The 72089-nt window shown below is 34.5% G+C and overlaps 6 protein-coding genes across 6 annotated transcripts; 2 read left to right on the top strand and 4 right to left on the bottom strand.

The window, feature by feature from the left end:
• The first annotated feature begins 10098 nt into the window (after positions 1-10098).
• On the top strand, positions 10099-11178 carry LOC133300152 (protein SOB FIVE-LIKE 5-like). Its single transcript, XM_061499651.1, has 4 exons — positions 10099-10497; positions 10620-10703; positions 10795-10871; positions 11151-11178. Exons 1-4 carry the CDS (start codon positions 10099-10101, stop codon positions 11176-11178), a joined length of 588 nt encoding a protein of 195 aa, XP_061355635.1.
• A 4207-nt stretch (positions 11179-15385) lies between these two features.
• LOC133300161 (uncharacterized) lies at positions 15386-16605 on the bottom strand. The gene is made up of 3 exons (XM_061499663.1): positions 16331-16605; positions 16161-16207; positions 15386-15746 (listed from the first exon to the last, which is right to left on the bottom strand). Exons 1-3 carry the CDS (start codon positions 16545-16547, stop codon positions 15615-15617), a joined length of 396 nt encoding a protein of 131 aa, XP_061355647.1. The 5' UTR covers positions 16548-16605; the 3' UTR covers positions 15386-15614.
• Positions 16606-18458: 1853 nt separating this feature from the next.
• Positions 18459-22253, bottom strand: LOC133300151 (magnesium transporter MRS2-3-like). Its single transcript, XM_061499650.1, has 6 exons — positions 21891-22253; positions 20048-20137; positions 19832-19960; positions 19504-19667; positions 19169-19415; positions 18459-18737 (listed from the first exon to the last, which is right to left on the bottom strand). Exons 1-6 carry the CDS (start codon positions 22251-22253, stop codon positions 18459-18461), a joined length of 1272 nt encoding a protein of 423 aa, XP_061355634.1.
• A 4154-nt stretch (positions 22254-26407) lies between these two features.
• On the bottom strand, positions 26408-29433 carry LOC133300160 (uncharacterized). The gene is made up of 8 exons (XM_061499661.1): positions 29260-29433; positions 28843-28916; positions 28044-28186; positions 27891-27937; positions 27686-27794; positions 27459-27520; positions 27001-27115; positions 26408-26790 (listed from the first exon to the last, which is right to left on the bottom strand). Exons 1-8 carry the CDS (start codon positions 29413-29415, stop codon positions 26639-26641), a joined length of 858 nt encoding a protein of 285 aa, XP_061355645.1. The 5' UTR covers positions 29416-29433; the 3' UTR covers positions 26408-26638.
• Positions 29434-39237: 9804 nt separating this feature from the next.
• On the top strand, positions 39238-39865 carry LOC133300162 (phytosulfokines 3-like). The gene is made up of 2 exons (XM_061499664.1): positions 39238-39401; positions 39522-39865. Exons 1-2 carry the CDS (start codon positions 39267-39269, stop codon positions 39627-39629), a joined length of 243 nt encoding a protein of 80 aa, XP_061355648.1. The 5' UTR covers positions 39238-39266; the 3' UTR covers positions 39630-39865.
• A 2748-nt stretch (positions 39866-42613) lies between these two features.
• Positions 42614-71818, bottom strand: LOC133300144 (pre-mRNA-processing protein 40A-like). Its single transcript, XM_061499643.1, has 29 exons — positions 71696-71818; positions 71182-71246; positions 71038-71106; positions 70629-70952; positions 70377-70547; positions 70205-70281; positions 69109-69178; positions 67809-67861; positions 67659-67716; positions 67191-67555; positions 67029-67101; positions 66846-66941; positions 66672-66740; positions 66477-66554; positions 64927-65013; positions 64796-64830; positions 64560-64665; positions 63907-63987; positions 63729-63821; positions 63580-63633; positions 63367-63483; positions 63089-63187; positions 62515-62562; positions 62346-62438; positions 61167-61274; positions 61003-61067; positions 44106-44208; positions 43097-43369; positions 42614-42988 (listed from the first exon to the last, which is right to left on the bottom strand). The coding sequence occupies exons 2-29, from the start codon at positions 71212-71214 to the stop codon at positions 42875-42877; spliced, it is 3012 nt and encodes a 1003-aa protein (XP_061355627.1). The 5' UTR covers positions 71215-71246; positions 71696-71818; the 3' UTR covers positions 42614-42874.
• Positions 71819-72089: the final 271 nt, after the last annotated feature.

The raw sequence follows: 72089 nt of genomic DNA, 5'->3' as shown, positions 1-72089 counted from the left end.
GTTTCTTGGAACCCATATAAATAGTACCTCTTAAGTCATCAGCCTCCAAGGTCTTTTTTGTGAGAAAGAGGCAAGCTCTGAATCTAATCAGTGCCCACACACTTCCCCTTCCTCCTCGAGAGATAGTTTGGAAGATCTGCCACAGTCCAGCTTCAAGGAGGTTGTTCGTGCTGCGGCGCTGAGGTGAGCTGTTCGTGAAGAGGAATCCTACAAGGGAAGATTCTACACGAGACCTACGCACCGAGAGGTAATTGTGAAACAAGGATGATTCGGTAAGCATACCAATGTACTAGGTCCTAAACCGCTTCCGCATAAATCTAAGATTTCCTACAACTATTTCATGGAGATTTTATTCACAATTTTAATTCTCTTTCTGAGAAAATTTTTAGGAATTTTTATATCAAATGTGAGTAATTAAGGATTCTCAATATGAATTTTTTGAGAATCTAAACTTTATTCGTCTACCAAACGATTCTAAAGTATTCGAGCATTTTCTCGCACAAGAGAAAGCACTTGCATATATTATTCTGTTTTTTTTATGTCACAAATGTCTTAATCCATAATTGTATTAATACAAATTTAAGACGTTATTCATTCTAAGTTTTATGAAGTTAATTTTTATTGTTGTATTTTTCCTAAAAGGATTATCATTTCTGCTTTTGTGATAGAAATTTTTTTCTGCCCCTAATACATAAAATAATGAGAGAAAAAGCACAGAGAATGAAAGAGAAAATAATGATAAGACCCATTCTTTTTAATGTCTGAATGGTAGAATTTTTTTTTTAAAAGCATTAAAGTAGAAATGATAATCCTTAGTTTAATGAACACCAAATGTATAAAATCAGTCACAATTAGACTGTTAAAGGCGCGAGTCAAGTCCGAAAGAACTCAGATATAATAATATAAGCACTTTATATTTTTAACCGAATACAATTTAATTGTAATATTTATAATATAGATAATCAAAAAATTATAACCAAATATAATATAATGCCACAGTAGAAAAGGGACTACTAAAAAGTTTTCGATAGAGAATTTTAACTCCCTTATTGTTCTCTGGCTTCCCTTCCCTGGCTACCCCAGTAGGAACCCCTCAAGTACCATTATAGTGGTAGGATATCCCTTAAGCTTGAACAAGTACAGTAAAAAAAAAAACTTTACAAGTAGAGTAAATTAATTCCATTTTTTTTTATCATTTTGGCAAGTATTTTTTTAAGGAGATCACTTTGTCTGAATTTGACTAAGTTTGACCTGCGTCAAGCCAAAAATGATCGATCTTAACTAAACCAACCAACACTACTAAAAAATTCCGAAAAAAATGATTAAAATTATGTGAAAAATGATGTTTTCGACAAAAATGAAGTCGTCGAATATCTCTATGTGGGTAATGATTTTTTCGACGGAATTAGAGATTTCATCAAAAAATTTTGACGGAATAATTTTTGTGGAAAGTTTCAACGGTAAAATTAATTTCGTCAAAAATTTTCGACGGAAAATGAATAAAATTCAGTCGAAAAATATTGTAATATTTTTCGTCGAAAAACAAATTTATGTCGAAAATTTCCAACGGAAAATGAATGAAATTTCGTCGAAAAATTTTGTAATAATTTTCGACGGAAAATAAATTCCGTCAAAAATTTTCAACGAAAAATGAATGAAATTTTGTCGAAAATTTATGTAAAGATTTTCGACGGAAAACAATTTCAGTCGAAAAATTCTAGAATTTTTTTTTAAAAACTTTTCTCTGCAAAATTAATACCAATTTCTGTTTTGTACTGCACCTGATAAAAAAATATAATCAAAGTAAACAACATATCAAAATGAAATCTCCTTAATCAATACATTAAATGCACAAAAAGTCAATATCATATATCAGCGGTGTACAATAAGAATATATTGTAACATGTATACAATTAACAAATAAAACTAACATATGAATATACATGCAAAACTGAGTTCATAATTCAACAGAACAATTTCCTCTCAGTCTTTTTTGAACTTCAAACCGATACACAATCCTTCTATTCCAACACATGCAATATTCAACTTCAAGTACTCAAATTCAAGAGTGATAAGTTTTGTAGACTTAGGATCATAATCCTCGTCTTCATACACATGACTAATGATTTTAAGTGGGTAAACTTGAAATATTCCTCCCTGGTCAAGACTCTCTTTGACTTGAATCCTCCTTGGCTTTTTTCTCCGTCTTTGACTATCTTCTTTTTTCAAAAGTTTTTGACATAATTCCTTTTTTGTTAAAAATCTTCTGTCAAAATTTTTGACGGAAAACAAATCCCGTGGAAAATTCCGTCAATAATTTCAACGGAATTTTTTCCGTCGAAAAATTTCGTTGATAATAAAGACATTTCTAGTAGTGCAATAGACTAGTTCATCGGTTCACAATAATACAATTATACTATTTTAAAACATGTAGTAATAAGAGGTGTTCTCTTTTTCGTAATTCAAAATTTGGATTTCTAATGCACAAAAGAAAAATCATTTACTTAGTAACGATAATGATATCTCAAATGTAAAAATCACAAAGTTAAAATTGAAATTTTACATAAAATTGGAAGGGAGATAAAAAATCATAAAACATAAAATCATAATGCAAAAAAATTGTAAAAGCGTTTGGAATATTTATAAAATCGTTTTGACGAAGAAAAAAAAATATAAAAACATAAAATCATAATAATAAATTAAAATTTTAACTAGCATAATCACACCATTTATACAAATTATTTGATAAGTGAAGTATCTCCATTTGCATGCAAATCTGAAATCTGGATGAAACAAGAGGGGTCCATCTAGGAAAATGGGGCCACAAAACAGTATGCAGGACTGTTACTGTAGTAAAAACCTCTACAGGCTTTTTTGAGAGTTAGAAATAAATGAGGTGTCTTGGACCTGACCATGGGAAACAGCCGAAGCATGAGACAAATAAGCATTAACAACCTTTGGCAGACGCGACCAACCCTCTGCATGTATATATAACCAAACCCCTTCACATGCTAGCCCAATTGCAGAGCCCTCATTGGTTTGGTTTTGGTTAATTCTGGTTGGCTTTCCGTCCAATTTATGTACTATTGTCCAATTCTAGAAGTGGTTGCAATTTCTAATCTTGTATTAGAACCAAATTTATTCAGAAACTAGCCCCCCATAGGCCATAGGGATACTGAAAAAGTGCTGTCAATCGTAAATAAAAGCTAAGGTGAAACATAAACTATTTCTAAGACACTGATCATGAGCATGATTATTATTAATTAGTTCATTAATTATACTATCAATTTCTCAATCAGAACAAGAAGATTTGAGCCTGCATGCCTTAAATCTTATGTTCATTATTTTGTGTTTGTACTAATAAGTTAAAAAGACAGCGTCCTACTTATGGACATAGAGTGCAAGGGGTGGGTGAAGGTCAGACTTAACAGACACAGTGGCAGAGAGCATGGAAAACAGTACAATTTGATGAATTGTTTGACCAAGCATCTATCAGAAAAGTTGAGCCAGCTGGAGTTATTTATGTATTTGATCTGGATTGATTAATAGATCACTATCGACTGGGAACACTCTTTTTATTCGGGAGGAAATAATTTCTCTCTCGCAGATCATAGTACGTAGTTCATTTAATGCTTCTACCTTTAACCATTAATATTGTGAATGTGGAAAATTATTATTGCAAATTACCTTTTTCATACATTTCTTTTATATCAACTTTTTAGGGTCAAATAAGGTTACAATTTTTTTATTTTATTTACAACTCTTGTGATTTCAAAAAGTATATAGTTGAGAATTTTAGATCGTAAGAATTGTAAAATTTTTTTTTGTAAACGTAAGCTTTTTTTTTTCTTTTAAAAAAAAGTGTCCTAAAATGTATACTACTGTAAAATAAATAAATATCTTTCTGTACGCATCAGACATGTTGTACAATTGTGCATTGAGAGGTGTACGGAAGCTGGTAGATTGAACCGATATGCAAGAAGGTACAATAAAACTATCGAAATAGTTATTGCCTTCTATTGATTCAATTCCCACATATTCGATATTACTCCCCCAATATTAATCTTCAAATATTTTTTTTGGTCCTCAGCAAATTTTATGATGTCCGCTTCAGTCCTTAGCAAATAAAAAGGTAATCGTGGTCCCTAAAAAATTCAAAATGGACCCACTTTAGTTCTTTTAAGGACTAATATGGATCTTTTTTGAATTTGTGAGGGATCACGATTTCAACTAAATGAGTCCATTTTGAATTTCTTAAGGACCACGGTGGGCTTTTTTATTTGCTAAGAACTAAAACGGGCATCGTAAAATTTGCTGAGGACCAAAAAAGGTATTTACTCTTAATCTTAAATGAAAATCTTGTGTTTAATTAAGATTTTCCTAGAAGTACTAAACTGATTCTTATTGTAAAATTTACCTCCGCAACCAATGCCTATTTCTTCCATAGCTGGAATAATCCTCCACTACTAATGGGTCTACTATGGGCTCAATTTGAATTTGGGACGGTGAGTTGTAGAACAAATTAAAGGAACTGCAGTCCAATCCATTTGGGTGGCAACCTTATTGCATGGATATATTGTTCTTATTCTCAAGTATCAATTCTATCAAGCAAATGTTCTACATTCACTAGAAAAGGTCACAAGCAGGAAGTCCAGAACACGTCTTGTTTTCTGCAACATATCATTGTATTGCTTCCCAATGCAAATATGTAAAATGCTCAAAAAACAATGAAGTGTACCGCTTTTGAAGTCATGCCGTAAATAAATTAACTAAAGGAATACATAAAGTGGAATATTAATTTTTATGCTGCCCCTTCAAATTAAAGATTTAAATTTCCCAGAATATGTCAATCTAAAGGAATACATATATAATTAGTTACATTTGCCATATTGGAATACTCCAGATCATAAGTTCAACAAAGAATTATTAGCTTTTTATATAGCCCATGACCATGAAACAAGTACGATTATCATATTTGAAAGCCAAATAATATTATGTGTTTAAATCTAATTAATCATTACCTAACATGGCAAGCTCTTCAAATAATTTAAGTATGAATGATGCGAGTAACTTAATTTTAAAAATAATATTTATATTATTTATTTACAGAATTCATAAAAAGTGTGTACAGAGCGATATCAATAAAAATGATATAAATTTATATCTCATTATATACAAAAATAAGAATATATATATATATATATATATATATATATATATATATATATGAGTTTATCATCTATCATTTAACATGACCACAGAAAGTTTCCTACACACACAATATTTTGTGGGATCTGCAGCAAAAAAAAAAAAAAAAAACTTCGGCACGTAAAACGAATTTCTATAACATAACACAATCACTTTTCCTACAACATAACTCTTATAAAACCCTATATATATATATAGGGAAAAATATTTCTCAAGCTGCTTGAGATAAATTTATCTCCGGCCACCTCAAAACTACGTCATTTTGATTATTTATTTTCTTATATGTATTGATTCACTTTTGAATGGTTATGATTTCTTTTTTCTCTCTCTTCTTTTATCACCATGGATCCATCTTTGTACGGTTATGATTTAGTAGCCGGAGATAACTTTATCTCCGCCAGCTTGAGAAATGATTAGTTTATATATATATATATATATATATATATATATATATATATATATATATATTCCATTTTACGTAATTATATTTTTTTTTTATATTTTATCTTCATTCAATATATAAAGGGAAAATATATTATGCTATTTACTTTTTATTTTCTCTCGTGCATGCAAACGAAGGGCTCATCGTATAATTGGCTGCAAATCGGGGTAGATATTTTTCGAACTCATTAAAGAGGACCTTTTGATAAGGGCATGTAATCGACTCGTGCTTTTTAGAGCTAAAAGAATGATAAACAGAAGTATATTTTGTTTTTGAATAATGCATACAAAAATCGATGGTTTTAATTATTAAACTATTAAAGCATGAATTCGACCATTGACCAGCTGGTATTAGGCCCAAGAGTAGGCATCCAGCGGTCCCAAACACATTCTAGCCCATATTTTTATATGGTTGGTATCAGGGCTTGCTAATTCTGAGTACAAGTGACATGTTTGTTCTTCCTTGTCATTAATTAATATTCACTGTGCATACTGCAGGGAATAGTGAATATTTGAGGAAATTAAGAAAAGGACACCAAACTGTGGGTTTATATTTGTAAAAAATGAAAATAAAATAAAATGTAGCTTTGATTACCAATTACCAGCTAATGGAAGCTGACCTATTCAAAGGGGACTTAGGTTCGAGATAGTCATGTGCCAGAGCTTGTCTAGAAGCCCCATATCAGCAATTGTAAAGTTATGGTGTACATATATGAGCTGGATTTGAACTGGGGTGCATTTAGATAGGTGCCCACAAGGCCACAACCACATACACAATTGGTTGAAATAGTAAAACAAAAGCAAGAGAAAAATAAATAAATTATGATGCCCTCGATTGGGAAGTTCCACTTTGGACAGGTTTGATAATGTTTACACTAGCCTTAGATATTAGATTTGTTTGTTGCACTGCCCACTGGCCACTGATAATGAGCGATCGAAGGCAAAAAAAAAAAAATGCACATGGCTTTTAAAAGTTTTATTTACCCTTATTTTGCATTATTATTGGCCCTCGTGTGGTCAATCAGTGGTCTCTAGCCAAGTCATGTAGCCTTTGCAAATTGCACATATATACTATATAATGTTAGTGGTATTTGCATTATTTAAGCTTTTTTGGTTCTTAGGGTTGCTCCCTTGTGTTTCAGTGTCAATCACCAACCCATATCCCTTCCTCACCCATAAAGAAAAATAAGTACAAACCTCATCAATACGGAAGCTTCGTTAATTCTGCTTTCCATGTTGGATCAAATAATTTCGGTTTCATTTTTTACTATTGTTTTTAACCAAACATTGACCATTTGGTTCTCGTATCAAATTTTAATATAATGACGGGTGGCTCAACCAACCTTGATGACTGGTAGGGCGGTACCTATCTTTAGTTGATTTTCTGTACATAAAAATAGGATAATCAAACTTAAAAATTTAAGCATATGATGAAGCACCCTTTGATTGTGATAACTTGATCTTATCTTGATTCATATATTATATAGTTCAAATAATCTAACACTCCATCTTCTTTTTATGATTTTCTTTCAAAAGTGTTAATGGATTTATTTGGAGTCGGACTACCCTACCTCTTAATGATAGGCTAACATATATTATTAACCAATTGTCAAATTAATTACTTATAGGGAAAAATGTTTCTGCAGTTAATATGCAAATAAGTTATCTGCATTTATTCCCAAAACGACGTCATTTTGGTATTGAAATCTTAAAAAATTATAAATATAAAGACTATTATAACCCTGAAATAAATTAAAATTACAAAAACACCATGATTTCCGCCTCAAAACGACGTCGTATTGGGCTTACTGCAGATAACTTATCTGCAGTAACTGCAGAAAAAGTGAACCCTTATTTATATTAATTATAAAGTATGGATTATTAATTATTTATCTAATTAAAACCACTTAAAAACAATATAATTAGTTATTCATCTAACTAAATTATTCACTAAATTACTTGAAAATAACGAACCCCTTATAAGCATACAATCTCCTGTTTATTTGGCTCTAGGGATGAGATTTAGCGGGTGTTTCTTATGTTTTTTCCTTCGTTATTTAAATGGTCTTCAAGTTAATTAGTATGTCGTAGTGCTGCTCTTATTTGACCATCATCACGTGCATAAACACCTTTTAAGAGATAAGAATCAATGCCCATATGTTGCGAATGATAATATTCATTTATTGTCGAGGTTGATTGTCAACAGTTATTTTAATTTTTATATAAAAAAGGATAGACATTTCTTAAATTTTACTTCGTCTTAAAATAGTCACGTAAATTTTAAACTAAAACGAACTTTTTGAACATGCAAAAATATATAAACAGACTTTCATGTCAATCCCATTAATTAAACTAAAAGCAATTATCCCTTGGTTTACATGTGTTGATTACCAATTTAAAACATATTTACTCATTTTTTTCTCTTAAAAATCTAAACATTTTATATTTTATTTTTATTTTTTATAGTTCTATAAAATCAAATTATTAAATAATTTTAAATTAAAATAATTTTTTTTAAAAAAATAGTATGAATAGATTAGACATTATTAACATGATTGTTAGTCAACGGGTACAAGTCAAACGATGAACAACTTTTATTTAATTTACAAAAACGAAATGGCCTATTCATAAGTTTAGGAAATTTAAGAACCCAAATTTACATGACCATGTCACGTGGAAAATCATAATCATACAAAGGTAGATCAATGGTAAAAAAGGAAGAGAGAGAAAAAAATGATAAAATAGGTAGTTACGAAATCATAACCGTTGATTTACCTTTATATGGTTGTGATCTTTCCACATGACCATATCATGTTTTTTTACACATCATACGATCCATTTCCCTTGTATTTAAAATTATAAGTTAATTAGGGCATCGAAAAAAGGAAAAAAGAAGAGAAACCCATTTTAGTTTTAAAAGAAGAGTTTTACAATTAGCAGTTATAAATAAGGGTTTTATAAGGAAAAATGATTGTGTAATGTTATAGAGATTCATTTTACGTGTCGTAATTTTTTTTTTGCTTGAAAAAATGTGGGTCCCACAAAATATTGTGTGTAGAAATTTTTTTTATATTATATTAAATGATAAATGCAAACCCCTATAAATAATCTATATTACTAATGGGTATTATAAATCTCATGCAACACCACAAAAATAATTTCTCTAGGAGAGAGAGAGAAAAATCACCACATCTTTATTGTTTTTGCTAGAGAATTTTTTTTTTCTCTTACCCTAATATTACTAAATAAGAGAGATTTTTGTACCAAAAAAAAAAAGGATTTAGATAGAAGTGCATATGCACGTGCAGACATGTGTTTGAATACACGGAAGTGTAGCCTCGCATATATGTATATCATGCACACGTGCCCACATGACTCTGAATCCTGGTAGAGGAAATTCTTGAAAAGGAGAAAAGAATTGTGAATGTGGTAGCATGTGGATTCATAAAATCCCAGTCAACTGCACTGTGCCCAAAATTTTTTTACACTCTCCACTTATTATACAGTTCTGCCTAAAGCTAATTTATAGACAAAAAAAAAATGAGTGGCAGCGGTGGTGTTTTTATTAGAAGGATGAGGTGGACATAAAAAAATGACTAGTACATTTTGGCCTGCAATCTGCATAAATAGTAGTATAAGCCACAGAAGAGCATTTACTAATCACCACACATGATGGGCACATAAAAGAAAAATAGGAGTACTGCATGTGATACCAAATAATATGTACTGTTTATGATCAGAACAGAATAATTCTTTTCCACATTTAGACTATGAAACAGGTTTATGACGTACTAAATAAAATCCATTTTTGGAGAATAACTTTTTTCTCAAACATTGATCCCAAATACAAACAACACCCTTTACTATATAACCATAAACCATATATTATTTTTCTTCCGCTAAATTGGGATAACACGCAGTGAGTGTAGATAGAGAGAAAGAGAGGCATTACTGCTCCAAGGATAGGTGTCCATGCACTGTAGAAGGGAAGTGGACGTGTACCCTGTTTTGTTAAGAGGGTACACAGTGCCTCGCTGTCTAGCATGTGAAGGGGTTGTGACTTGTTGTGACTCTCTCTCTCTCTCTCTCCTACATGCACCCACTATAACCCATCCAACTGGCACTTTTGATTCATTCGCATTGGAGGAGGGTAAGGACAAAACTAGTCTAGGATTTGAGTCTGATTCTCTTGTTTTTATCCACCACCTATCCACTCTTTTAGTTTCTATCCAACTTGGTGAATATCAAAATTAAAACTACAGAGGACAGACACATTGTTATACCGTTAATATATAGGGTGTGAGAGTTTGATAAAATATTCCCATTAATCTTTTCAACCTTTTACCACTACTCTTTCACCATAAATTGGAGACTCCTAATCCTATATGCTAGAAAACCAGAAAAAAACCTGTTTGATATTTTCTTTGAGAGTTGACAGCTAAAAAGAAGATGAATGCATTTGCTTCAGAATGCAGTAGTGGGTGTGAGTCTGGTTGGACTCTATACCTCGAACACTCTTTCCTTAACCAGAATCGATTTATAGATGGAACTGATGGATTTTATGAGGAACACAAAGACAAAAGAGTCAAAGATGAGAACTCTGGGGATGAGGAGGACTTGTCCATGGTTTCTGATGCTTCTTCTGGGCCTCCACATATCCCAGATGATGAGGCTTGCTTCAATGAAGAACATAATAATGGTTGCTTTTATTCAGCACCCAAAGCAGTGAAGCTGGCCAAGAGTGGTACAAAGAGGCTGAAAGTTAAAGAGAATCAACACCGTGAAAATCAACATCTACCCTCTTTTCTTCATGACACTGCTAGCTCTCATGTGTTTGACATCTCCACTGTAAGTTTGAGATGTTGAATGCCAAGAGTTTGAGCTTGCTTACTATTTCAATTTTTTTGTTGAGTATTTTTTTAAAAAAATAATGACTTGTGTGCAATGTGTTTGTTACTAATGGTTTTCAGAATGATGTTACTGGGACCAACCGACAAACTTCGACAGGGAGCATGCTAAATTATTCCCAAGGTTTCTCTGCAAATTATTTTGAGGTACTTGGCTTGATTCTCTTCTTTTTATTTCAATCATTTTTACACTTTGTTAGCAGGCAAGGCATAGCTAAAACCATTTGAGTTCTTGCAGGGGAGATCCTCATTCCAAGAAGAACACTTCGGTTTATTACAACCATCTCTATCAAAAAATGAACTTCAAGGCAACAAGTAAGTTTCTTCTTGTGAACAAATCTTTGGTGCATCCGATGCACTGAATTTTCAGTATATCTTTTACTTATAATTTTAATATTAGATAGGAGAGTGATTTAACAAAAAAAAAATAAGACATATGTCATATTGTGCATAGAAGATGGATAGAAAATTCAAAAAGAAATTTTTCTTCTTCTTCTGTGCACTATAAATTTTTTTACTTGCAATGACTTATATAGCCCAACAGAATTCTAATTTTTGGTTTTGATAATTCATTTGCATTCTTTTGTTTAGCAGATGGTATGGAGGAAAGAAATGGAGATGAGGCAAAGATGAGATGAGTTCTCCTAATGGCTGCCTCAGCTATTAAAGTAGTTGCTGTGGAAGTTACTGAAGATCAATGGATGGAGAATAACGGTGTAGAAGTAACTAGATATCAATAGGGACCATGTAACCTTCTTTTCTTTTCCTTGTCAATGCAGTGGGAAACAACCTGAAAGGACAAGTCAGAAATAAATTTTTTTGCTTCCAAAATTTAATTTTCTTGTCAATGAATGATGATTCCAATATAGAGAAGTTAGGCAGGCTAGGCTCTGTATAAGCATGCTCACTCCTTGTTTTTGATGAAGCCCCACGCTCAATTTATATAAGCAATGCAGTACTACCAACTCTTGCAACCTAAATTAATAAATATTTAATTGCTCTATTCGGTTCGGTCGCTTTAAAAATGTAATAACACGATCTTATTTTTCTTTGGCAGTATAAAATTAGCCCCGTAATGAAATACAACTTTTCCACATTGAGAGTTTAATTCCCAGTTAAGTTCAGTTAGAGGCTAAGAGCAGATCTTCTAGCAAAGGTACCTGCAAAATTTATTCAACAGATAATTGCAATCTCGATTGGGGTTAACAATCTGTTACTCAATCTTCCTGTTAATTTGTCTATTATTCTTAACGATATGCACGATATAAATCCATAGGACTATGTTCCAAGGATTACCGTGGTATGGAAGATGGCAGTGATCTGCTGTTACTCACTTTAACAATCCCAGAAAATTTTCAATATAACTTCCTAATTGCAACTCTCATAATACCAAAGAGATCAAAAGTTTTTAAAATAATCCCGAAAGCATATGAGTAAGATGATAAGGTCAATTTATAAAATAATTTTTAAAAAGTTTTTTTCCTTTTAGTTGAAAAGATTTCACTGATAAATTAAACTATGCACTTGACAATTCAATTGGATAATTTTCCTGTTTTTACTCATATAAATTTATGTATTCTTTTTAGTAAAGCAAGATAAAATTAAATGCTGCCCGACTAAATATATTGATACTCTAATCAAAGATAATTCAGATAAAATCCACTAGGATTAGCTAGTGGTGGAGTCCGTGAGTTAAATGTATGTAGTGTAAGGGTGTGTGTTCAATTCTCATGTAATGCAAAAAAAAAAAAAAAAATTCAGATAAAGGCTATGTGATGCTTTATTGATTAGGTAGGATCTATATTTGGATCTTTATGTTAGTACAAAGAGCCGTGGTTATAATTTTTTTTTTTTTTTTAAGTTTTCCTTATAAAAAAGGACAAGGCCTTTATGACTGTTAGGGGGAGTCCAGACAAGGCTCCATCTTCTGAAAGTGAAAGTTCAAGTGTTTCCAATTGACTCAAAATGAAGGCTTGACCTGCTTCCAGAAAGAGAAAAGATGATAAATAGGGTTATGAGGGATGGGCAATCAGGACAGTGTAGAAAGATGAGAAGGAAATGTCAATCTTCATGTTGGAATATTTCATATGTATCTCTTTAAATCTCTTTTGAGTTCAGGATATCCTGCCCGAGATCTTCCTGACCCAAAAGGAACATGCCCCATTTTGTTTATTTTATCAACTTTATCTCTTTTGGAAGGATCCTTTTTTAATATATGATATTTGATGTTTGTTTATGTAGGTTTGCTCCCTCTATGTCTGTCTGATTGGAAGCTGTCATAGGACTTGATGGCATGCAAAATTGTGCACTTGATTTTTTTATTCCTTTACTTATTCCTAGTCAGAGTTCCTGTTAAGTCCAGAAAGGTTGAAAAAGGTAAAGAAAAGATGGCATTGAGAATTTAGTATGACAAAATCCTAATCTCTGTCCACATGTTGTTTTCTTATATATAATTTGAAGAAAAGGCTAAAATAATAGAGGAAGCTAACCAAAAGACAAATCAAACACAATAACTTCCACAGAGAGAAAACAATATAAAATTGATGATAGTTTAATGTCCAGCTGCATTCCATCAAATTGGATAAGAGTAAGGGTGTGGGAAAAACAATTCTGCCCTTCCAACCACCACCACCACCCAAACCAAACCCCTCTCAGTATCCTTGTAACAAAGAGGGTAATTTCTTGCTTCCAAAAACTTGTCTATCATCTGATCTCCTATTTATGTGACCATTGCCAATATAATTTGGATGTTCCCATTTCTCATGACAACACTTTCTGCACTTCTGCGGGTTGAAAGATCTATGCCAAGGACATGAATGTGGTACAAACAGTGACATGATCACTAGGAGAGATTAACTCATCACGTCACTGCATATACCCATGTTATGGGTTTGGGAGCACAATGCTTAATTTCTAGTCAACTTTCTAATACAGTAGCAAACCTAATCGTAGCAAACCTTAGCCAATAAAAAATAATTTTTTAATTAGACACCGAGTGAGGAGTGTCCAACACTTGTCCTAAGGATGTGCAAGGAGTGATTTGGAAGCATGTCCGATACTCCTTCGCTACAAGTGTTACTTACCAATGTATGTCGGTGCTTCATAGTCAAACTTTCAAATCACAAAGGTATTTTATTTCCTTTCAATTCTGATATTGTTTTGGAAACTAATAGTAGATTTCTACTGTTCAATCTTGGACTTCACATGTAGGATACAGGACCCTTACTCTCTGATCTACAACTTGTGGACTTCATTAAGAAAACCAACTATGTCCATTGGATAACTGCGTGAGTGCCCATAAATTTGATAGTTCATAATGTGAATACAAACAAAACCTATATATATGGTAGGAGGATTATTTTTATATGTTTGGAAAAGTAAAAGTGAGTTTCCTATAATCTCATATTTGGTAGTACATTGGAAAGAAATTTACTCGAAAAATAACTTTCTCATAATTCTGTTTTGTGTGTATTTTTTAAATCAAAATATCACGAAAAATATCATCAAAAGATAGGAAAACATGGATTAATTTTTTTCATCACACAGATACAAACTGCTAGAAAATTGACTTAAAATATATCGATGTGGACCCTTGATAAAGGAAATTTAACTTTTAAAACAGAGTTACATTGATCTCCAAAGCACCAAGTAGGCTCTGTCAAACTGATTCAAAGTCATGGCAGGATATGCAAACCAAAAGTCACATAATGGGAGATCTGGTGGCTATGCAAGTCACACTGTGTCAAAGACAACGTTACCAAGAAGTTCTCACAGTATAAAGCATTTCCCAAATTGGGAGCTAAGAATGATCATAAGATTTGACTTTGGATGACCAAAAGTGAGAAATGAATGCATATGGTGATTGGTGAACCTATATAAGTAATGTTGGAACACACCAACCAAATCAATCCGTAGTTCAGTCACTTTAGATCTTTGATCTTCTCGGGGGGTGACTTTCAGGCCCTAGCTTGCCAATAATATTTTCTTGTCCTTTGAACAAGTCATGTCAATGCAGTGAAATTGGTTTATCTTATTATGCAACAAACCATTGCTCTCTCCTATTCAGAGTCTATCAAATTTCAGTGACGCATCTTGCAAGAAAGAAACTGCCACCATATCCGAATATCCCAAGATAAAACAAATCAAAAATAGAAAGAAAGAAGAAACCCCAGAGGACTGAAATTGTTGGAGCCAATGAAGTTTTTGTGGTTCAATATACTATTGTAAAGAACCTTGGGATACACCACCCCAAAAGTTAGCTCAAAGGGTGGGAGTGCCCAAGATCTTATAAACTCCACATTAGTTACACATACAACTAATGTGGGACTATATATCTCAACACGCCCCTTCACACGAGAGCCCATTGGGCTTGAAGAGTGGACAATGCAACAGGCCCAGCCTACCTGTGTTAAGAAACGCCACAAGAGAAAGTGGGGCGCGGCGAGGCTCTGATACTGATACCATGTAAAGAACCTTGGGATACACCACCCCAAAAACTAGTTCAAAGGGTGGGAGTGCCCAAGACCTTATAAACTCCACATTAGTTGCACATACAACCAATGTGAGACTATATATCTCAACACGCCCCCTCAGACGAGAGCCCACTGGGCTTGAAGGGTGGACAACATACAAGCCCACCTACATGTGGAAATTCCACTACAAAGAAAGTGAGAGGCGATGAGATTTCGAACGCTCTGATACCATGTAAAGAACCTTGGGATACACCACCCCAAAAGCTAGCTCAAAGGGTGGGAGTGCCCAAAACCTTGTAAACTCCACATTAGTTGCACATACAACTAATGTGAAACTATATATCTCAACAACTATTAAAGGAATGTGATGCCAACCAATGTCAACTTAAAGTCAATTACTTGAAATGACTGTACTTGGTGGAATTCAAGAATACAGAAAATCACAATCTACCGGGCAATGTGCCTATGTGGATCTAATGTACAATTTCAAAGGTGGAGCTACAGTCTACAGAAGCAAATTCAATGTCATCAGAGCACCAGTTAGATGACTAAAAAGTAACAACTTTAGCAATTCAGAAAACCGATTTCACTTGTTCTTTTGAAGCCAATCAAGGATACCCTTTTCTGTGTCTGACAGTTGCCCATTCTTTCCTTTCAAAGTTCCTTCCATCAATTCAAAGTAATCCTTGTAGTTACGCTTGTAATAACTCTCCAGCCTCTGTTACACAATGTGATTAAAAATTAAACACGGCTTACAACATAAATTCACATCTTCTGCTCATTCATGCACACACTAGAGACAACATGAAATGGAGTAGGTAGCGAGAAAATTCGAATTCGATTTCCACCAAATATATCATTAACGAGGGGCGAAGAACTTTAACCGGTAATTAAGCCCGACTAAGATTTATTAGGATACAGCGAGTCAACTCGCTTCAAAAAAGTAATTAACTCGCTTCAAAAAAGTAATTAGTATCAGTATACGAAAAAACAAAAAAAAAACATGTTAAACGGATTGGGCTTGAAAATAATCTGTCTATTAGCAAAAACGTTATTGCATCATTTATTAATTTTCTAACATTTAAATGCACACCATCATACATGTGAGGAATTTAGCTAGTCACTTGTTTACCTCTTTGTCATTTTTCTCCTTGTTTTCCTCTGATTTCTTCAGATATTCTGATAACAATTTCATGACAAAGTTTTTTTGGGTTAGCAAGACCACACTACAAGTTGTTAAGAAGTAGGGCAGATACACTACCAGTATTTCAAGACAAAACAAACGAGGAGAGTTATGCATACTTTTAAGAAGATCGGTCCTAGGATCAGGTACTTGGGTGGTGGCAATTACAGTGGATAAGACAAGTCCTCTCCTTCCAAGTCCCACATTGGTGCTTAAGGTGGGTGTGGTTGTTGCTGCTTTTCCTTGTGTTCTATGAACTGCTTGCAAATTGGATGAAGCATACTTGTTTACTGTGACAGTTAGTGCCATCAATATGCTTTGCCCTATTGAACTCATCAGATAGTTTTCATTAGTCACCTCTATCTATTCTAGCTTGTTTAACTACAACCAAGAGTTATAGCGAATGGATAATGAAGATGAGCCACTACAGCACGTGTCAATCTGTTTAGGGACTATATTATGTAAATAACGGAAACCAAACTTTTTTTTTTTTTTTGGTTCAAAAAGATTCTCATTTTATTTTTGAGCTAAGTTAACTCTAAACAATGTTTGAAATTTTGGTTTTAATAGAGCTCATTAATTAGCGTAGATTGGTTCATGTATCTGATCCTATAGTGAGATAATGTTTAGTCGTTGTTTTGCTCTTGAGCTAATTTAAATATATTCATTAGCCTAAAAAAAATTCCAATTTTTATTGAAAAACATTAAATTAAAAAATCCAAATATTTAGATACACTAATATATAAGCAAAGAGATGAGGTTGATGCTTTATCATTAGTCCATATGGTGTGGACGAACGGAGATAGCACTCGACATCTAGGTAAATGTCTTTCAATTACGCCCAGTTTAAGATTCTAGGATACACGCACTTAAAATTTATTCAACTAAAATAAAAAAACATAAAGTTGAAAATTGGAAATTTAATAAATTAATATAAATTGGATTAGATCAATTTTTAAATCCAAATTTAAAATTGATTTAAACCAAGTTGACCGAAATTATATATACTTAAAAATATTATTTTATTTAAGAAATTTTTATATTATTCATACTTATTTTTTGAAAAAATTCTATTATATCTCAAGTCATACTAATTAATTTCTTATCTTAACTTTGGAGATATTTTATACTTCTTGATAGTTAATTTGAAATCATATTCATAATTTAATATGCGTTTTGAATGCACTTCAATAAATTTATTTAAATTTATACGTAGTATATTTTGATAAAATATATTTGATATATTTTAATAAAAATGAAGTTTTATATTTCGATTAATCCAGATACTATTTTTTATTTTTTTAAAAAAAACTGAAAAATAAATTCAATACAGACCAATTTAGATTAAATTAGAATGAACTAAATTTGCAATTTTAAATAAAACTAATACAGAAATAAGATAAATTGGGCAAGTTTAAAGAAAAATTTTAACCGTTAATTTCTAAAAATTTAATAGTTATAATTTATTGGGTTACACTTATTAATTAATTATTAATTTCTAACAAATTATAACCGTTAAATAGACGAAAATCAACTATTAAAATTTAATGTCAAACTTTTTAATTTGACACAGGTCAAAATCCAAGATAAGAAATATATATATTTTATAACAGAAAAATATTTCTGCAATTACTACAGATAAGTTATCTGCATTTACTTCCAAAATGACATCGTGGGATTGAAAGATTAAAAAATTATAATTATAAAGACTATAATAATCCTAAAATAAATTAAAATTACAAAAACAAAATTATAATTATAAAGACTATAATAATTCTAAAATAAATTAAAATTACAAAAACATCATAATTTCTTTCGCAAAACGATATGGTATATTCATTCAACTTTGGCTCACATGACGTGACGGCGTAAAAAGCGAATCCATTTTATAATCGGTTGAATTCAATATGCAAATAGCTGTATATTCATTCACCTTTGGCTCGGATATGTAAGAAAGCGACTATGATCTAATGATATTTTGTTTGTCCTTCAATTCACTCGTTCAAGGGTATTCTACTTCTCGCTGACATAAACAGAAGCCTTCCCATGTTCCCATTTTTTATCATCCACAGAATTCTGCGCAATATGAACAAAGAAGTTGGAGTTGAAGGATATATCATATGTGTACTTGAAGCAAATGGTTACTTTAGGTGTCTTGTAAAACAAAAAAATTGTGGCACATATATAGATAAGTAATTTTAAAATTAAATTACATTTTCTATTTGAAACACAAAATTGGGTGGCCAGCTATTCCAGCAAGCGCCTGCGCTTATACCAAGCAATGGAAACCATAAACAAGAATAAGCAAACAGCAGTGCATCCAAAAATAGTCCCAAGGAACTGTGGCAACCCAGTATCATATAGCTCTATATGAATATTCATGCCAAAAATACCAGTCACTCCAATAAAGGCATTCAAAAGCACATCTGCTGTGCCCAACTTCACTGCCATTTGCAAGAGACGGTTCTGTTTGTCATCCAGCCTAATGTTTATATAGTCCTCTGTGTCTTCAACATAATCCCTCAGCTTCAAAGTCACAACCCAACAAATAGTTATTAGCAATGAAGAAGTCAATTTCATCCTTCAGCTAAACAACAAATGCTAACATGTGATGTCACTTAAAAGATGTTACAAACTTGTGTCTTTAATTTAGCAAGCAATGTCAAATTAATTGCTAAGAATCAAACTTGTCAAACTTAGTTCTTTGGCCTCAGTAACAGACCAGCATGTCCTCTCAATAATTCTTGGAAATGGAAACAATCATTTATCTTATGGACCCTCCTCCAAATAATATATTTGGCAACTCTAATTGATCTGAGAGAATAAATATTTTGATTATTCTTTTTTTAAAGTTGTAGATGCTCCATTTCTAGTGAAACTTCTTAGACCATTCAGCTACTAAGAGAGGCAAAAAAAAATAAGGCCACAAGAGGATAAAGCCCATGTCAAAATAATACCGCAGATAGTTTGTTCAATGTGCCACCAATTTGCACAAAGTATGCTTCCAAGAGCATCTCAAGCTCCTGCACATCAGGTTTCTTGGTTACAGCACTGTAGGTAGCGCCATCCTGGGTTTCTTTGATTTCAATACCAACTCCATTAGATGCACCAAACATTTGGTCTGTGGAGTAGTCAGCAGCATTTTGATGATCTTCATCACTTGCAGAACCTCCACCAAATTCCAATGATATATCAGAAGGAATCCTAATAAAACAATGAAGGATTTAGTGCATACAGTTGTTACTTATGATGAGAACAATGACATGATCAAATTCTTAATAAAATTACATGCCTGTCATTTATATCTGGTTGAAGAACTTGACTCTCCATGTCATCCCCGTCATTCATGGATGAGGTAGAAGAATTTTCAAGCTGCTGTTGAGATAACTTGTATGTCAGGTACAGCTGGGCCATATCTTCATCATCATCCAGCAAGTGCTCTAATTCATCCCTTACCTGAAAATGAGCATGTTTGCAATATCAATCAGAAGAATCCCACATGATATGCAGTAACAAGGTGCAGAAGAAATAAGGAATGTCCAATTGGATATGTCATATATATATATTAGTATAAATTTCAAAGAACAAGGCAGTGTTATACAATTGGAAAAACACTCTACCCTTCGAACTCGAGCAGTTAAGGCAACTAAACGGCTCTTAACATTACGAACGCGTTCCAAATTGAGAGTACTAATCTTTGAAGTCAGTTTATCCAAGGCAGGATGAGTCTCCTGCTCCAATATCTTTGCCTGCAAAACGATGACGGAAAAAAAAGAAGAAAAGACAGATTATAGAAAACCAAATAAACAAAAGAGAAAGAATATATATATATATACCTCATTTTCCAAAGCAGTACAAGTATCCTCGAGGCATGCCTCCAATGCTACAAATTCAAATGGAAGAATCTTCATGCCATCTTGATCCTCCTGTAGATTTGATAGTAATGAATATGATAGAAATAAAAGAAAAGGGGCATTGCTGAAAACATTTTGCAGAGAAGGAGTCAAAACTTGACTGAGTTCTACAAAGTTTTCAATGGCCAAAAACAGCAAAACAAGGATTTACAGAAGAGTGGTTTCATAAAGAACAGCGACGCTAGTTTGAACATCCTATCTCAACTATATATGGGAATATAATTTTGTTGAATCATATGGAAGTGAACCCAAAAATAATAGTAATTTGGCAACAATACCGAACTACTTTTATCAATATCTACGCCTATCCCGGTCATTATAAGTGCCAAAACTAATGCAGTTCCGAATCATACAAAAATATATAAGGGAAAAGTTGACGAACGAGGTTTATTCCAGCATCACATATGTTCTTATGATTTTTTTTATTATCACATGTTTTTGTGGTTTGTAAAAGAGTATGTGTTTTTATCAGAGATGCCTACGTGATTTTTTATTTTTTATAAACTATAAGAACATATGTGATAAAAAAATCACAAACATATTAATGAACTTTTCCCAATATATAAAGTGATATAAAGAAATGGAGAGTGGTCATATTTTATGACATCTAACAATTTTTCATAGTTATTGGATCAAAATCAAATTAACGTTTATAAAATAATGTTATCTGCCGATAATTTGTGTGTGATTCAACGACCATAAAAGTTATAAGGGAACCTGGCAGGGAAAAAAGATATTTAGTAATAAAAACAAAAACTATAACAACCAAAAAGAAAACTTCAAATGATCAACTGCCTTGATTGCCTTTCCCTTGACGCCGAGAAGACCTAATGTTCTTTGATTGCAAATTTGCAATACATCAATCCGGTAAAAACATATATAAATTTGATTAATTGCACATTTGATTTTGATCAAATTTTTTATTTTATTTTTGTTTAACAAGATTTTTATTATTAATTAGTTATTTTAAATATAAAATAAGTTATTTTACAGACAGACTAGTATTTTTTATTCTTCCTGTAAGAGATCATATATTATGTGTTTAGATTAACTTATTTTATATCCAATCGAGAGTTTTTTTGTAATATTTTTTAGTTTTAACAAATAAATATGAGTATACATACATTTTATTTGAAAACGTACAACTGTTTTTGGAGTATTAAATTTTGCAATTTATTGAAATCAGCCTCACTTACAGTTGAATTTATTCATTTATTTTTTTAAATACAAGTGAGAATTGAACATATAATTTATCCAAATCCCTTGCCACTAGACCAATCCTAATGGGTTAGATAGTTTAATTGTGGACTGAATAGTTCAATATATTATGATTAAATTTATAAATTAACAACTTTTTTTTGGATAGCATACAGGAAAGAAAAATAAACTAACTTGAGATTAGTCAAAACAAGCTAGAATACTCATAACCTAATTAATTTAATAATCTGATTGAACTGAATAAATCAACGGATAATTAATTTTTTAATTTAAAAAAACCAATATTTTATAACTTTCACAAATTTATTACATATTTTAATATGGATTTAATGTTTCTAACGAATAATTTTATTTTTTACATATACGTAAAAATACATCGGTTATATGAAGTTATGTGAAGCGAAAAGGAAAAATATAAATCACACACGTATCTATAGAAAATAATTTTATATCCAAAAACGTTAAACTCTTTTAATATTATTTCTTATGATATCATCCCTTTCAATAACAGAAAAAAAGAAGAAGAAGAAAGCAGAGAAAGTGAGACAAAAACCGGAGGTGGAGTGGCAGAGTGGTGATGAAGAATCCGTGAGTGAAGCTCATCGACGAAAGGGATAACAGAGGGGTCTCTGGAATTGAGTAAGAGAACCTCTTTCGCAGTGATAATAGCTTTTATGTGCTCCAAATTTATCACCATCGCCCTCTCACGCCCCATAATCGTCGAAGGCTGCGACAGCAGTGGGTCCAGTATCCTCAGGTCACGTGCCGTCAGCCCCGTCCTCTTCATTATCATCTGCCGGCCAGCCTCCACCGTCTCTTTATTGCCGCCGCCGTCAACCACCAGCCATGTTCTCGCGCCACTTCCCTTCTTACGAATGCGTCGCCTCATAACCTCCTCACTTCTCTCCATCCCTGTTTTTGCCTCTCACTTCACAAAAACTGTACTTTCCAATACCAGTTTTATTATGTTATTTATGCAAATGTTGTTCTTATCACAATTATTTTGCCTTTGCCTTTTTCTAGCATGTACATCTGCATGCACTGTTACTTTCTTCTTGCCATCAAAAGAAATGTCATTATTACAATTAATGTACTTTTATTAATTTGTCAGTTTTCTTATTTCCCCTTTTTCTTTTATAAGTTCATTTAAAGAAAAATAATAATAATATCCTTCTCTGTATTATAATAACTGTGAGATTACTGGGGATATTCTCAATAAAAATAAAAATAAAAATTAGTATAATAAATTTTTAATTATATTAATGTTGATTCTGGTGAGATTTAAACTAGTACTTTTGGAAGTTTTTTTTGTCGTATTGGTTATGTTATTATTTCTTTCTCATTTCTATGTATAGTGATAAGTACATACCGAATAGATCAATGTTAGGAAAGGCAAGCTGTAGTTGATGTACCTAACCTGGTTATGCTACAGAAAGCTTGAGCATCTTACGGTCGAGTTTTACTTAGTTATCTATTAAATTTCATGTGGGGTTCGTGCGTAGAATTATGAAAAAATAATGATTGGGATGATGTAATTAATATAAATTCAAACCTAACATTTTATAAAACAAAAAAATAATCATTTATAACTAATGTGGAGTTTGAGCTGATTGTAGCTTAACCTTATGTAAAGCTTGCTTTTACGTAAGTGTTGCATCACGTTTATTTAAAATAAATAAGAAAATGTTTTTTCCACCTCTAAAATTTTACATTTAGGCTATACATGGGTTACTCATTAATTAACAACTTTTATTGGTTGATTAATAGACTAACATCGTGTTTTTTTTTTAAGAAAAAAAATGTTTAACAAATTAGTAATTAATGATTCACTCATGAATAATATTTTTTTTTTGGAAATATTCCAATCGGTTCATTGTTTTGCAACTAATCCGATTCGGGGCGGGTCCAGGATTAAGACTTTAAACTCATCCCAAAGTGATATTGGGGAGATTCGACTCATGAATAATATGAAGTAAGCCAAATACAAAATTTCATTTGTAGGAAATACTAATCGCGTGGTCTCTGATGTGTGTCTGTTGAGATATATAGTCTCACATTGGTTGTATGTGCAACTAATGTGGAGTTTATAAGGCATTGAGCACTCCCACCCTTTGAGCTAGTTTTTGGGGTGGTGTATCCCAAGGTTCTTTACATGGTATCAAAGCTTGAGATTCGATCCTCACTCCACTTTAAAGTGGAAGCACAAAAGGTAAACCAAAGATTGGACCTGTTGCATAATCCACGCTACTCTTGCATGAGGGGGTATGTTGAGATATATAGTCTCACATTGGTTGTATGTGCAACTAATGTGGAGTTTATAAGGCCTTGAACACTCTCACCCTTTGAGCTAGCTTTTGAGGTGGGGAATCTTAACTCGCCCCTGACATTTTGACTCAAAATGTTAGAGTAACTACTACAGTTAGAACCGAAAAGTAAAACAAATCTTAACATAAATCAAGATCCACAGTCACATTTTCATTGATAAATCTTATCATGTTTTTTGAAGCCCAAATATTCACCACATGCATTGTCGATTGCAAAATTAACGAAAATACTACATCTGCAAAATACATGGTATCATTACGGAAGCAGAGTATAAAAAACTTAGCTATAAATGAGGAGGATCGCTCCAAGTTTCCTAGCTAATTAGACTGAGTCACCTTTTTTTGAGCTGCATGCGTCTTGCATGTCATCCTTCAATCTTCGTTGATTATACACTGTTCGCATGTTGACAACAACATTGCTCCTTCTTCTTGGATACAAATAAAATAGATGGGTCTTGAAACCCATTTGATCCTCCTCAAAATAACAAGGTTGTTCCTCATCAATTCTCTCCATCTTCCTCACCTCAGGACTATAGCTCATTTTCATTCTATTATATTTATACCCCACAAATGGTTGTCTTTGCCTATGCATAACAACCCTCGTTTCATTCCCTACATTATTTCTAATAGGCACTGTTCTCAAAAGCTCTCTCTGTCCTTCATCAGTACCACTTGGCCTCAAAGCATTGAGGTTGACACTATTAGTCGTCATAGGCAAGTGTGATATGTGATGACCAGAAGGAGTGGCAGCACCATAACCATACCCTCCAGCACATTCCACCACACACTTCATGTATATTTGCCTTGCTTTCTTTAGAAATCTTATGGGGGATAATATGAAGTGCTTAAACTTACTTTGCTTGCTTGCTTCCTTCGCCATTGTTCCTTTATCTTCAACAATATTGCACCCACCCAGAATTAATTGAAAATATAGCTTGATAGCTTTGACATAAGTTTGAGGTGATGAAAGTAAGATGCAAATGGTTGTGCTTATGAAGAGTGGACTTTGTAATGAGTTTGCTTTGGCTTTGTCTCTTGGAAGTTGGAACCAAGTTTGCACTTTAATTTGCTTTGGACGGCAAGGTGGGGAGACCCCAAGAGCATCGTAAAGGACGTTGGTCATAGTCAAATCTAATAAACAACGGACATAAAAAGGTTCAAATACTAATAGATGAGAAACTCTAAACTTGACAAACACTCCTTTTACAAATAAAAAAACTCAATATCAAAATGTACTTTGTGCAGCCAAGATTGTGCTACGGAGATTGGATAAGTGTATGGAAAAAAGCTAGTTTGTGGAAATCACGACTTCAATTAAATACGAAAAATACATAATAGCGTGCCAAAGTTTAAACGATTGATTGAGTATTACGATTAGAATAAACTAAGAAAGATATGTTTATATTTAATATTGTGATGTATACTAACGGGAAAGTGATACTGATCCAAATGTCCACCCGAATGTGCCCAACATAGTTTGTGTTTATGGGTGATAACTTACTACAATATATTATAATTTTAGGAATTAATTTTTGAATCTACGGTTATAACTTTACATTTTATGCTTTAAAGTGTGCTCCTCATTTTAGAGGAGTCAGATTCCTAATTCAAATGCTCCTAATTCATTACTTATCTCAAATTTCATAAATAATTCTTGAATTTTTAATTTAATAAATGTTTTATTTTATTTAATAGTTTTTTTATATATAGTATTTTGTGTTTTTATTCTTTAACCATGATCCATTCGTTAGGTAATTCTTAATTTTAAATATATTCATAAGCGATTGGCTCACTTAATTTTTCAATTTTATATTCTCCCGGAGCAGCCAAACACCCAATGATTTATTTTTCATTTATTCGGTCATTTTTTATATTTAAGATGGCGTTGTGATAAAATGACAGATTTTATAATTTTATCTTATATATGTATATACATAATTTTATCTTCCGGAACTGTCAAATACCCAAAACTTATCTTGGTTGTTGCTCTATTTGTGCTATATAAAGACAGTGTAAAACACATTTGCATCAATAACTTTTCCTTTGCCTGCCAATTATTCATTCGCATCAAATGCACTGCCGGTTGTTGATTTTAAAGAGGCACTTTATAAGTTTATTCTTTTCTATATGTTTAATTTATTTATTTTGCAATTTCTTCACCAGACCTCCATGAGTGAAACAGATATCATGAATAAGAAATTGTAGACTACGTCATCCAAAGCAACCATTTAAGACATATTTACGATAATAATCAACCAAAAAGTAACCTCTATCAGAAGTAGGAAAACCAGTTTAGACTCTTAACTCTCCTTTATTATGTTAAGTCAAATTCTAGAATCAAGTAGAAAAATAAATAGGAACATGACAAGTGTGTTCCTAGTTGAATATTATATCGCCAAGCTATTCCAATCCATGCAATTTTTTTTGTTATATCTTTCTAAAGTCTATATTTTACACAGAAGGTTAGACAAAACGTTCAAATGCGAGGGTTGTATCCAAATTGATTATGCATTAATGTGAAACTTGTAGGGTTGAATCTTTAAGCACTTCCATTAGATTATCATTAACCCAAATCCCCACTCAACAAACCCGTTGGTGTCCTCTCTTTTTAAAATGATAATCTTTAGACGGCAAGTTTTGTTATGGTTTTTAACGTAGCTAGGATTCTCGCTCAATAAAAAATTGCTTTTAATGCATAATTTAGTTCCTGAAAGTGGCAGCTTGTATTGCTTTGGTCTATAAGAGTATGCGTCTATATAAATTAGTTCTCCAGGTGGAACTTTAAATACACACGTAATGTTGTTAGTCAACTATGTTGCTTATATGGGATTTCTAAGCAACATCGTCACTTAAAAGATATTTAGGGATTTACAGAAACTTTCTGATAGGGAAAATTTTAGTCTTTTACAAAGTACAAAATGAGAACGTTGTTAAGAAATTTCATATAAGAAATCTAGTAGGCTTGACCTACCTACACTGGTGAAGTTTGCTGAGAGTCAGACCATAACATGACAGTTGCCAAAAGTGCTATCGTGGCAGTTTCAACCCTTAGACGATGAGGCCCAAGACTAACACCTCTAGCACCTGCTTCCGTCATCATACTCACTTCTTTCTCTGTGAAATCTGCAGAATTCCATAGCAACATAAAATAAAGTTAATTTGACTTTAAGCAGAAAATAGATATATTTATTCCCTCCCAAGAAACGCAACAGTATTTGGCAATCAAAAGGTTAACACATTTTCATTTTACCCTGATCAAGAGAGGGGAGATTTAGCACACAGATAACGTCAACTTATTTTAAGCAAAAACTAGAGTACATTTAGCATACTAACCGCCTTCTGGTCCAACTATTATTAAGCCACTAGTTTCGTTTTCCAATGACTTCAATGAACTATGAACAGGAGTTGCCTCTGCTGTTGCAACAAGAGATAGCTTTGATTGTGCAATCTAAAGGACAGAAAATAGGTCAAGTTACTTATGAACAGAGAGAAGGGAAGAGAAGAGTTGGAATGCTATAAGCATAATTGGTTCATAAATGTAACAAGGTAGCCATGTATAATGAGTTGCTAACAACACTGAGATCAAATCCCTTGTTTAACTCGAAGAATTCCCAAGAACAAAAAAAAAAATATTGAAAGCATGCATATACAACTTATAGACATCTACAATTACAAACATATCACTGGTTAATAAGATGGAGGTCATCGCAATGCACTAGTTAAATTTCTTCTCAAACAACTGAAATTCATGCCCAAATTTCTGACAGGGTATTAAGAAGTGGAGAACTTACAAGATGCAAAATGTTATCAATTTCTACAGGAGGTTTCAGGACCATTTCATGCAGTCGTTGACCTACAAAAGAGGCAGCAGTGCAAGGTTCACTGACCAAAAGCAGAATAGGTCACCCTTCATGTTAGACCCAAGTTTAAAACTTTCTTCCGTCTGAAAAGCTCAAAGAAAGTTCTAATGGGAGTAAAATAAATGTTTAACCTCAGATGTAAGTAGATATATAGTTACATTGTTTGGAAGCTGCCAAAATGACACGTTCCAATCTGTCCACCCGACTTTCTGATATTGATGGAGAACGCTCAGTCAATAGAGGAGTTACACTATTGGCTCCAAGTTCCTATGGCAGTTAAACATGAATAAAAGAAAAATAACCATAACATATAGAAGCTATAAGTCTAACCAGATGAAATCTCAATATTCTATTGAAACATACTGTGCACTTCTCAACAAGCCAGTCAGAACGGCCACCCTTCAGAGTACCTAGAGAGGTTTGGTTCTCGACAAGTGAAAAAAGGTTGGAAAAACTCAAGTGCTCAAAACATGCAACAGTAAATAAGTTTTTAAACAGAAAACTGCAACAACTAACCAAAACCAGCAAATACATGCAATTGTGTATTCTGAGGAGGTATTAACTTCAGATCACTCAATGCAACAAAATCAAGTCCAGCACGGTCAATGTTCTGTATACATCCTTCTACGAGACCTCCTTTCCCATTGAAGAGATGTACCCTTGAACAGCATGATTTGGATCATCAACAAAATCTTCTTCAGATCAGAGTGTAGTACAAAACAGGAATGCTGAAATACAGGCCAGAAAAGATATGCAAGAACTATCTGTTCCCTTACTTTCATTGAATAAACAAATAAAATTGTGGGTGAAGAAACAACCCTGACTAAACAAAATAAAACCACTCCCCGTTAAACCCGACTAGCGAGTGTGGGGTGGAAGTAATCCTTGTACGCAACCTTACCCTTGCATAATTGCAAAGAGGCTGTTTCCCGGATTCGAACCCATGACCTTTTGGTCAAAAAAGAACAACTTTACCACTGCTCCGGTTCACCCCATTTCCTGACTAAACAAAATATTTGACAGAAATCATAAACAATCAGCTGCCTAAACAAACTCCCCTCCCACCTTCCCATTTCAGAATAAGTAAATTAGTAACAGACACCTACACAAGATTTGCAGGCACAAGCTATTCTACATTCAATTCTAATGTAATTCGCTGAATGCCTTTATGCTTCTTTGTAATCAACATTAAGAAGTCCAATGTTTATAACTAACCATAAGAGATTATTCAATTTGAAAAAATTCAAGGACAAGACTAACTGTCACAAATCAAACTATCCTCTCTAACTCATGAGCGATGATCAATGAGGATTACCTATCATCGGTGCTCAACCTCAATACTTTAGTCATATGCCAGAATTCATCACCTTGAATACGAATAACACTACCCTGCATTGTTACAAGAAAAAAAAAAACTATCTTCAACCAAACAAAAGGAAGATTAGCCGCAACGGTTTTTCAGAAGTAAAATATAGTGTCAACAAGCCCTTTAGCAAAACCCAAATTAAGAACTTTCCTTAAACCCCAGCTCAATTAGGCCCTGTGCTTTCTATAGAGTACCTCCAACATGGATAAATGACAAATGGGGCATTGTTAACTGAAATTCATTCCAAAATAAAGCTATACCCATTAGTCAATTTCACATTAAATTGCTTAGAAACGTTGTTAGAATTTGATTAATGGTGTAATGACACAGTTGCCGAAGAAGCACAGAGAGAGAGGAAGAGAATGCCTTGGTAGGAGGAAGAGTTCCAGAGTAGAAGCGGGGGAGGTCACCACGTGACTGGTCTCCATAATCGGAGGAGTAAGAGAATGAACGTACGCTCAAGCTTCCGAGCCATGAACGGTTCACGAAACGAGGGCCTACAGTTCCAAGGGTTTGCAACATTTGCACTCATTCAATTTCAATTTGTGACTGTTCTCAACGTCATCTGAAACGGTTGCGTTGCATTTGCAAGGATAGAATGAATGAAATGTAATGGCGGGAGAACCCAACCATAAGCCATGGGTCAGGCCCATATAAAAATCTAATCCACAGTTGGTGTCAAACCCTTTTGGGCTTTGTGCAAACCTTATTGACTAGATTTTCTTTTCACTCGTTTTGTGGCCAGCTCTTTACCGCTTTGTGCGCTGATCTGGGGTGAGGGATTAGTCTCATGACTATCGGCTATGGAGATATTCGGATGTAATCCAAAAAAAGATTTTCTTTTCACTGCATATAGAAAGAGTAAAACTAAGGTTTGTCTAGTTTTTTTTTTTTTTTTAACACCGATTATTGATTAAAGCTGTTTGTCTTGAGCTGAGTAAAGCTGAAACTTATTTAGAAACTTATTTAATTAAATAGGTTTTTTTTATATACATTATTTAATTAAATAGGTTAAATCTTATATCTTTAGAATAATCTTTTATATAGACTATTATAATATTTAATCGTAATATTCATATAATTTTTTTATAAAAAATATAATAATCTTTAACAAAAATATTTTAACTTATGGCAAATAATTTTTTTTTCATATACCTTAAAAGTAAGACCTACTTCTTAACTTATGTAAAAATAAGCTTATTCACCTATTTAAAGGTCTTAATACAAAGTAGGCTTTTAGATAAGTTTTGAAGTGATATTATTCTTTCGTAAAAGTTAAATTAAACCCAAAAATAATATTTATGTAATAGATACAATTCAAGTTTTTATATTTAGAACATGTTTGCGCAATTTCATGCCTAACTACATCATATTTACATCATACTTTGTGTTTGTGCAAATTCTAAAACTAAAAAGGGAGACTGAGCTTTGTTGGGTAAAATCAAGTCTTTGCAAGTGCCCTATTATTATGTTTTCTGATTTCTCATTATGCAATTTCTGTTGTGCTTTTTGTCCTTGCTTAAAGGTTAGCCTTTTAATTTAGTTTACTGTTTTATAGCTTCTTTGTGTTTAAAGCGTTGCACTATATATGGTTGTTTCCTCTCTAGTTTTGCTTTATATTGCGTAAGTGACAACCCTCTTTGGATAAAACAAAATTGGAAATATGGTTTTTTAAATAACTCTAGTATTATTGACTGTTCTGCTTTCCCCATTCTAGACTTTGACACTACCTTTAAGATACACACTAAAATTATGAGGATATTTAGCCCAAGTAATCCTAGGTTTCCGAGTCAAACCTTGTAGTTTTGGATTCACATTTGTCCAAATCGGGCAGCAAATACCGTACGGCAAAGTGTCACTTTGGTATCATGGAAATACAAATACACATAGAAGCTTCTATGGTTAGGTTGTCGATTTGGATGTCTCAGACGACTAGTCCACTCGAAAAGAAGTTTCCTTTAATTTGATCATAGTGATTCTAAGTCAACCAAAAATAAATTCCACCATTGATGGCATGTCAAAATCATGCTTGTAGGCCAACTTAGCTAGTTGGCCAACAATGCACTAACCCATCCATAATGAAGTCTATAGTAAATTATTAAAAATAGAAAACTAAATGTTCAGTGCTACATTTTTTTAATATATTTAACATCAGATAATATGGACAAATCATATTTCCATAATAAGTACTTTTTTTCCTTGCATTCTAGATCTTGTCCGTTTCAGCCCCACAAAATCCATTAACGGTTCCAATATATATACATATATATATAAATTCGGTAGAGCCAATATATATAATTATATATATAGTTAGGGATTAATATTTTTCATGTTGTAGAATAGGATATAAATTTTATCTCCTACACACATAAAAATGTGTGGAGTCCATCTGAGTCAATGTGAAGAGAAGAGAAAAAAAATATAGGTCTCACACTTTTATGTGTGTAGAAGAACAACATGTAAAATAATTAACTCATATTGTAAAGAATCATCTCAACCCAAAATCTTAAAGTTGTTAGGTGAAGACATTTTTAATAGTTTATATTATTATCTAACACCTCCTTCATGTAAAAGTCCTTTGGCCTTAAAATGTGGATAGTACATAAACCCAATTTTTTTTCTTTTTGATTTAACTTATACTTTTTTAATTCCCGCACTTGAAACTCGTGACCTTGTGGCCATTAAAACTCTGATACCATATAAAGAGTCATCTTAACTCAAAACCTGGAGACGTTAGATAAAGGTCCGATTTATATTATTCTCTGTGGTTAACATGATTTTATACCGGTATATTCGTAAATCTAACTTGAAACATCATAAAGAAAAACCCAAGTTGAAACTAATTAAAACTTTGTCAAATAACTTGCAGCATGCATGAGTAGTTCTATACAGTTATGGATGTAAAATTTTGCAGCCCAAGCGCACAAAGAAAGCTGCACGAACAGATAGAGATCACTCTTGCGTCTTGCCTCTTGGTTTTGGGTAATCATGCGTTGTTGGCCTGCAGCCGCAATCTCCACTGCTAGTTGTTGGGTGAAACATAAGCATGTTTGATATAATTAAAGTCATTCATGTTTTGTATCGAAAAAAAGGGTCATTCATGTTAAACCATTCTCACCCTTAGTGGCTAAGTATCATTGACTTTGATGCATTTGGCAGTTTTGTACGCCATATCATAACACGGTAAAGTTATTTTGTATATTTTATCCTATTTTTTTTACAAGACAAAAGGGCTTTTCAAAATGTAATATGTTTGCTTATAATATTAACAGTGGGTTGACTTAGATTGGTTTTATTGGATTGAGGTTGAGATTTAACGCTGAAAACAGATTGAGGATAGCACTTGATGAAACCAAAAGCATCAGTGTCATAATGATGAATGATTATGAATAGTTGACTTGCTTAACATTTTGCAGCTGTACGCATGTTATGAAAGGAATGTTGAGAAAATTGTTGCTTTTATATTGGGGAGTTCAGGTTTGAATTTAGAGGAATTTATTCATTAACTGAGGAAGGAAAACACATGGAAACTTCTCTTTTTTCTTTAGGAGGGAAAAAAAAAAAAAAAAAAACTTGTTTTTGACTGGGTCTTCACAATAAACGATCTTGTTTCTAGACAAAGTTAATTGATATTAGATCGAGTCTTCTATACACATAATTTCTTGTCTTGATGAAGTTTCAGACACCCAAACCCACGAAAGAGTTTTCTATTGGTAGATTTTGAACTAAAGAGAAAGGATGTCTTCCTGTTCATATTGTTTACAAACAAGCAAACCCAAGAGGAAAACTCAGTGGAATTGACCAAACCAAGCTATCGATCATGATTTGGTTTGGTCTTAAACCATGGTTCATTGCTTTTCTCAAATTATTGTAATTGTATTGTTTGAATAATAATAAAAACTGTAATTTATCACAAGGCACATAAATAAATAATAATTGATAATAGTTCATTCATTTATAACAGAAACTTAGTATAGCTAATACCTAATTCTAAGCAATCATGGTTGAAATAACTAAAAATCATTGCTAACATAAGTTGTACCACATAGCTCAAATTCAAATGAGCATGAAAAGTTAGGAACTCACGTGATAACGGTGTTGTATTTGTATAGCATATGTACTTAAATTTGATTCATTTGAAAACAAATTTATGTATGACTTGGTTTAAATGGTTCTGTTTAAACACTTGAAACATAATCCAAAACTCTTAAGAAAAAGAATTGCAGTGCTAACCAAACAATACATGGAACCAACTAAACCAAATGACTTACTCAAATTGGTTAATGTTAGAGAGGTATAATATAAAAATCATTGATGATCTTCACATCTTAGCTTGAGTTGTTAGGTGAGATGGTAGTTTAATATGGTATCAGAGCCTCCGGAACCTAGAGGTTACGAGTTCGATCCTCACCAGTTCACCACTCACTTTCTAGTGGAATTAAGTCCTTCAAGCCCAAAGTACTCTTATGTGACGTGATGTGTTAGAGAAATATAATATAAAAATCATTTATGGACCTTCACTTCTTAATTAAAGCTTTTAGATGAAATGGTTATTTACAGATTAGTTTCTTTACAACTCTTAACTGACGATGTGAATTTCAAAAGTGTATGTTGGGAGGACCCAAAATCCTAAGAGCCTGTTTGGAGCACCTGATAAAGAAGATAGGATTGGATTTATCATATCCTACTTTTATCTCTTGTTTGGTGGGTCAATAGGATATGATTAGCTTATCCTATTGTCTCATTTCATCCTATCCAATACATGATTTCTTATCCTATAGGGGGAGCTGAGTTAAGATTCAACAGGATAGGATACTAACATTGGATCGACGTGTAAACGCATAAGATTAGTGGAAACAAACGTTTCCACCATTGAAGCGATTCAGGTGGGAAAAAAACCCAGAAGAGGAAGAGTCTTCAAGCGGTGGTCTGCGAGACCGAATCCTCAACAACCTCTTGTGATTAAATTTGGCCAATGGAACTTAAAAAAGAAATAAAAGAAAGAAACTTATGAAAGGAACAAAAATGAAGGAAGAAGAAAGGGAAATACTCACTCGAAGAGAGAGAAAAAATCTTAAGAGTGAAAAAGTTAATTAAAAATATTTTGTTTAAAATTATAATTGTTAGAATTATATTGTATAAATAAATTTAAAAATTAGTTTTTGATAAATTATAAGTTAGTTTTTGATAAATTATAAGACATTATGTTAAAAAGGGTATTTTAGTCTATTTGTATCATATCCTGATGATATCTCTGGTTCGCCTCAAACACATGATAGGATAACATAATCTTATCAGATTGCTAATCAGGTGTCCATCAAACACAGGACATGATATAGGCTTATCAGCCCCATATCATATCCTACCCTTATCCAACTCTGTTATTCTATCCGTTCGTATCTTATCTTGTCCACCAAACGAGCCCTAGTATCTTTATAATGGCTTGGTATATAAGCAAAGTACCTTGTATAATGACCTATATTCTTCTCTTGAGCTACCTTTTTTAGGGTTGAGTTTGGCTCAATTTGTTCTCAATTCTAATATGGTATTGAAATCTATTATAATCCTAATGTTGGATCTACTTGCAGTACCTTTGAATATGTAGGCAAAGTATTCTAATATGGCTAAAATCTACTCGGAGATCTTCCCCCTTGACAAATAATCATTTCATCTAACAGCTCAAGTTAAGTGATGAGCCTTTCATTGTTTTATATTATATATGTCCGACACATCCTCTTACGCAAGAGCTTGATACCATGATAAACAAAATCTCACCTAACAACTCAAATTGTTAAGTGATTGGCCTTCAATGATTTTATATTATATCTCTTTAAAACACCCTCTTACACAAGAGCCATTTGAGCTTAAAGCATGAACAATGCATCAGGCTCATACCTGTGCTAACCTAATTTCACTAGTAAGTAAGAGGCAGTGAGGATTGAACCTCCTAACCCCGTGGTCACAGAGACTCTGATTACAAATAAAAAATCATTTCACCTAAAAGCTTAAGTTAGCAAGTGATGAGTCTTCAATAGTTAAAATCGTTGAAAGGGGATAATATGTGTGAGAAATTATTTCAACAATACACACAGTTCCATGAAATACATACAATAACACACTTAAAGTGTATCATACGAAAATATATGAATGCATCAAGAGAAAATTTGAGCTCAGTGTTAAACATTGTGTCCTTAAGACAATATTGTCCTCTTTATGGTGCCCAAAATTCGTGGGCAAATGTCTCCCAAGATAGAACGAATTACCTCTATTCTCGTGGCGGCACTTCCACGTAGAATAGCCTTATCGAACTCAACATATGTCTGACCAATCGCACTAGAGTAATGGAATGCAAATGCAAAGAAAAACTCCTCTTAAAATTATGATTGTCTATCTATTTATAGAAAACATAGGGTCGCGATTGAAAAGATACTCATTAAAGGATGAAGCAACACATTTGTTCGGCGACGAAATGACACATCTTTTCAAATCAAACTTCTTATTAATAAAAATATTTAATTTAAAAATTAATTCCAAAATTATATATATTATATCTCTATAACACTGTTGAGTTAACTTTTCAGTTTGGTATTGAGTTGGACTCGGTCATTTCCCAATTCTAATATGTAAGTGATTAATGAAATCCGATTTTATATGGGTTCAAAGAGTAGAGAGAAGGAGACACTTAACCAGTTTATAGTCCAGAAATTTCAGATTTCTAAAAGAGTTACCGTGCATGCATCTTTTTTCACAAGCAAAAAAACTCCAACTTTCTATAAATAAATAAATAAATAAATAACTCCAACTGCATTCATGATTATAAAAATGGCGATCCTACTTATTAACAAGAAACTCGTGAGGATACAAAGAAAGGTGCTGAGCTAGATATTGTCACTAGAAATGCAAAAGGCGAATAATAAATGAAAAGCTTCTTCGATTTCCAGATGTCATGCTTACCTTTCTTAATTTTTCTTTTGTCACGTTTAAGTCATCCAACCCCACCAGCAGCTAGCAACCATATACTCAACTTTAGGTATGCCATTGATTATTTAACGAGCGAAATTAAAAAAGTTGTAGTAATCAATTTTGCATAACAGAATTGTTTACGCATGCTGATTCACTTCATGATTGTTTTTGTCAGGAATATTAAGTTGAAGTCACAACCATTAAGCAAATCTTAATCCTGAAAGAAAGGGATTAATTAAGTATAACTCGAGAATCTATCCATAACACGCATATATAAAAAGTCCTTCATTAACCCCCAAGGGTAGCTCGGTTGGCAGCTGAGCTCCCAAGGGATTGTTTGGTGCAGGGATCAAACCCTGCCTCAAGCAGTTTCTTGGAAAATCTTTAGGGGCCAGAGGATAAGCCAAAAAATCTTCGATTGGGGGATTAGTCTCGTCCTTTCTCCGGTTGCGAAGCTTAGTGCACCCAATGTTACAATGAGGGGCTAGCCCAAACGGGCTGTACCCCGAGGGCATGGTGCCCGGAGAAGGTTGAATGGGGATACCTCCTGGCAATGTACCAAAAAAAAAAAAAAAAAAAAGTCCTTCACCTCACCAACAAAGCCTAGCACAATTGGTAGATAGCTGGGTTCCTTAAGCACCCTAATGCACAGGGATTTGATTCTTGGATGTGCGTATGGAAAAGCTTTGTTGGAAGAGATTTACTTAGTTAATGTGATCTCCTGCCTCGAAAGGATTAGTCTTCGGCTATCCACCGGAGGATATCTTGGAAAACCCAAAAAAAAAAAAAATCCTTCATCTCAATAACTGGACCACTCCATGACAGATGCCATATCTTCGCACTTGGACCTACTTAAGTTGAAGAATTTTTTATAAGACTTAAATGGACTTGAGATAACTGTAGAATGTATATATTTATTATTTAAATATAAAAACTAAATGACAATAAAAAGTTCACAGGCATATTTTTTATGAACTGTTATAGGAGATAAAATTATCTTATATACATAAATAAAAATGTATGAGGCCCATATTTTCTTTCTCTCTCTTCTTCTTTTCAAATGGGTGCTATATACTTTTATGAGGTAGGATCCTTTGACACCGGTGTCAAATTTGAAGTTTGACACCTCATCTGAGAACCGTTAGATCAAAAAAGATCAATGGTGTCACATGCTTACAAATCAAAGTCGTTGATCTTTTTTGATCTAACGGTTCTCAGATGAGGTGTCAAACTTCAAATTTGACACCGGTGTTAAAGGATCCTGCCTCTACTTTTATATATATATATAAAATAATTTTATCTTCTATACAATGAAAAACATCAAACCATCTATGAATTCCTCTAAATTCTTGTATTAACCTAAATTTTGACGCGGTAAAGTAATGTTAGCCGAATATCTCTTGTAAAGTTGTATACATGACAAAGGCAAAAAAAGACTTTTCTAGAATAAATTTATTTCTGATGTGAGTAAGTGGGAACACTGACTAGACTATCACATTTTTGGCAATTTTTTATCAATCTGTCATGTGAACAATATTCTTTATTAGATTGTCACGCGTTGAAGTTCGTTATGATTGGTAATAAACTTGTTATCCAATGATTTCATGACATGTGGCACACTTTCACAGAAAAAAAATGACTGCACATGTCCAAGTTTGTTACGACGGGTAACGAACTTGGCAGCCAATAATTTCGTGACATGTGGCACACTTTTGCAGGAAAAGCTGACTGAAATAAGTTCGCTATCAGGGTAGCGAACTTGGTGCGGTATGTGGCATAATCTTGTTGTCCGATCAGAATTAATGTACCAATCACAATATAAAAAAAACTAAGGAAAATGGCTATTTAATTAATATATCAATCACAATTAATGTATCAATCATAATTAATATACCAATCACTAATCACAATTAGTGTACCAATAGGATTAACTTTTGATTGTATCAATCACAATTAATGTATCAATCATCAATCACTTTGGAAAGTTATAACTTTTGATTCAGATGTTCAAATTAGATGATTTTTTATTTTATTTCACATAATTTTTTGAAATATACACAATGACACTTCATTTGGCATATTTTATTTCTCATAAATAAATATCGTTCGAATTTGTAACAATGGTATCACAAACAATTAATGTACCAATCATCAATCATGTATCAATCAAAATTAATTTTGATTGGTACATTAATTGTGATTGGTGATTGGTACATTAATTAAATAGCCTTTTTTTCTTTGTTTTCTTTTTTTATTGTAATTGGTACATTAATTCTGATCGGGTAACGAGATTGTGCCACATAGCGTACCAAGTTCGCTACCCTTTGTAGCGAACTTAGTCCAGTCAGCTTTTTCTGCAAAAATGCGTCATGTGTCACGAAATCATTGGCTACCAAGTCGTAGCGAACTTGGACACGTGGCAGTCAGCTTTTTTTTGCGAAAATGTGCCATGTGTCAAGAAATCATTGCCTACCAAGTTAGCTACCAATTTTACTGTTCACGTGGCAGTGTGGCAGTTTGGTATATAAATGTAAAAAACGTAGCACATTGGTCACTGTTCCGAGTAAGTGTGTTAACATCATGATATTAAATTAAAAATAATTATATTTCAATAACTAATTTGAATGTTAATGTTGATGTTGTATTGTTTGTTTTAGAGATAAATTTATTTATTTTTAAATCTCACAATACAATATAGCTAGTATGTGAAATTATTGATCAATTTTTGTAAATTTATGAAGAAAAAAAATCCATTTTAAAAATACATTTATTAGATTGATAAAATTATAAATTACAGATTTTATTAAATAAATATATTCCGAAATCATTGGGATGGCAATGTTGATCATAACTATTGACTTCGATCAGAATTGAATGCACTAATGTCAAATACTGTACCAAGCAATAAGTCAGGCCAATCCACAATCAATCGATCAGATGCATTCCCTTTTTTTTAATCTTTTAAAAAAAAAACCCTATTTGTTCATTGATTAAACTATCCTATTATCTAATATTATATTAAAAAACTAACTTATTAAACATATAATATAAACTATTTATAAAGTACGTTTTTATATTATTCAAGCTTAAATTGATTAGGAGATGATTAGAAGAATAACATTCTTACAACAAATAATTCAAATTTTGATACTTTAATTTCGCTGTTATAGATTGATTTTTAGGAAGACTTTTTTTATACATCCTTTGTCTTCTGTAATTTACTATTAAGAATCCAAAAAGTTTCCATAAAAAAAAAAAAAAAAAAAAAAAAGAATCCAAAAAATAAAGTTCCATTCATGCCCTTTATAACTCCACACTGTCTATATAAATTGATCCTAAGAGTCCAATTGTATTGTAGGTGTGCCGCAGCCGCATAGTAATTAGCAGTAGGCAGTTTTAGAAAGCAGAGAATGAAAATGTCGTCTAAGTTCAGTGCCACCCTTTGCTTGGCACTCCTCTTCTTCTTCCTCTTCTTAACCTTCACATATGCTGGAAGACGTGACCCTGCTTCTTCCCCTGTCATTTCAAGCAAAACTCAACATGGGGTGAGTTAGTTTAAGTTTAATACATATCATATCTTATTCTTTGCATAACTACGGCAATTACATCACATATTCTATATTGTATTGTACAATTATGAATCTTATACTCTTATGTGCTTGAAGGTTTTGGAAGAGGAAAATTGTGAAGGCATTGGTGAAGAAGAATGCTTGATGAGAAGAACACTTGTAGCTCACACGGACTATATCTACACACAGAAGCAAAAACCATGAGATTCATAGCTGGTTTTCGTATGCTACTTTTTGTAATAAGCAATGGTTTTTCGTATGCTACTTTATATATAATAAGCAATGGTTTTCGTATGCTACTTTTTTACATTTAGTGTAGTCACCTGTTTTTCACTTCTTGCAGTTGCAGACAGGAGTCTTTTAGTCTTTATTAGCAGATGTATTTCTTTTTATTTCATACTATGAACTAATGTATATATTGATTTTGTTAAATATAAATTTGGATATTATTTTTATTTATCCATCTCAAGAATGTTGAGTACCATTTTTCACAATTCGATTGGTTATATCAAATACAGCGGAGCCTTGCACGATGAAGCTTTGCGCATCAGCTGTAAAGTTTCCAACTTGTTTGGCATATAACCAACAAAATGGACCGAAAGTCACTTTGGTTTCCAAAGTGAATAATAACTTTTGTGGGAGGGATAGACAGAGCAAAACTTAAAATTATAGGACCTCTTTGATTATTGTATTCGAAAATAGTTTTTTGATTTTCAAAACAAAATTAAAAAAAATTGTTCAATAAGGCCTGTTTTTTAATAAAAAAAGTAATTCTAAAATTTATAACTATTTTTTAATTTTTAGAATAAAATTTAAAGAACATGTATGAGTTGTTTTTATTTTGTGTTTTAATTTTTAACTTTTATTTTTCAAAACATATAAAAACACATATTTCATTAACTATTCTACGAAATAATTTTAATAATATAAAAATCGAAATACAATCAAACATGCTCTATAGATTTTTTACGTTTTTAAGTTTTGACGTTTCTTAGTTTACAATTGATCTTAAGGTTGGCTATGTTTTTTTATTTATTACTATTCAAAGATTATGAACCTTGTTTAGGACAAAAGAGACAAGCAGCAACCCAAATATTCTTGCATGAGTTCAACAACTTTGCCCAAATGACTAGGCTGAGATTATTCTAATAAGATTTTGTGAAGTTCCTCAAAATATTAAGTATTTAGTTCTTCTAGATAAACTAAGCTATTTTATCCTAAATATAAACATGTAGTTTTGACCGTTAAGTGTCGCAGTCATCTCCCACGCCGTCAATGTTTTTGTTATCGTACATCTAAACTGCCCTGTTTTTGGATCATGGATAAAAAAATACACTCGCATGCTTCAATTTAAAATATAAAAACATTATATTTAATTATTTATGGTTCCTTCTATTTATATAGAATTCACTTAACCTATTATTAATTAGGGTTTTAATTTTCCCATATAGTAAAAAAAAAAAATCTCATACTATAGACATGTCTTGTATGAACCCACATCTATTAAAGAAATAAAAGAAATTGTTGCAGAAAAATCAAAGAATTATTAGTAGGAGAAAATAATTTTCCTAAGAAAATGTTTATTGTATATAGTAGGAGAAATACTTTATGCATATACCGCGTCATTGAATCTTAATATTATTGTACCGAGGTAGCTTTTACATGAAGCTTTAACATAAAGACCTATAATTGGACTTTTGAGACAGATTTTCACATACATTATTAAGTCATTAAGGTGATATACAATGTTAGAAATCACGAGTCAGAAGCTAGTGGTGTCCACATCTAAAACCCAGAAAATTATGCGATAGCCCAAAATCTTAGATGGCATTTCTTGCCCGTAACACCTCTTTGTGGTAGGCTGGAATAATCTGAGATGGCAATTTAATTTTGGCTTTCTAGAACAGTTCGAAATGACTTGTAACACCTCTTTTATAGAAGGCTAGAAGCTATCAGGTGGTGGTGTACGTGACCTGTTAGTGATGGATGATGATGTTGGCTCCTTAACCTTTAAGAGGAGAAGAGAAAAGGATCAGATTGAACCACGTTGTCATTGCTTACTGTCTCTTTCAATATGAGCGAAGCATCTCAGTGGTTGCATATATATTGATGTGGTTATACGGCACCAAATTGGTAAGGATTGAGTAAAGGGAGGTCCGGTTAGTTGCCATAATGAGATCATATCAGGAAAAAAAAATGGGAAAACAATTTTATTTTTTATTTTTTTTAAAAAAGGTATTGAAGATAAGATCTTGATCCCACAAAATATGTATTTAAAATATGTTTGTTATTTTCACCAAAAAAGCATGAGTGTTATTTAAAACATGTATGGGTAAAAGCATGTATTTAAAATATATTTGTTATCTTAGTTTATCCCAGAAAATACCTCATGCCAATAAATTCTTACCACCAAGGTTAATGAAAAAAGGGCAAAGATGAATAAGAAAAAGAAGGGGTCAAAGGGGAAGAAAGGGAGAAACAAGCAAGGCACATAAAAGGAATAAGGGCAGCGATTACTTGGCCCTATCATGCTAAAAGTACCAAGTAATATTCGTTATTTTTTGCTTTTCTGTGTGAAATAATGACTTCTTAGTTCATGCTTTGCATTGACCAAGAAAATAAAAAAAACAATAAAACAAGGCTTGACGGTATCGCACTATCTATAGTCTATAGTTTAATGCCAAATTGCTTTCCCAAATAAAATTTAATGTTGAAAAGTTAACTTAGCAATAATTGTGATAAATTTAACAAAGGTAGTGGGGTGGGGAAGTTAAAGGAACAACTGCAGGTTGTTTCAAATATCTACTAACATCAGATAAAACAGCACAAGTACCTGCTACACCTTAGCATGAGTGATAGTTTGATTTCTTGAATATGACAATTTCGTGTCAGTTCTAAATTCCCTCCTGCGCTGTTACAAAATTCCTCGCTGTGTTGTGTTTCGATCTCAGGCCGCATAACTGTAAATGATAATAGGACAAAAGTAGAACTCATGGCAAACCATTACTACGAAACCTCGTGATGATTTTACTTTAGCCCTTGTTATCCAATACCTATGATTGCAGCTCATTATCATTATGAACGAGATATAGATACCACTTATTGTGGTAACAAAACAGGTTTGGTCAAAGAAAGAGAAACAGTAATGATGGTAGAAATCAATTAGATAATAGAACTAGTTACAGGAAATCAGTGACATCTCAAGAACCATAGCAAGTAACTCGAATCCCATTCAGTATAGTATGGCTCTCAAAACACTACTCTGAGACTGTTCAATTATAATGATGCTACTTATGGGCCAAAATTAGATCGGATAAGAAGCATCAAAGTGCCCATACCCCTACCAGGAAGTTCTCTTGAAAATTTATATTTTGATAATATTTGAAAAACATAATACATGTTGAGCATAACAAGGTAATCACCACAGGGGTTCGAATAGAATAACATGACTACCATCTATCCACATTATCACCAAATTCCCCATCTTCAAGATCTCCATAATCACCGCGGTGGTCTCTCTTGTGTCTTTTGTGCCGGCCTTCATCTGATTCATGACCAGCATGCTGCTCCACATATCCCAAAAAAAAGGACAATCAGAGAACAACAAACGATACCAGAAAAACAAAAGAACATAAACATTTGTAAAACAACCAAGTAATAAATTAGCGTACACGTCTTGATTTCTTGCGGTCGCTGCTGTGACCATGAGATTTCTTAGTCCTCTCTCTATCCATTTCATCAGGACTTTGATGCTGCTTCCGTTGTTTTCTGTTATCATCTTTCTTTTCCTTGGAGGGTTGGATCTCAGTCAAGTCCACACTGTCACTGTCTGTTTTATCCTTCTTATGTGCATCCTCTTTCCCTCTTTCACGCCCTCCCTCTTTTTCCCTTCTTTGCTTCATTTTTCTTCTTTCTCTTTCCTCCCTATCTTTTTCCTTCTTTGCCTGCAGAAAATTATATTTCAGAACTTCATAGATACCTAGTCAAGCCTTTTTCTATTCCCTATCGGTTAGACATATTGTTATCCAGGTCTCAAAACTATTCCATTCCTGACAATGAAAATAGATTCCCAGTCATGAAAATAAAGTACTACTAGTGAGGGTTTGAAATATTTGAAAATTGTTTTACTAGGAATTCCGCAATTTGTATTTACTCGGAAAATTCATTTATATCCCTTCTTAATGATTGGGAGAGCCACCCCCTATAATGGATCAGACAGTGAATAATTGGGTAATTAACGAACCGGTGGATATATCCAAAAATATAATAACAAGCATGCATTAATAGTAGTACTTTACACCTTAAAAGAAAAAACAAACAGCAAAAATTAAGCACAAGAACATGCTTTCATGTATGATTGATAATACAATTAGCAAAATGTCTGGATAGAACAAGAAATGCATAAAGTGGTATTAATGTAGCAAATAGTATCATGAGTGACAATTATGATAAGTTGATAATTGATATTTGCAGTCATACAGCAATCAACAAGCTGACTGATTTATACACAAAATTCACATTCCTTTTTTCCCCTTTAATTGTCAGAGGGATTTGCGCTTTATATAAAGATAGTTTGATATTTGTGTGTAAGAGAGATAATGAATGACTCGCATAAATCTCAAATATAGATGCAATGAGCAGATAAATCTCAAACATAGATGCAATGAGCAGAATTTGTACCCTTTCCTCTTTTCGTTGCCGCTCACTCTCTTTTGCCTCTTCTTTCAGTTGTGTGATGTAATCCTCAAATATTTCCTTGCAAAGGTTTTCATCTCCGATAGATCTATAGAAAACATACACCCAATAAAAGTAAAAACAGGAACATTAATGTTGTCATATCAGGAAATAGCAGTGCAGAGTGGCCAACCCCAACAACATTACAGCAGTATAGCAGATCGCAAAGTGTCAGCTGAACCGAAGATTGTTGATACAATATAACTAATTTGCAATACACACATGTAAAAGCTCAAAATTGAAAAAACACTTAAGATTACGCCATTCATCATTAATACTCAATTAATAATCCTTATAGTTTTAAATCTTTGCCATGAATTCAATATTCAATTAAGAAAAAAAAATCATCATTCATATTTGTGAATGTGTTATGAACAACTTAAATTACGAATAACAAGTATTAAAAACATAACCAAATAAGCAAATTAAAAAAGAGCTATTACTAAAGTAGGACAGGGATGTCACTTAGCAAAAGAAATGGATGTCATGTCAATGACCAAAAGAAAAGGTCACTGATGTATTTTCAGTCTGGATCAGTTACTTGGGAAAAAAAAAGTTTATAAAGAAAAAAAAAAGTCCAGATCTAGTCACGTGAGCTCTGTGAAAGGGAAAAGGCTTGAAGCTGCCACCAAAACAGAGCTGAACAACCACAGCAGTACATAGCTGGTAAAAGAGCGGTAGTGGCTTAAAAAAATTTGGGTTACCGGGAATTGGCCAGAACAGAGGGCACAGCCATCATTTGGCTGCAATAGCGAAATACAATGCTACAACAGACCGGCTGCAACACAACATAGCAACACTATATTGCTGCAATTCACAATTGAGTGCTCAAAATTTATTATTGAAATTTGGATATCAATCAGATGTAAAAGAGTGTTAGAACATATTCATTATCCACAGTCAATTTATAGGGTATCTTGTTTCTATACACCTCCTTTCCTTTTGCCTAATATTAAAGAAAAGGTGGGGTGAAGGGGGAATATGTGTGCTGGAAAGTATCTCCATAAATCTCCTACTTAGGGACTGTATGTATTGTAAATAATTAAAATTTAATTTGTATTATTTTCTTTAATTTCCTAGTTTTCTAGATTCCTTATTTTCCTAGATTTCTAAAATTAGAAATTGTAAATCATGCATAAATAGAATCTTTTGATGAGGATTTCCTCAAAAAATTCACAAATTTCTCTTCAGCATGGCCTAACATTGGAACCCAAAACACGATCCGTCTAAACCCCGAACACAATTGTCGTCTTCCTATCCATCGTCTAAGGCTAGCATCCAACTCGTCGTGAAGGTCCAGTTCCACCCAAAAACCATCAACAACCATCTTTCCAAGCACCATCAACAAAGACCCTGCCACACACAACCTTATGAGTGAAGTCCACATGTAACCTTCCTGGCGTCAACTCCTCAAATTGTTGATAATGTGCTGCTCGCCAATGACCCTTCATCCTGCCTTGGTGGTTAGAAATCCAATTATATTCCATCTTGGTGGTTGGTTGTTGATATCCACCTTGGTTGAGTACTGTTCATGCACCCCTCTTGCTGCATGCAAGTGTCTAGCCATGTGCCACCAGTCATCAGTGCCAACGTCTTCTCATCGATCCCTTTGAGCAACTATGGCCTAAGTCCAAGTAGTTCATTTGATTCAGAAGGTCGTCCTCATTTGTCCGACGTAATAAATCTATCTTGTAATGTTCCCGTTACTTATGCCTTCTCTAGTACTCTTGCAATCACCTAAGAAAAGTTTAATGATAAGAATTATCTAGCTTGGTCAACCTCCTTTGAGCTTTGTTTTCTCGGTCAAGGACCCCTCTAATCATCTTGAGAAGTTGATGTCTAAAATTCACTTAGAGGGTAATTGACCATTCTGCTCCTATATTTAAAAAAATTTACCACTTTGCCCCTTTTTTTAAACTATGTATTAATTTTAACCTTTTATCAAAACTATATACCAATTTGACTTGTTTAACCACATTGACTGCGACTTACTCGAGTAACACAGGCAAATGAGCAACTCAAATTTGGATCCATGAATATTTTTTATTCAACCCAAGTTCTAATGTCTTGTCCATGTATAAATGGACAAAGGATGAGTGTTTGTGGGTCTTTTACAATTGAGGGCAGTCCCCACATATTTGGACTTCATATATGGGTTCGAGGGTTCAAAACAATTGAGAACAATCTCCATTCAAGCTCTTTATACCCTAAACTAAATTTAATAAACTAAGTTTTATGTACATAATTATGTTCATGAGGCATTGCTTTTAAAGATTTATGTCCATTTACTTTGTCATTCCTGAAACCCACGAAGGAAGCATTTTTTTGGAAAATTTTTTGACCAAATCCCCTCTGGATATTTGTCATTGCGTAGATCTCGAAAAGTTACGCGAAATCAAAAAAAGAACACCCGGTTTGGAAAACCAAGCCAAAATTTATGCTCTTTCGAAGTTTACATCATTTTAGGGTTTAAATAATTGAATGGGGACTATCCTCAATTTTGGACTCACAAACACCCACCCCAATTCCATTAATACATGTAAAAGACATTAGAACTTGGTTTGACTCAAAGATATTTGTGGATCCAAATTTGAGTTGTTGAGTTGCTCATTGCCCTTATTTACTTGAGTAACTGGCTTTAGTTAGTTGAGTAAGTCATTTTACTCGAGTAACTAGCCCAGTTACTCGAGTAAATAAGGGCAACGTGGTTAAACAGTAACAGATTGATATTTAGTTTTCGAAAAGGAGCAAAGTGGTAAATTTTTTAAAAACAATGGCAAAAGGGTCAATCAGCCTCCGTTAGAAGATCAAAGTCAATGAGAGAAGTTCTATTATCAATTATATGCTCTTTTATGGCAGTTTGTGGAACCAATTTAATCAATTTCAAGATTTTAAGACATGTTTCATATTTTGGAACAAGGCTTGCAGTCTAATGACATTCAGCACTTGTATAATTTATCCCAAAAAATTGGCCTCCCTTCGACGACCAGATCATGACATGAATGGTTTTATTGCTGAGGCACAAGCTGCAATAGAAAAGTCGAAGATGTTACCATCTTGAGGGTTTATTAAATAAATTGTGGATAACTTGTATGTGGTATTGGTCTCACACGTCATGCACTCTCTAAAGTAATCATTATAAATGATCAAGCCACACTCGAGACTTTTTATTCCATTCACAGGTTTCTCGAGAAAATTGTCAATGTCACTCAATTTGACATTGGTCGAGAAGAAGAAAGGAGATATTAAGTTATCTCGGACAAATCACCTTTTACTTTTTCAGTAACAGTTTGAAGAGAATTGGTCGATGAAGGCAGCCAAGAAAACTCAATCTTCTACTACCACGCTCGCTCATATGAGTAATTTATTTGTATTTCCCATACCGATAATAACTCAACACATTGGATTCTTGATTCAGGTGCCTCTGACCATGTGGCTGGTAATTGGTCATTTTTTTCCTTTTGGGGTGATGTATCCCAAGGTTCTTTACATGGTATCAGAGCCTCGTCGTCCCCCACTTTCTCTTGTGGAGTTTCTTAACACAGGTAGGCTGGGCCTGTTGCATTGTCCACGCTTCAAGCCCAATGGGCTCTCGTGTGAGGGGGCGTGTTGAGATATATAGTCCCACATTGGTTGTATGTGCAACTAATGTGGAGTTTATAAGGCCTTGGGCACTCCCACCCTTTGAGCTAGCTTTTGGGGTGGTGTATCCCAAGGTTCTTTACACTCCATTTGATTTTTCTCATTGTTTTCAACCTAGTTGATGATTTTGAAGTGTCTGCCCAAGGTATCGGTCATATTTCACCCATTGCATCCATATCATTAAGATTAGTCTTATTTATACTTGGATGTCCTTTTCATTTGATTTCCTTAAGTCGACTTATGAGATTCCATAGCTATTTGCCAACCTATAATTTTCATTCTTTTGTCATCTAGGACCGTGGTAAAGGACAAAAGATTGGCATAGGATGTGAATCACATGGACTTTACTATCTAAGTCAACCCCTACGGTGGTGTGTGCTGCTGCTGAATCTCCAAAATTCCTCCATCGGCATCTCAATCATCCCAATCTATCAAAGCTTTAACAAATGGTTGCAAATCTTTTAATTATGAGTCATGTTAACTTGGGAAGCATGCTCAGGCTTCCTTTCCCAATTCAGTCGAATCGAATAGAGTCTAGTATTCATGTTATTCATTCTTATTTATGGGGGCCAAATCGTGTCATCACACCCTCTGGTATTAAAGTATTTCCCTATCTTTATTGATGACTTTTCACGATGTACAAGATTATTCTTAATGGAAAAAATGTTTGTGTTATTTTCCTTATTCCAATCTTCCATTACTGAAATTCAGAATTAATATAGAAAGTACATTAAGATTATATGCAGCAATAATGTCAACAAATATTTTTCCATTCTTCTCATGGTATTTTACATCAATCGATGTGTCGCGCACATTCGCCAACAAAATGAAATGGACGAAAGGAAAAATTGCCATATTATTGACACTGTTGTTTGATCAATTGTATGCCCTCATCTACTATTAATAATCACGTTCCTCATTCATTGTTAGTTCCCGAAGGTCTCTTATATTTTGTTCCTCCTCAGTTGTTTAGGTGTACTTGTTTTGTCCATGATCTTTCTCCAGGCCGAGATAAGTTATCTCATCATACTATTAAATGTGTATTCCTTGGCTATTGAAGGTTGCAAAAGGGATATCGTTGTTATTCTCTTGCCACTCACCAATGGTATACTGATAGAACTGGATCAGAGATGAAGCAAAATAACTACTAAGAACAGAGTATTTTGGCCCAGAAGGAACACCTTCTGGATTTCCTGCATATTGATAAGCTGAAATTACAAGCAATTGTAATGAAAATAACAAAGACTCAAGCTACTACAATGGAGGTTTTCCTATCAGCTACGAAGACAGAAAATGGAAAGAAAGAAAGATACAATTCAACAGATTAGAGAGGTGTTGATTCTCTCCCAATCTGGTTTCCCAGCCCAAGTCCCAATTTCCCATCTCTTTTTCATGCTTTTGCTCATGCCACTCTACACCTTTTATTCCCTCTAACAGCCATGCCACCTCAGCACTGCCCTCCTTCTTTCCTCTAACAAACTCATTCTTCTAGAATATTCTGACTAACAGACTTGTCATGCCCCCGTAATCCCCTACTACCCAACTTACATATACCTACATATACTTACGTGACTATATTCATATCATATACCCTCTACAGATGTCACTTTCTTTAAAGATATCCTACTTAATTTTTTTTATTGAATCTAACATGATTTTTGAGGTTTTACTTCCTATATCTCCTATTTAGAGCCTATATATACATTAAATATTAGGAATTGATATGTATTATTTTCCTTACATTCCTCATATTAGACATCGTGAATCATACATATATAGAAGGTTCTGCGGAGGATTTGCAAAATCAATTTGCAAAGCTCTTTTGCACAATGTGCAAAAAGAAGGACATCTCCATGGATAAATTCTTTCGGCTTAAAAACAGCAAACGATAATTTGTGGTAAAGTCCCAATATTTACAAATATAGTTATTAAATGCAGATTGCAGCCGACAGAATAAAATCACACATACCATACATATAAATCCTAAAAAATAAAGACATTCATTCAGACATTATTCGGAGATTCATAATTAAAAATAAGGCCCCTATTATTCTCTGTTTCAAAATTCCAAAGTATTTGACACCAAAAAAAAAAGGATAGAAATGGGCTTCCTATCAATAATATCATCAATTATCAAAGCATTATCCCTCTGTTTCTAAATGACTATAAGACCAAGTAACAGCAAGGAGAAAGACCATTTGGTCATGTTATATTTCATGCTCTTACAATATTTCCCTATTTTCTAATTGTCATTTTCAATTCTAATATTTTATCATAGTTTGTTATTTTTGTAACAACCTACTAGGGATATATCTATGGTAAGTTGGTAATGAAGATGAAGATTCCAAACTTCTCTCTTCTCCTTCCCAATTTTCCCCTTTTTCTCTCAGCTATTCGTCTTCTTCCCCGTTCTTCTTTTTCTTCCCGACCTCATAATTTTAGCACTACAATATCCTGTTAAGCGACAAGAGAGACAGAGACGCAAAGACAAGAGAGAGATGAGAGGGAGTCACAACACCATCGAGAGAGTAGGCCATAGTAGTTAAAAGCGAATTGCGGCATGTTGCGGCCAACCCTGAAAAACACTATAGCGGGTTGCGGTTGCGGAAATAGCAAAATGTATTAAAAGAACCTAGATACACCATACATATATATGCTAAAAAATAAAAACAATCAATAATAATAAGGAATTGCTCCAAATTCCAAAACAAACAGGAATTCCAAGTAGCCAATTAAAAGATCTAAATATTGTCAAATATCCATGCTATGCCAAGATTTTCCCCTGTGGGTTTCACCAAACCACAAGAAGAAAGAGACTCTCATGTTTGGTCATTGGTTGCCATCTTCAAGTTGGCTGAAGTCAAAACCAATAATAAACTAATAATAAGTAATAGCTATACAGTCATCTATCTAGATTCTAGACCATATCCAACACACACAAAAAAATAAGTTACAATTTCTGACTTAAAGTTACAGACAAAAAAAAAAGAGTTAAAACTAAAAACCATATTCATAAAAAAAAAATACAGCAACACTAATGGATGGGGAAGATAAAAACAGAGAAAAAATAATGAAGAATAAAAAGACTCTAGGTTGGGAATCACTCCCTCGTGAAAGCAAATCCAGCTTTAGATAAAAAAAAATCATAAAAATAAAAGATGGAAAAGAAATTATAAAAAGAAAGAGAAGGGATTCTTATGCTTAAAAAAGAAAAAAGAAAAAGAGTGAGACACTATAACAGAGAGATGAAGACACGAAGAAAAAAACGGAATGAGACACTACCAGAGAGAGAGAGAGAGAGAGAGAGAGAGACTATAAGAAAAAAAAAAAAAGACACCATAAACAAAGCAAAAAACAGAGAGAGAGACACTAACATAAAAAAAAAAAAAAGATAGGTAGACAAACTCGAAAAACAGAGACACAAAGGATGCTGGTCGCCATCTCCGTCGCTGGTCGCTGATGGCTGGTTGATGTTCGAAGAAACAGTGATGGAGCGAAGAAATGAAGGGGAGAGAGAAGGATTCAGATGTTTTAAAGGTTAAAGGACGGAAAAAATCCTTTAAATGTTACTGTTATGATTTAAAAATGAGGGCAAATATGTAAAGTTGGCCTCTTTCACTATAGAGGCGCAATAGCTCCACGATTTGCGGTGAATGGATGAAATAGCGGCCACTGCAGACGCTACTTGTAGTTGGTGTGTTGCATTGCGCACTGTAGCGGCCATGGGCCACAACGCCCTACAGTAGTGCTATTGCGCACTATTCACTTCTATGGAGTGCGCTGAGGGTTTCATACTAAAACCCAATTATAAGACCAAAAGACCCATGAAAAATAGCTGTTAGAAATTAAAAACAAGGGAAAACTTGGAATTCCACATTGTTTCCCTGCCACAACGCAATTGCAACCGCAACTCTTAACTGTTGCGTTGCAGCACGGCTAATAATGGCCACCTTTCGCAACCCGCTACTACTGCGAGAGAAAAGGGCATAGTTTTTAAGACCAAACCGGACTGGTCGGAATAGGCTAACTGTGAAACAATTCAAAAGTCAGCCAGGTTAAGCCTTCAAAGCCAGACCAGTATTTGAACAAGCAAATTAGTCATGAACCGATTGACCGAGAACTAGTCACAGTTTGACCAGCCGAACTAGTTCAAATTAACGCATAAGTTGGCACAAAATCTCCTACCTCAAGTTTGAACTTGGGTCTGAAGTGTAACTCCATCCCATCGCCAGCTACCGCTTGTACAAGGTTGCTTCTTGTTAAATATGGTCATAACAATAAATATATTGTCCATGATGCATGGGTATTCCTAAATAGTTATCATATATGGGTACGTATTTGGTACCAGCACTTATTGGGTAAACATGGTTACGTACCCAATAATCACTTACCACTCAAGTACAGATCAGTGCGTGCATAACACCAAATTTTGTTGCTAATTTGTAAATTTTGTTACTAAATGAAACAAACTGTTACTTCACTGTCTTCAAAACTTATGCCTACTTTAAATATTTGTTGCTTACTTGAGTTAGAACATATGAAAATTGGATTTATATTACATGATTTTAATACTATTATTTATGGCTTTATATTCCTATATGATATATCCTCTAATAGCCATATCTTAGTTTTAAATACTGTCCTACACCCTACACATACCAATACCGGTATGCCTACTCATACCTATTCAACATAATATATTGTATGCCTACTTAAATATTGTGAACACAAAATTCAAAATAATATCAAGGTTCCCATTGACATTATTGTAAGGGCGATTAGCCACTATGCCAACCGAGCTTATTGCTTCTAAAATCTTAATCAATTTATCATATTCGTATATTGTTTTATTTTTAATAGAGACATTTTAAAAAATATATTTCCTTATTTAATCTATAACATATAACTCCGCCTATGTGTGCTCGCATGCATGGTCTGTCCCAAGCCAGGATAAAGGAGGAGGGTTGGCGTCAGGTGTAGCGAACCGGCCATAAAAGGCAGCTATATTTTATGTGATGAACCCTTATGATTTTTCGTTGGGGCGTAACCTTCATAGCGACGCGTTGCATCGGGCCCCGGATGTAGCGAAACAAGGCAAGGCGCTGCATCGGGCCCCGGGTGTAGTGAAAAATATGCTATGGTCTTTGCCTTAAAGCAAGGCGCCAGGTCTTCACCCGGATTTGGTGAGAAGTATGTCAGGGTCCCAACACGCAGATGGGCGAGCGTGGCAGGCAAGTACAGCCCAGGGGTTAAGGATGCGATTAGGAAGTTGGAACATAGGAACCTTAACGGGTAAATTAAGGGAGTTAGCAGATGTTTTTGCTAGAAGGAAAGTGAATATTGTTTGCTTGCAGGAAACTAAGTGGGCTGGAGAAAAGGCCAAGGAAGTGGATGGAACTGGTTTCAAGTTATGGTACACAGGTATAAACAAGAGTCGAAATGGTGTTGGAATTATGATCGATAAAAGTTTCAGAGATAAAGTTATGGACGTCAAAAGGAAAGGCGAAAGGATTATTCTAGTTAAGCTTGTAGTGGGTGATTTAATCCTGAATATCCTCAGTGTGTATGCACCCGAAGTTGGATTGCAACCAAATGATAAAAGCCAATTTTGGGAAGACTTGGAGGAGGTTTTGAGGGGAATACCACGAGAAGAGAAGATTTTCTTAGGAAGAGATCTAAATGGTCATGTTGGTAAAAACAATGGAGGTTTTAATAGAATTCATGGAGGTTTTGGCTATGGGACGAGAAACGAGACTGGAGAAGATATCTCGAATGTTGCATTAGCCTACGATTTGATGCTAGCGAACACTTTTTTTCGAAAAAGGGTGTCACATCTAATCACATATCATAGTGGCCAAAATCGTAGTCAGATTGATTTTTTCATGGCTAGAAGAGAAGATAGAACTTCTTGTGTCGACTGTAAGGTCTACCCTGGAGAGTGTGTTGCTACGCAACATAAGCTGGTAGTCCTGGAGGTTCAGTTCAACAAAGTACTTACAACGAGGAAGATGGCCCAGAACCCAAGGATAAGATGGTGGAAGCTTAAGGAAGGAAAAAAGAGAGTTCAATGAAAGAATGTTGCACGAAGGACCTTGGGAGTTTGATGGAGGAGCAAATGCACTATGGAATGAGATGGCTATGTGTATTCAGAATATGGGAAGGAGGGTGTTAGGAGAAAGCAAAGGAAATGGATTTCATACAAAGGAAACATGGTGGTGGAATGGAGAGGTGCAAGAGGCAATTAAACATAAGAAGGAATGTTTTAGATCTTTGCATAAAAGTCCCAGTGAAGAGAATTTGCAAAAGTTTAGATTGGCGAGAAAAAATGCAAAAAAAGCAGTGCGAGAAGCTAGAGGCAAGGTTTTCGCAGATTTGTATAAAAATCTTGGGAGCAAGGATGGTGAAAAAGGTATATATAAACTTGCAAAAATAAGGGATAAGAAAAGTAAAGACCTCACCCAGGTTAGATGCATCAAGGATGAAAATCAAAAACTTTTGGTGAGAGATAAAGATGTAAATGAAAGATGGATGAACTACTTCAACAAGTTGTTTAATGGGGATGGCGGTATAAGCGAGGTGGGCTTGGAGGATGCTTATTATGATTTGAATAGAAAATTTGTGCGCAGAATTAATACACATGAAGTTAAGGAGGCTTTAAAGAGGATGAAGACTAATAAAACCTTGGGACCTGATGGTCTCCCTATTGAAGTGTGGAGAGGCCTAGGGGATGTGGCAATAAAATGGTTGACCAATCTTTTCAATAAGACTCTTCAGACAAATAAGATGTCTGATACATGGAGGAAAAGTATGATTGTGCCTATTTACAAAAACAAGGGAGATATAAAGAATTGTTCTAACTATAGAGGCATTAAGCTAATGAGTCATACTATGAAGTTGTGGGATAGGGTAATTGAACATCGCTTGAGAAGAGATACCAAGGTTTCTGTAAATCAATTTGGATTTATGCCAGGAAGATGTACCATGGAAGCCATTTTCTTGATGCGACAATTAATGGAAAGATATCGAGAAAAGAAGGACTTACATATGGTGTTCATAGATCTTGATGTTGAGATATATAGTCCCACATTGACTCAGCCAGATGAGCTCACAGGTTGCATTTGCCATTGCCCGATATTCTGCCTCCGCACTGGATCTGGCGACCACAGTTTGCTTCTTACTCTTCCAAGAGATCAAATTTCCTCCGAAGAGAACACAATACCCTGAGGTGGATCGTCTATCTGAAGGAGAACCTGCCCAGTCAGCATCTGAATAACTAGAGATCTCCGAACTCCCTTTATTTGTATATAATAAACCTCTTCCTGGCGCCTTTTTAATATATCGGAGAATTCTAATAACTGCATCCCAATGGGAGTCACAGGGAGAATCAAGAAATTGACTTGCAACACTCACTGCGAAGGAGATATCTGGCCTTGTCACAGTAAGATAATTCAATTTTCCAACTAGTCGGCAGTAGCGACTAGGATTTGGCAGTGGCTCCCCCTGTCCTGGTAATAACTTAACATTGGGGTCCATAGGTGTATCAATGGGTTTACAGCCTAACATGTCAGTCTCATCTAGGATATCCAGTGCATACTTCCTCTGACAGATGGAAATGCCCCGCCTAGACTGTGCAACTTCGATCCCCAAGAAATATCGAAGTCTGCCAAGATCTTTGGTCTGAAATTGATTGAATAAATGCTCTTTCAACTGATCAATTCCGGTCTGATCACTGCCTGTAATGATAATGTCATCAACATAGACCAGGAGATAAACGCACTGGCCAGAAGAGCTATGCCAGTAAAAGACAGAATGATCGGCTTTGCTTCTGATTAAGCCAAAGGATTCAACAACTAAACTAAAGTGGCTAAACCAGGCCCGAGGATATTGCTTCAGGCCATATAAAGATTTCCGAAGTTTACATAACATTCCAGAACTCTCCCCCTGAGCAACAAAACCTGGTGGTTGCTCCGTATAAACTTCCTCCTGCAAGTCACCATGTAGAAAAGCATTCTTAATATCAAGTTGGAGAAGGGGCCAGTGATGAATGGCGGCAAGGGCAAGAAACAGGCGAACAGAAGCCATCTTAGCAACAGGAGAAAAGGTATCCCCATAATCAAGACCAAAGATCTGTGTGTATCCCTTGGCCACTAAGCGAGCTTTAAGGCGATCAACAGTGCCATCAGGACCAACTTTAACTGTGAACACCCATCGACAACCAACAACAGACTTCCCGGGAGGAGCACGAACAAGATCCCAAGTGCCATTGGAGTGAAGTGCCTGCAATTCATCAAGCATCGCTTGGCGCCACCCTGGATGAGATAGTGCTTCACCTGTGGTTTTAGGGATGGAAACAGAAGAGAGACTAGAAACAAAAGTAAAATGTTGTGAAGAAAGTCTGTCATAACTCAATAAAGAATAAAGGGGATGAGGATTTCGAGTGGATCGAATACCTTTCCGAAGGGCAATGGGAGGAGTCTCTGATGGAGGATCCGGAGGAGAAGAGCAGACGGGAAAGGGCAATGAGTCATCAAGAGGCAAAGTCGGAGGAGGTGCAGGCTGACGACGCTGGTATGTGAGGAGAGGACGATCTGCAGGTATGGAGGTAATTGGTTGCTCCTCTGGAATAGGGTCACCTGCAGCTGGTAAAGACAAGTCAAGAAAAGGAACAGGAAGGACCTGGTCAACTTGGGACACTGGAGACGGAGTAGAGTGAAAAGGCTGCTGATCAAGGAAAGTGACATCAGCAGAAACGATATAACGCTTGAGATCAGGAGAATAGCAACGATACCCTTTTTGAAAAGGTGTATACCCAAGGAAAATACATTTGAAGGCCTTGGATGTCAACTTGTCTTTACCTGGAGTAAAATCATGAACAAAACAAGTACAGCCAAAAATATGTAAAGGCAGAGGATAAGAAGGTGCTCCGGAAAACAAAATACTGTGGGGAACGTCATTATTTAGCACAGAAGAGGGCATGCGGTTGATAAGGAAACATGAGGTGATAATAGCATCTGCCCAAAAACGAAGTGGGACGTTCATATGAATGAGAAGGGTACGTGCAGTTTCAACTAGATGTCTATTTTTACATTCAGCGACTCCATTTTGTTGTAGAGTGTGGGGACAGGTAGTCTGGTGTATCGTCCCTTGTGTATCCAGAAATTTAGAAAATTCAAGAAACACATACTCTTTTGCATTATCACTGCGCAAGATTTGAATCGAAGCACCAAATTGAATTTTTATTTCTGCACAAAACTTTTGATAAATTGAAAATAACTCAGAACGATTTTTCATTAAATAAACCCAAGTGCAACGGGAGAAATCATCAATAAAGGTGACAAAATACTGAAAACCCAAAACAGACATTGTTCGACTCGGACCCCAAATATCAGAATGAACAATAGAAAAAGGAGCATCAGTTCTTTTATTGACTCTATTAGCAAAGGAGGAGCGAGTGTGTTTTCCTTGCTGACAAGAATGACAGTTTAAAGACTTAAGATTGGATAAAAAGGGAACCATATGCTGAAGCTTGGAGAGGTTTGGATTACCCAGACGGCTGTGAATTAGCTCAGGAGACTCTGTGAGAGAACAGGCTACTGGAGAAGGTGGTGCAATCAGATAGTAGAGACCTCGTGACTCAACGCCTGCTACAATCGTCTTCCCCGTACCCGAATCCTGCATAGAAAAGGATTGTTTAGAGAAGGTAATAGTACATGAAAGAGAATGAATCAACTGGCTAACAGAGATTAAATTAAAAGGAATGCCAGGTATATAATAAACAGAACTCAAAGTTAAAAGGGGAGTTGGGTTGGCTTCCCCAATTCCACGAGCAGGAGCCTTAGTGCCATCAGCAAGAGTGACAGGGGGTAGGTTATTAGAATAAGAAAGTGAAGTGAAGAGATCTTTATTACCACAAAGATGATGAGTAGCACCTGAGTCTATTATCCAGGGTCCAAGAGATGATTGATAAAAACAAGCAACATGATTACCAGTGTCTTGAGTAGGATGCTGAGAAGAAACCTTCTTGAGAAGTGCCTTATAGTCGGCACTTGAAAGAGTTACTAATCCAGTTGAAGGTAGCGTAACATCAGTTTGAGCAAAGTTGGCAGTCGGTGGCTTCAAATCAGGGTACTTCCTATAGCAGCGTTCTTCAAAATGCCCAAGATTCTGGCAATAATTGCAACGAGGCCTCTGTCTGCGGCCACGTCTGCGACCGCGTCCACTGTTCCAATTGGAATCACTGGCCTGAGAAAAGAATGGAGATGGGGTAGTACCGGAGATGATGCCAGTCGTGTTTTTGGACGCATTATTTGAGCCCTCCATCACAAAATAAAAGGAGATGACCAGAAAATAGCAAAGAACTACAAGAAAGCAAAAAATCGCGCAAAAAAGTTGCACAAAAGTGTCCAAACAACAGGTTTTTCACTGATATCTTTCAAACGGATGGGACCCACAACGAACGGAGACCAGATCTGGAAAGAGGGTGAGGAGGCGAGCAAGATGGTGGTGGTCCGGCCTGGAACGGTGGCCGGACGGTGCCTCACGCGCCGGAACAGTGGTTCGGCCGCCGGAGACTTCCACCGGCGCGTGGCGGCGCGTGGATGCTCCGATCAACACGCGGCATGGACAGACAGGGTCGCCTCCCTGAGCCGCTCCTAATCGCGTGGTGGTTGGTCGGAAAAGCAGTCTGACGGCGGTGAACAGTGGCGGACGGTGGTTTTGTGGCGGTTTCCGGCGATGAACGGAGGCTGGCGATCTTTTTCCTGATGATACGAGGTTGAGGACAAAAAATTTGTGACTAAATAAGGGTTAGGTGTGAAAGGATGGTTGCCGGTATGATGCACGGCAGTAAAAAGAAAGGAAAAGATATATATGCGGAAGCGAGAGCTCTGATACCAAATAAACTCCACATTAGTTGCACATACAACCAATGTGGGACTATATATCTCAACACGCCCCCTCACACAAGAGCCCATTGGGCTTGAAGAGTGGATAATGCAACAGGCCCAACCTACCTGTGCTAAGAAACGCCACATAAGAAAGTGGGGGGCGGCGAGGCTCTGATACCATGTTAAGAACCTTGGGATACACCACCCCAAAAGCTAGCTCAAAGGGTGAGAGTGCCCAAGACCTTATAAACTCCACATTAGTTGCACATACAACCAATGTGGGACTATATATCTCAACACTTGAGAAAGCATACGATAGGGTTCCACGGAAAGTGTTATGGTCGGTTCTTGAGAAGAAAAAAGTACCATCAAAGTATGTAAAGGCAATCAAGGATATGTATGATGGGGTACTACATGTGTGAAAGCTTGTAACGGAACATCAAGTTATTTTCCTATCATGATAGGTGTACACCAAGGTTCGGCTCTAAGTCCTTATCTCTTTGCCTTAGTTATGGATGAACTAACAAAAGATATTCAAGAGGAAGTGCCATGGTGTATGCTTTTTGCAGATGATATTGTGCTTATTGATGAGAACAAAGACGGTGTTAATAGAAAACTTGAATTGTGGAGAAGCACGTTGGAATCTAAAGGATTCACATTAAGTCGGAGCAAGACTGAGTATTTGAAGTGTGAGTTCTCTCTGGTAAGAGATGTAGTCCAATATCCCGTGCATAGTGGTCAAGAGGTACCCAAGAAAGATGTTTTTAGATACCTGGGATCCATTTTGCAAAAAGGTGGAGAGATTGATAAGGATGTAAATCATAGAATCAGAGCAGGGTGGATGCAATGGCGTAGTGCATCTGGGTTTTTGTGTGATCGCAAAATCCCCTTTAAGTTAAAAGGAAAATTCTATAGAACAGCAGTAAGATCTGCAATACTATATGGAGCTGAATGTTGACCAGCACATAGGCAACATGAGCATAAAATGAGAGTAGCAGAGATGATAATGTTAAGGTGGATGTGTGGTTATACGAGGATGGATAAGATAAGAAATGAAGATATTCGACGAAAAGTAGGAGTACTACTGGTGGCTGAAAAGATGAGAGAACATAGATTGAGGTGGTTTAGGCACGTAATGAGAAGGCCCCTGGATGCTCCCGTAAGAACAAAAGTTTGTTACCAAGAGCTCAACACAAAAAAAGGTAGAGGTAGACCGAAACTTACTTAGGGGAAGGTAGTAAAACAAAATTTAATGGAGTGGGATATAGATTGGCGGACGGTATGCCTTAGAACGGAATGGAGAAAAGCTATAAGCATGGTGGAGGGTTAGACCCGCTGTTATTCCTATGTTCCAAATGGTCCCTTTTTAGTCCTTTTCCTCTTTATTTTCCCCTCTTCTTCTTTTCCCCTTCTTTTTTACTTTTATATATATATATATATATATATTACTATTTTATTTATTTATTTATTTCTATTTTTCTTTTTCTTTTTCTTTTTCTTTTTTCAACCTTTTCGTATCTTTTATTTGGGTTCATCTACCATCGACCACAATTAATTTGGGATAAAGGTGTTGTTGATGTTGATATTGATTTAATCTATAACATATAGGTACAGATATTTGGGTTTTATTTTTCTCATGTTGTAGGAGATAAGTATCTCCTACAATAGATACATAATATGGTGGAGCCCACCATCCATTAAAAAAAGAAAAAAGAAAAAAGAAAAAAATGATGTCATAACTTTTTATGTGAGAGAAACATGAGATAGTTATCTCATGTAAAATGAGACAATGATTTCCCTAGATATTTATATAGTGTAAGATATATTTATTACTTCTGCAATGTGTCATGAAGACAAGAAGGGGAACTTGGCATAACGACTGGTATTATTGTCATGTGATCCAAAGATCACATGTAAATCAACCTCTTACACTTGCAAGGCAAGGCTGGCTACTATATATCCTTCCGTACTATAGACCCTTCCCTAGACCCTGCGCATAGCAAGAGCTTTATGGCACCAAGCTGCCCTTTAATATGTCATGAAGCAATTTGATGATCATAAGATATTATAGTCTTTTTTATTATTATTTTACCTATCCACTTAAGATATATATGCTAGTTTTTATATATATACATGGTTATTGTTACAAATTAATAAATATGCATGGAAATATAAAACCCCGGTTCAATCCCATTTGGACCTCAAAACATTGAACTTCTTCCTTCAGCAGTTCAATGACAGGACCAGTTTTGGAAATATTAGAAAAGAGGAAAAGATAATTTAAGTTTCAAGGTTAAAATTATCATAATCCAGACCTGAACTCTTGGCTATCTTCAACAAGTTGTCTACAGTCCTCCCACTTTGAAGACAAGGTAATGTCCTGCAACGAAGTAGCAAAACAAAAGCAAAAACAATATTCCTTATTGCCCATCCATTATAATATGACAGCACCTATAAGTTGATGTCCACAATACTGCACCTTAGTAGAATATAGTAGATGAAAGAAATCATCTGCAAGACGTTTAAGCTTCTTAGCTTCCTTCTCCTCCTTCTCCTTAGCCCGTTCTAGTAGCTCATCAAACACTAGCTGTAGGATAGCAGAGCATCAGACCAGATATGGTTCGGAATCAAGAATTATTAGAATTAAACTCTAAAAAATTCAAGATTTATAGTATACATTTATAGCATTCAAGTCCCTCACCACAATGAATCAAGAGAAAATTGAGGACAGTCTCACTCACCATGGTAAACAAATTATATTTATAAAAGACAAACATAGATATGAAGAGACAAAAGAGAACAATTTTGGACCATCCCCAATTATCATAAAAATAAGATTTCCAACTTTTTCTTCAATTAATTGTCATGTTGAGTAAGAACACTCATTTGAACTAATCTAGACCAAGAGAAAGCAGTTCGAAACCAATTGAATGGTTTAATCATTTAATAGGGGTATACCAGCATTTCAGGTGTTCATTTTTTAGAGTCTACTAACATTTCATATGAGTGGCAAAGGATGCCTAGAAGTTATGACCTAGATATTTGCACTGGATAGAAGCCTCAAACATAAATCAAATCAAGCTACCATATTTTATGGGGTGGTAACCACAGATGAGGGTGATGACTTAGCCGGCACTCCGCCATGGACCCTAGGGAGGTCTCAATTGCCTCATATGAAGGTCCAAACAAAATGTCAATCAGATTGCAGCAAGGAAGTCAATCATGGAGTATTGCAAGCAATTCAGACTCCTTTGAGCTCCATTCCATTATGCCAATTAGGATTTCACACACAGAGGGTATTCATGAGTGGATTGAAGTATAAGGTGAAGGCTGAGTAGGGGGTTGATAAGTACAAGGGACCTTTATTCATTAATAGCAATGGCTCAAAAGGAGGATGATCGAAATTGGATGCTGGGTCGATCTTACTGGTATTCTCAACCAAAGGATGCCCACAATAAGCATGAGAAGAAAAAACCACAAGTTCAAGCATAACTGTGGGCAAATTAGTTACATAAGAAAAGATCGAGGCACCATTCATTATGATAAACAAACTTGCAATTAGTACCGAGACATGTAGAGAAATTCAGAACTGGAATGCATAAAAAAAGAGGGTAAATATATATGTGTGTCTGTGCGTGTGTCGCACTGATGTACCTACCTTTAAGTTGAATTCAGATATAGATGGAGAGCTAATGTCTTTTGATAAAGCTGATTTGAAGTCTTCAAAAGTCCAGGTTGACAACAATGTGATCTGAGAATTGTGATAACATCGTACACATCAGAAAACACTTGTTATACAGAAACCACAAAAGATTGATACATCATACCTTTGACAACTTCACCGCATCTTTTATTTGACTCTTTTCTTCACTATACTGCACGACATAAATAAGGAAAATTGGCAATTTGTGAGAACCACTTTTTTCAATGGTAAAATTTTTTAGGGTGCATAAAGGTATAAATCATCCAGCTCATTTGAGTCAAGCAACAACCCATCTCAATATAGTAAGACGATTTGTGATCAAGTTTCTCATTTAACCCAAATTGGTTTTTTATTGCTCTGGGACATCTTTAATCCATCTAGGTTGATATAAATCCTTTTGGGGTGTACACATGCTTCAAGCTAAAGTTGTTCAAAGCCTCGTGATTTAATGGAAGAGAAATTAAAACTTAAAAAGTATCAACAGATAACAATTCTTTTTCTTGCCTTAACAATAAATTGAAATTTAGAACTTGAGCTACTAAAAGGACAAAAAATATGTAACTTACAAATTTTGAAAAACAATCATGAGGGAAAAAGAATAAAAGGATACTTGAAGGTCTGGCATTTGCAAAGAAACCTTGCTCATGAAATTAGTAGACAGCTTAAACCCAACCATAAAGACAATTTAGCATACTTACTTGCTTCTCTAGCTCTTCAGCAACATCTTCAAATAAGTCTTTTGGAGTTGAACCTGAGGTGTTTGATGACACTGCTAGATAAGCAGGTAAATCTTTCACCTACAAGACCGCCCAAAACAATATCATCGGCATCATCATAATCAAATAGTTATCCAAGACAAATCAGAAAATAGAAACAAGGTAACAACATTATGTAACTAAGCGGAAAGTTTAAATTTTGCATTTTAGAACTGAAAACAAAAAATAAATATAAATAGCCATAAAGATGGACAGTTAACCTTCAAATAATAATCACGCCAGTGAGTTTTTGCTGTAAGAATGCCTGAAGCGATATGTTCATCCATCAATTTGCGGAATTCATCACGGTTTTTACGTTCTGTCTTTCTCAATTCTTCCTATTTTGATTGAGAACAGACATGAGATTATTCAATAAAAGAGAGGAAGGGAGTAGAGTCCAAAAGATAACATATAGAGGATCCACATAACAGCACCTTCTGTATCTTCTTCTGCTCTTCCTCTTCCTTCTCTAAATCACGTAAATAATCCTGAAAGGCAAAATATAAATTAGATTGACAGAAAAATTTAATTTTACAGAAGTTGAGTTAGGCTAATTTTACAGAAGTTGAATAAAGGAAGTTACTTGAAATATTTCCAAGCGGTCAATTTTCTCAAGACGAGAGCATCTTTCATCAGCCTCTAAGCGGTCTTGAACTTTTCGCCATTGTGTGCTAGCCTATGGAGAACGTGATGGATGCATCAATGGAATTTAATATCAAAGAAAATCTGTAGAAATATAATGGACCAAAAAAACTATTTACCTTTATAAAGTCACAAGATTCCAAAAACTTCTTGTATTCCATTATATTTCGCTTTCGTTCCTCCTGTATCCTTACCCGTTCCTAATATAAATTCCAGGGCAGATATTTACTAAAAGCATTTCAATTGATTTGCAAGTTTAATGCACTGATCACAGCCAAAAAAAGCTTCACTTGTGGTCTCATATCCATTAAAAAGGAAACTTTGACTTTGTTTCTAAACTCTACATCTCAATTCCCTCATTTTCCTACTCTTAACAGACTTTTACCTGTCATCCATAACATAATTTAGCTACATCTCAGAATTGAGTAATGTCCAATGCAGCAACTTATCTTTAAATAAAATTTAGCAATCACCAAAACCAAATTTTGATGATCCAGAAAACATCTAATATAAATCATAACCCACAAGAGAGTGATGAACATAAAAAAAAAAAAAAAAAAATTAGGCTGTTGTTCATGCTAGAGAGTAATACACATTATATATCATCAATGGAGATAACATGCACATGTAGGCTAAAGTTTCGATCCGGAAGCAAGGCTAACATGCTTGACATTGACAAATATAGGTATATTTATATGATAAGAAACAGTCAAACAACCCAAGATATGCACATATGTTCCATAAATGGATTATATGAGAAAGTAGAATCCACCTTGTTTATAAGTTCCTCCAAGAAGCTATCGAACATATCCCTGCGATCTCTGTCACGCTCAACAGCCTTGAAGCGATCATCATTTTCAAATATAGACACTGCTTTGCTGAGTGATTATCCAAAAAAATCAATAGCAAAGAAAACTTGTGACAAAGTGTATCAACTTAATTTAAGTTGGGCAATGTAAGACAAGAATAAAAATCAAATTCAAATATCATGAAATAAGGAAAAAAAACCTCCATCTAGTGGATGAAGTCAACTCTGTGGACTCCTGGAAAATAATTTTGTATATTAGCAAAAATTGTACAATCAAAGGAAGCAACATATCACATAGTTATAAAGAAAAGTGGAAACAGATAAAACATACTTCTAACATTTTTTTAAAATCCTCCCGTGCTTTTTTTTGTTTCATACGCTTTTCTTCCGCTTCCTGTTTTTTCCTCTGACTTAAGTACTGAAAAAAAAAACAGTGATGTTATCATCTTATAATATGTAAGTTATTGATGCGGTACATTATCAATACAACAGATTAGAGATAGCAATCAGAATGGAATTTCCCCATCCCATGCAGATCACCAATTCACAATCAAATGGACGTAGAGATCAATCCTGTAGGGATGGACAACAAAGTTGACACCTGAAGGAGATTGCCCCCAGCAACCTATCCTCTCCAATACCAATCATGTATTAATAGTTATATATTAATTACTCAAAAATCGTAAGAGATAAACTAAAAACTCACTTAAGTTTTTTAATTACTTAAAACAGTAATTTAATATATTTTTTCCTCTTTAAAAAAATGTCTGGACAAATGAAAAAACGTTAGATTGGTCGGAAAAAAAAGCGAAGAATAGGAAGTTTCTAGATAAGATGAAAATAGTTTCTCCAGTACAGGAAATTTGATCCCCAACTGAACTTATCTGGTCAAATTTCCGGATACTAATAGGAGATTTAAATTTTTTACTTCAAAAAGATCATAACAATTCAAATATTCTGAAAACATATTGAAAAATAATAGTTTCATATTTCAGATAAGTAGTACTATACCATACTAATTTCCCATCAATGGGTTGTATTTCTATAGTATACACCCAAAAAACATAAGTTAGATACCTACAAGACTGCTTGACCGATAATAGATGCTACTAGGATAATTTTTGCTCTTACACATGACTAGGAGCACCCTGTAAATAACCTGTTATTAAACATTATTAATTCAGTAATTATATTACAATTTGATTTCATCCAGCTGTCTTCCCTTAATTTTTTATCACAAATCCACTCCAACAAACTCAATAGAGAACTCACATGATTACTAAAAAGCAATTATCTTCATACAATTTTTCCTTCTCTATTACCCATGCAATTGATAAATAAATATGAAAGCTGATTGGCACTCACTCAAGACACTTTACAAATAGAACAACCAATTGAGAGTTGCACCTTGCAGATGAGACACGTGAGCTAAAGCAATTTGCACATAAGAGGAAAAACAAACAAGCAGTAAACATAAAAGGAGGATAAAGTATTATGATTCACTCCAACGTTACATAAGAATTATGTTAGGCCTCCTATCACTCAGGTATATTCTAGGAGACAGGGCAGGGGATTTAAACCCACACAAGCAACAACCAACGTGGGATGTACTGAGGCGGGAAATGTGGTTAGAAGTTAGAACTGCATTGTCTCCAGAGAGGCAAGAGTAGTAGGGTAAGAAAGTTGTTAAAACAGAGAGTTTTAGAGAGAGGAAATAATCTGTAGTTATTTTCTTGTTATTTTCCACCTATCGTATTCCATTGTAATTCATCTAAAGATTTCCATATTTGAATGAATATACTATATTACAATGAGTTCTTACAATTTGCTCTGTTCTACTGCATTTGTGTGTAATTTCTCTTGCGGGAACTACCAAATTACCTCATTGAAAGCTTGTTTCCTTTCTCCAAGTGTTTTTAAGGCACCGTACCTTTTGTCATTAATTATTAATCGCATAGCCTGAAACACAGAATTGTCAGTGTCAAGCATATCAAATAAACAAGAGAAACATTTAATAAATAAAAAAAAGTCACAATAGGTAAGTGACATTAAAATATATCAATGAAATCACTCTACCCGATCCCAAGTCCAGTCAGATCCAACATTTACAGACTCCAAGAGTGCTTTGAATGCTTCTTTAGCCTCCTAATAAGGAAATGTATCATAACAAATGCTCAATGCCCACGAACATAACATAGATAGATATATAGAGATAAAGAGAGTTAAAATAATGATATTTCATCCTCATACCATCTTATTCGCATAAACTAAGGGTTCTGGCTCAACTGCCTTTGTTTCTGGGGCCACATCATTAGTTTTCTCCCCTATTGAATCATTTTTATCATCCTACAGAATTCAAGACTAATCAGCTTGCAAAACACCAGAAGCAAAACTCATCAGAGACACATTAAGACTACAATTAGAAAAGCATACCTCTTTATCTTCAGCTGGAACTGCATCTGTAAAACCTGGAGTATCTTGAGCTGAAGAGTTGTTGGCATCATTCCTACAATATTTACCACAAACAAAATAAAAATGACTGCCACCAGACAAAAAAAAAATCAAAGACTGAACACAGAAAAGCAGAATAGGTACGTTGGTGTTTTAGCAGTATTAACATCAGTAACAAAAGCTCTATCACTTCCCACACTAGCATCTGATGGTGTGACAGCATTTACAGGTGCCTCAACTTCATCCACTCTTGTTCCATTTATAGGGGTTGCAGAAGGAGAGGCAGATGATCCAGAAGTCATCTCAGATTGTAGATTATTTATAGATGTAGTAACAACAGGAGCAACTGAAACAGGACTTGATGGTTCTCCTTGACCAGTTAAAGATGAATTATCTGCACTAGGTGTTGCTTCAATCACAGGAGTTGCAGAGGGTTGAGTATGAGAATTCGGTAATGCTTCAGGACGTGATCCATTGACAAATGCCTTTTCAACTTGCTCACGGGCCAACTTGAAGTACAAAATTTGCAGAAAAGTGATAAGAGTTTAAGAATTAGAGGCACAAAATAACGAAATGAATAATTAAAACATCATTATTTTCAGTGGTGCAAACCTTCAGTTCCTCAGGAATTAACCATTTTGATTCCTTGGTGATCTTGTTGTAGTAATACCTACAGAATATTCATTTAATAAAAGAAAAAATCAGCAATGAACATTAAAAACAGAAGGAAAAAAAAGAAAAATTAATGTAATGAAGACCCACTTTCTTCCATCGGGACTAGCAAACTCCTTCCAGTTTGTTGATGCATCGACCCTCTAACAAAATGACAAAAATGAAATATGTGGATAATTTTTCATAAAGAGATTTCCTTCCAAAAGAATAATGATCTCTACATCATAACAGAAATTAGAAATTCAAATTACCAAAGTAAGAATGTGAAAGAAAGAACAGCAAATCAAGGAAATAATGGGGTAAGGTAAAGGATCAATTACTAACAAGACAACTTCTATGTTAGTAATTACATTAGAGATATTATTTCCTTGATTGCTTAATACGTGGTACACAACAGCTATATCAGATAATGAGAAAATTCCAGACAAAGGAATTAACAATCAAGACAGTAATACAATGATAGAATTTACTAACATTCAAGCAATATAGTAGGTAGAGCAAGCAGCAAAGACCAACAGCATATCCTACCTCTCAAAAGAGTAGTACAGCATGTACCTGTAAGCATCTTAAAGCTATGGGAGTCACGCATTTAAAGTAAAATCGAAAGATAGAAGTCCTTAAGGCATTAAAAAAGTCACCAACTTCGAAGTGCTAGGAGTGATACTAATAAAAGACAAGAAAACCATCATATGCTAAAAATCTTTACCAAATGGATATACTGGAATGCTTATCTTAGAGTTCATTGAAAGAGAACCTTCTTTTTAGAAGCAAATCTAAACAAAGGGACATAACCTTTCTATGTAACACATATAAGCAACCATAAGAGAGAAGTCAACAAATAATTTCCAAAGCCCCCATCCACAAAGAAAGAAACCCCAAGGAATAAAGAATGTTTTTTATTTTTTATTAAGAAAATAGATACTGAAAATAATCTTAAGACGACATCAACTGTCTTTTGTCATTGTTTCTCATTTATAGGGCAGACCTTTTATTCTAGATTTTAAAAAACAAATGTAAGAGAAAATTCTTCTACAGAATCATCCAAAGAAAACAAACAAAGCTGATATCAGACGGTCCAACCGGCAATTGTCACAACACTGACCTTACAATAAGACGTAAAAGTCAAGATTGATGGTTGCCTGCCTGAGAGAAAACCCGTTCAGTAATGAGTGAGCTAATGGAGCAGATTTTTTCACCAGACTTGGACAAATAGAAAGCATATAACAATTAAACTTGAATATGTTGACCCAGTTAATATTGTACTAGACCAAAAGATCTCGTGGTATGCACATTCCAACTTTCACCAGAAACCATAAAAGAACAAAAGATCTCATGGTATGACTAACAAGTCAAACAATAACATGAAATCAAAATCAATTGTATGACTCACCTCAATTGGTGTCATCAATTCAAAAGGCTTCTCCCAACTAGATAGTTTTGTCTTCCTATTGTAGTAAAATCTGCAAAATAAAGTAAAAGTTTGAACCGTGAGATTTGAAGACAATTATAACTATTGGCGACATCAAGCAAGGGGAACAGTCTATATAATGTATACTAAAGGAAATTGTCATTTTATAGATGGTTCAATAAATTAACATTTTACTTATTAGAACCAAAATTAAGAAGGAGAAAGAAGTAAACATGTAGCAATTAGTAGCTTGAGTAATATCATTATAACAATCTCTTGACTGTAAACAAGTTGGATAGCCAGTTTAAGTAAAATCAATTATACAATCTTTAATTGAAAATAAAGTATTAGCTAAATCTACAAAAGCTAAGATCTTTTTTATTTTTGACAACTATTTAATTAACCATCAGGGGAAAACTATACCCAAAGCATACTAGGAGCCCATGATAGGAGGAAAATGGCACTAGTAAAATACAAAGATTTTACCCAGCAGAATGAAGCCAGGCACAAAATTCTAACAATGCTCATTTTAATCCATCACATACATTGCTTTTTCATTCATTTGCTTTCCTCCCTACTAAACAATTATCCTTTTTAATTGCAGCTAGCATCACTTGGCTAAGAACAAGATATCAACAGCACTGTAACCTAGGATTACAAGCAAACATTTGAATCATTTTGATAGGCCCCTAGTCAAATGAATGTACACAGGGAAGGATGAGCGAGAGTATATGGGATTAACTCCTCAAGAAAGTGGGGGTAAGAACGTGATGAAGAAGGGAGAAACCATTAGAAGAGAGAATAATTAGGCTGGGAGAAAAGGAGGTAGGCACAGAGAAGAATTTTGAGTGATTTTGGGCAGTAAGGTTGCTGTCTTGGAGTGCTGGTGCCTCCATTGGAGGAGTTGATTCCTTCCTTTGTTTTATTTATGCATTTTTAGCTTTCCCTAAACACTTGAATTAAGATTCAGGTTGCATGTAATTTCCTTTGCAATTGTTAATGACAATTTAGAGTTATTTCCTCTCTGATCTCTTGGGAATTTGCCTACTATTGGTATTTGGCTACCCTATCAATTTACCTTCTTCCAGTAGCAGCAGTATGCTCAATCCAATCTGTGGAGCCATCCTTAGCAAGGTGTGACTGGACAATGGTTGCCTGAAAGAAAGAAATTAAGAATGCATAAAAACTCCGCTGATATAAGAGGCAAAACACAGAATCAGCACGAAGTCAAAAATAAGTAAGAGTCATACTGAAGGCGTGACAGTTGAAACTGGAGGTTGTTCACCATTGCTCTGGAGAGTTGTACCAGATGTAATGCTCTGGGACGAAGAACCAGTGAGAGCATGCATTTGAGGAACAGGTTGGTAATGGCTGGTAGAAGTAAAATTATTTTGCACTTGACCATAACAGGATGATGCAAACTGCACAAATGCAATTCTTAAATCAATACATGCATATTGGAGTCTTAATTTGTCCAGTAAAAATACAAGCCAGAACCTTACCGTATATGATGAAGAGAATGGTATTCCTGGCCCACCTGGTGGGTATCCATTTGGAGCTTGAGAATCAGGTAGAGGTATCATAGATTCAGATTGCATGTGCATGTTTGGCCGAGCAACTGGCAATGGAATCGGATGTGATGGGAGTGGTAACTGCTGACTAGGCCTTGGAGGTAACTGTTGAATTGGTTGAGCAAATTGGGGTTGCTGATTTTGAGGAGGCATTCCAACATTAATCATGGGAACACCAGGACCAACCGGTTGGTAATGTTGAGAAGGCATGGAAATGAACTGTTGCGGCTGCTGAGGAGGAACAACAGGTCGGAACTGCACACACAAATAGGTTTATTCACATAGATGATAAGTTGACCTAGAACTTATACAATTACAGCTAGAAAAAAAAATGCATTACTTGAACAGGCATTGGTGGAACAAAATTGCGTTGAGGATCCATTGAACCAGCAATAGGAGGCCGAAGAGGCTTGCAGAACAAAAGAAAAAACATTAAAATAAGAAGGTTTGTATAACCAAAGTTCCATACTTCTAGATATTCTACCTGTAAACCAGGATATTGCGGATTATTGGACATTTCAGCAGAGAAGTAACCTCCACCTCCACAGACTAATGCAATCAACAAGAGGAAAGAGTTATTAGTATCATAGCATCCCCCAATATAACATTATAAAAAAAGAACAATAACCAATTACAACCCACATAACCACGGGTTATGATCATAATTCCCTGGATAAATAGTAAATTTCATTTCAAACCAGGACACTCAAAAACTGAGACGCTAATCACAGGCAGGACTTCACATCAAAATCTAGATATAGGTGCCCCTATGTTAGAATTAAAAAATAAAATGTAGATAAAGACTATAAAACTAGAAAACCAAAACAATGTGCCTCAAAAACGTTCAAATTAACACGAAACAGAAGTCCCATCAACAAGACAGCTCCAAGATTGAATCTTTTTCATCCCCATATAAAGAAAATTAGGTAAAGGTTTCCATCAGGTAAAAGTTTTTAAAGATATGGGTCGAAGAAATTGAGGATTAGACACATGCATACCAGTGGATACGAGGTTAATGGGAAAGGGAACACCAAGTGATGGAGCCTGACCAAAATCCTGCTGTATGTTGATTCAGTGCTGAAACTGAAAGAGGGGATTTCACAGTGGTTGAGACGAGAAGGAGAAAGGAGGACTAGGACAATACCTTGGTAATTGTCCTCTTATACCCAACCTGCCCTTGATTTTGCAAAAATCTTTTTCTGTCTCCTTCTTTTTGTTTCTCTTTTTTTTAACCCTGAAATTAAACTTTTTAAGTTTTAACTAGTTTTAAAATTATTGTAAAAGTAAAGTCCTTTTTCATCCCTAATAAAAAACACGGTGTTCACTTTTGTCCCTTACAAAAAAACAATACTTATATTAGTCCTTTTTTTTGGGATTAAATTGGGTTTTTAT

The sequence above is a fragment of the Gastrolobium bilobum genome, unplaced genomic scaffold (assembly GCF_033153095.1).
Source record: "Gastrolobium bilobum isolate Gb01-03AN ecotype WA unplaced genomic scaffold, APGP_CSIRO_Gbil_v1 utg60503, whole genome shotgun sequence".
In the NCBI taxonomy this organism is placed as follows: Eukaryota; Viridiplantae; Streptophyta; class Magnoliopsida; order Fabales; family Fabaceae; genus Gastrolobium; species Gastrolobium bilobum.
The sequence above is the reverse complement of the archived record's forward strand: the minus strand, read 5'-3'. Positions and strand labels throughout refer to the sequence as shown.

Coding starts and splice junctions, on each gene's coding strand:
- LOC133300152 (XM_061499651.1), top strand. CDS start 10,099: ATGAATGCATTTGCTTCAGAATGCAGTAGTGGGTGTGAGTCTGGTTGG. Junction 10,498..10,619: donor ATGTGTTTGACATCTCCACT/GTAAGTTTGAGA, acceptor AATGGTTTTCAG/AATGATGTTACTGGGACCAA. Junction 10,704..10,794: donor TCTCTGCAAATTATTTTGAG/GTACTTGGCTTG, acceptor GAGTTCTTGCAG/GGGAGATCCTCATTCCAAGA.
- LOC133300161 (XM_061499663.1), bottom strand. CDS start 16,547: ATGAGTTCAATAGGGCAAAGCATATTGATGGCACTAACTGTCACAGTA. Junction 16,208..16,330: donor TAGGACCGATCTTCTTAAAA/GTATGCATAACT, acceptor AATTGTTATCAG/AATATCTGAAGAAATCAGAG. Junction 15,747..16,160: donor AGGAGAAAAATGACAAAGAG/GTAAACAAGTGA, acceptor ATTGTGTAACAG/AGGCTGGAGAGTTATTACAA.
- LOC133300151 (XM_061499650.1), bottom strand. CDS start 22,253: ATGGAGAGAAGTGAGGAGGTTATGAGGCGACGCATTCGTAAGAAGGGA. Junction 20,138..21,890: donor CCACTCCACCTCCGGTTTTT/GTCTCACTTTCT, acceptor TCAAATCTACAG/GAGGATCAAGATGGCATGAA. Junction 19,416..19,503: donor CAACCAGATATAAATGACAG/GCATGTAATTTT, acceptor TTGTTTTATTAG/GATTCCTTCTGATATATCAT.
- LOC133300160 (XM_061499661.1), bottom strand. CDS start 29,415: ATGTTGCAAACCCTTGGAACTGTAGGCCCTCGTTTCGTGAACCGTTCA. Junction 27,795..27,890: donor GGCTTGTTGAGAAGTGCACA/GTATGTTTCAAT, acceptor TAACTGCCATAG/GAACTTGGAGCCAATAGTGT. Junction 27,521..27,685: donor TTTGGCAGCTTCCAAACAAT/GTAACTATATAT, acceptor CCTCTTTTGTAG/GTCAACGACTGCATGAAATG.
- LOC133300162 (XM_061499664.1), top strand. CDS start 39,267: ATGAAAATGTCGTCTAAGTTCAGTGCCACCCTTTGCTTGGCACTCCTC. Junction 39,402..39,521: donor CAAGCAAAACTCAACATGGG/GTGAGTTAGTTT, acceptor ATGTGCTTGAAG/GTTTTGGAAGAGGAAAATTG.
- LOC133300144 (XM_061499643.1), bottom strand. CDS start 71,214: ATGTCCAATAATCCGCAATATCCTGGTTTACAG. Junction 70,548..70,628: donor CATTCTCTTCATCATATACG/GTAAGGTTCTGG, acceptor GCATTTGTGCAG/TTTGCATCATCCTGTTATGG. Junction 67,717..67,808: donor GCTAGTCCCGATGGAAGAAA/GTGGGTCTTCAT, acceptor AATATTCTGTAG/GTATTACTACAACAAGATCA.